The following is a 71,853-nucleotide window of genomic DNA, read 5'->3' as shown; positions in this document are numbered from 1 at the left end:
TCTAAAAGATTTTTCAAAATTTGATTTACTTCGCGTTGACAGCAGCTTCGTGTACCAATTTGTGAAATGAAAATGATAGTAGATTCGCCGGAGGAATAAATACGTCTCAAAAACTAAAATAATGAATGAAAATATACTTTTTTCAAATCGAATATGTATTCTGTTTCTTAGAACAATACTTTTTTTTGCAAGTTGTGAGTGAATTTTGAATGAAAATTGTGCCCGATGATGATTTTATATTTAGATTCCCAATAAAACTGTCTCAATAAGAAAACGTGCCCCGCCAGTGTGCCAAACAAAATAACAACGATTCCGTTTAGAAACTATTAGGGTTTTATTTGTTTTTCCAATATTTTTCAAGTCTATAAATATCTTCGCATATTTTCAAATATCTTAAAAATAGAGACATTTGTTTACATTTGGCATCCCTGATTCGAACGCTAAATTCTGTTTTTTGACGTTTTGAGGGATGCGAGTGCGAGTAAATTCAAAAAACTTTGAAGTAGCTCGCACGCCGAATCACACATGACACTAACTGGCATGATGTGTTCACACGGTGTGAGTAGCTGCACTGCAGTAACTGACTAGATCGACTCGTATGCTTACTCGCACCGTCTGAACCCGGCTTTAGTCTTCGCAATTGAGCTTAAATAAACACTACGCGCGTTGAATAAGAGAATAAATCGTCAGTTTTATTAGGTTTGGAGGAAATTTCACGGTTACCTTCTCAGGTTTCCCAAAAGTAACTCTCAATTGGCAGAATTGAATTTTCACTCGAATATTAACGGAATTTATCGACGATTGGTTTAGAAGAGTTCTATCGGTTACATTCTCATGTTTCCCTAAAATAACTCTCAGTCACCACCATCGAGGTTGAATACTCACTTCGCGATGAATATCGCCAGTTTGATAGGGTTTAGAGGAGTTATACCGGTTGCCTTCTCAGGTTTCCCACAGTTAACTCTCCCCCATCGCGATTCGAATGCGCGGGATGAAAAATACAGTATATAGCTAGTCAAGTAAGTATTTTCGTTGTCGCGTGTCGTGACATATAAAATTTTCATTTTTTTTCGAATGATCGAAAATTCGCGTTTACATAATCACATCACTTACCGCAGTGAATCCTGACTTTTCTTAACCATTTCCACTAACAACTATCCCTTCCATGATAAACGCTAGGGAACCACGCTATAGAGGCGAATATCATACTAACATTCCTTCCCTTCCCCTGGTGACTGTAAGGACGTGGCCGGCGTCTTTATTGACCATTTAAAGCTCGAACCACCGAAAATAACACAACGAGAATGATTTGCTAGTCCCAAGCGTCATTCTGTGTGTTATTTGTGCAATTTGGTTGGTTCAGGTCAATCACGGAGAGCAACTACGAATTGTACAGTCTACCCCAGCTCAAGCTCAAGCTCAAGGAAGTTTTTTCACTATTGCTGCTTTGAATATCTGACCCTTGAACTTTAATACAATCCATACATTTTGTTTCTCCTAGACCAGTTTTGGATAGGTTGCCTTTTCGAGATGGTGAACATTTGATTTGTTAGGGTCGTTTTTTTCCATACATTATCACCCTTTTATACAGCCATTCCATGCCAAACCGATATAGTGGTTCTCAGATTTTCGTCAAAAGTGGTAATTTTGTTCTTTATCGCAAAATATTGGACCCGTATTTTTAATTTTTTTTTATCAGGGGCCCATTTCCATTTTAGGGTGGTCCGATTTTTTTTTCACTTTTTCCAAAAATGACTTTTAAAAAAAAATCATAACTTTTGAACCGCTGAACCGATTTAGATGATCGATATATCAAATTGAAGCCAATGAGCTAGTCTTGCAAAAAATTGGATTTTATTCTCGCAATTATTGATCGTAGTGCTTTTTTGTTGTTTCGTGGCTTTGGGCTAGAGAGCGCTATACTTTTTCATATTTTTTCTTGAAAGCAGAGGGTTTTTAACATAACATTTTTCGATATTTTCGTTTTTGAGATACAATTTTTGAAAGTTAACAGGTGATCCGGAAAATCATTTTCCTTCTTATTTCACTATAAAAATTCATAACTTCTAAACTACTGGACCGATTTAGATGTGCAGCATATCAAATTGAAGCTTATGAGTTATTTTTTTTTTTTTGGAAAAATACTACTTTTGCGAAAAGTTTGAATTTTCGTTTGCAACGCTTAATAATTATTGAAAATAACTACTAAAATTAAGAGTCAGCGAATTCTGCTTCAAGAGCGCTTACTCCATTTTTCGACCGTAATTATCGTCCCAGCCGACAGGCTGTGCATAGTTTAGTGACTAAATTTGAGTCTACATTTTCCCTGTTGAATGTTTCGTGCTAATGAGAAGCCGCTCCGCTCGAAGCAACGGAATATCGCAGCCGCAAGTGAATCCATTCGAAATGACCCAAATCAGTCAATTGCACGGTGTTCTCAAGAATTGGCAATCTCCCAAACCACATTGTCGCATTTGCGAAAAGATCTTGTATGGACAAGATCAAATTGACTCAAGAAATGAAGTATGAAGTATTAGGCGCCGAAACTTCTCCGATTGGGCTCTGGCAAATCTTGAGTAAAATTATGATTTTCGTCACGAAATCATCTTCAGCGATGAGACTTGTTTCTGGCTAAATAGCTTTGTCAACAAGCAAAATATGCGTATTGGTCAGATGCAAACTAATATGTGCTTCATAAAACACCGCAAAAAATTACTGTTTGGTGTGCTTTCCATAACGGAGGAGTGATTGGGCCGTATTTCTTTGATGAAAAATCCCACGGTCGCTTTGAAGAGACAACACGGATATTGCATGAACCTCCTGCCACCGAGACTTCATCCATTATGATCATTTTGAACTAATACTTATGAACATGTGGCTAAAGGAGACGAAACAAACAAGAGAGTGTGTTCGGTGGATTTTTATGAATATCGTATGTTGATTCGACGATGTCAGGACAACTTCATTCTACGATATCGTGAGCTGCACCAACAATCGACATATACGACCCCTTCCATGAGGTTATGCACCAATGAACCAAATTTCAAATTTAGTTTTAGAAAAAAAATGAAAACATAATTTGAATAAGCACTAGTTATATCATAAATTCTTTGAAACGAATTTGATTTTTATACTACATAATTATATTTAAAATATTTTAGGTTTTCAGTATTTTTATGTTTCTCGAGATATCTCTGCACTTGCTTAACCAAAATTCAATGTATACATACCATTGAATAGGTAATTAAATACTCATTTGAAGAGCCGTGGGTAGATTTAGGTTTCATTTTGTAATTAATGAGAAACAAGCATTTGAAAAACAGTTGTCACGTCACAAAAATAGAGCATTTTTTAAAATTATCAGCTGAACCTAAATTCAAACCTTTTTATACTTGGGTTTTTCTGAGCAAACAATGAGAGTCAACAACCCACCAAATTTGGATAAGATCGGCCCACAAATAGAGGAGTTTCAACTGTCTCAAGAAATCACGTCACGCAACGTATACGATCAATTCCAGCGTAACATAGTAATATTTTGACTCAATACAAACATTTTTTTTGCGTTTTTATATACGTACACACAAAATTAAACGATGTTATAGTGAAATTGAGAAAAATTACCACAAGAATCATAAGTTGGAGAATATTTTATACATAGATTGGCTTGTTGTCTGTCAAATACTTTTGTGACGAAACAACACCTGACTTTTTACTGTTTCTGACTGTGGAACATCAATGTTTCAAACGGAATTGATCATCCCGAATTTATCCAACAACGGCATACAGTGTATTACAGGTAACAGGTAGATTCAATTTATATAGTTTATTTTGATGAACATACCATAACCAATTACAATTGCCTTGTTTCGCAATGTTTCACAATCTAAAAGAACATTTAACTTATTTGACATACAGGTCAAAAATATTTCTTCTCTGTTTTTGAAGCAATGAAAACGCTAGAATGAAAATGCCAGAAAAAAAGTCACGATGTTATCAAACTGTCAGCGTTATGACACCTTCCATTTGACGCTACTGAAAATTCGGTAGGAAGTGCCGTTCCTGAAATACAAAAATACAATAAGATCACATTCCTCTATAGGATGGACCTTTGGAAGGGGAAGGGGAGATCTCAGAGGAAAGTGAGAAGTGTAGGGATCGGAATTGTTTAAAAGAAACACGATTCAATGATTTAACTCCTCGTTTATTCACAGTAATAATTTTCAGCTTCACGCTTGAACGTACTTATCTTGTCTGTCCCGTTCCCTCGCCGTGCTGCCATACCGTCCAATGTTTTCAGCAGGATAGAGCTGTGCTGTCTCATCACTTTTGACAAGGGACACGACAACACAAGACGTATGCAGAGTAAAAAAAAACATAAAAAATAGTATATATCTTGCTACAATACGGTGAAATTCATATTTAATAAAACTTATTGATTGTGCGATGTGACAACGCTTAGTGGAGACTGTTTTTTCGCACAGAGAGCGTTGTCAGTCACAAAATGAATGCTGATTTTTTAAATGTTCTTGCGTGTTTTTTTGAATATACAGGAATCACCATTCATCTTTTGTTGATAAATCATAGAACAAAGTTTATTTGTATGTTCTGAAACGGAACTGAAAATAAAACAATAATGTTAAAAAATCGGAAACCGCAAAAAGACAGGTGTTGTCACGTCACAAAAGTATTAAGCTGGCAACAAGCGAATTGAACTGTAAAATATTCTCCAACTGACGATTCTTGTAGGAAATTTTCTCTATTTTAGTTTAATATCGTTTACTCTTTGGAAATCGTTTAATTTATACATGAAAACGAAAAAACATGTTTTTAGTGAGTCAAAACGTTGTCACGTCACGCTGGAATGAGTCATACGCAAAGATAGAGAGCGAATGACTGCCATTTATACCGTTCTGAATCATATTTCGGACACTTTGTTCTAATATCTGGAAATGCTTCATACACTGATGATATAACTATGAAATTAATATCACAATTGCTTCTTTAGAGAAATTCATTGGTTTCCCTATAACTTCATTTGAGAATTACATTTGAATTATTACATAGTAGGAAAAAAATCAACACCACTACTCATTATCGTTTGTGTTTGACGTTTGTTTAGCGTGAGCACGTAGAATTTACCCGTTCATAAATATTCAAATTTCTCCCGTGTTTCATCAGTTCTCATCATCGTTAACAGTTTACTGTGATTGCTTGGAAAGTGTTTCGCAGTTGACTATAAAATATAATCAAGTGTAATGTAATTTTCGCCCAAAAAATTACAAAATAAAGTGTCCGAAATTTGAATTCAATCTGTCCGAAATTTGATTTAGTGTCCGAAGTTTGATTTTTATTCGCTTCATTTGAAAAGCATTTTATTCAATGATTTTCTTATGTTTTCAATCAAATAGGTACCAAAGTAGAAAGCTTAAAAGCATATTGAACTAATTCATTAAAAATATCTACCAAATAATACCTGTGCATAAAATTTAGATCTGTTATCTGCATCATATGCCTTAAGCGTCCGAAATATGATTCGGAACGGTACTACACAATCAACAAAAGCGTCATGAGGAAGAACACAGTCACTTGCGTGACGCTATCATGAGCAGGACCAATACAGCCTTTGCTATTGCTAGATCAAAACCCATGCATTGTCATGACATGTGGTTATCATGTTATCATTAGAAGGGAGAGAAGCACGGGTGTTCAAACAAAAAATGAAGTCATCAATGAGCTTCATTACAACATTACACGTAAACGAGTTGCAAATTGTCAGACTATCTTCAAAATAGCTACTCATCAAGATGAACCCGATCGCACCGCTCAAGTTACTGAGTTTGGTTTCTCAGGTAATTGCATGAATAGCATATGCCCTGCCGAAGCAGAAAATGATCACTACACCGTCGTACAAAGTTCCCCCACAACCGTAGCTCAGTACAAACTAGCGTGCTCCGATGCTTGCTACGATATATACGCCTTCACTGAAACCTGGCTGAACGGCAATACGTTTTCCAAGCAAATCAACGGTCCGGATTATATGATATATCGAACCGATCGTTCTCGGGCTACTAGCACTAAAATTATCGGAGGTGGAGTTTTGTTAGCAGTTCGTTCAACATTTACCTCTCGTTTAATTCATCCTCCCAATTCTACGGGTGTCGAGCAAGTGTGGGTGGCTGTGACCCTACCAACAAAAAAGGTGTTTATCTGTGTGGTATATCTTCCAAGGACCGACTTCGCGATTTTGAGTTGGTAAATCAACACATCAATTCGATTTTTTGGGTCTTATCGACGATGAACGTTAATGACGATATATTTTTTGTCGGTGATTTCAACCTGGCTTCAATCAACTGGACTAAGAATGATACAGGATTCTACCACTTTCGCATCAATGGCTCTAGTACAACATCTCTAGTAACATCTTTGCTGGACTGCTATAATACCGCTGATCTTCAGCAATTGAACTGAAGACCAATGACAACAAAAGGTTACTCGATCTTTGTTTCGTCAGCCGCAAACTTGCTTCTAATTGCGCGGTTCTTGAGGCACACATCATCCACCGCTGCAAGTAACATTACGTTTCCGTCAGGCTTGTCCGTTTCGTAGTACAATAGACACCGTTTCCTACGATTATCGTAAAGCTGACTTCGAGGGAATGATCGCTTTTTTTGATCACATCAACTGGGACGATGAACTTCGGGATTGTGACACGAACGCAGTCTAATCCGTTTTTTCGAATATTGTTGTTTATGCAATCGATCAGTTCGTACCAAAGAAAATTCTGTCCCCACCTACTTACCCACCTTGGTTCAACCTTCGACTGATGCGAATAATGTCATATAAACGTGCTGCTTTAAAGAAATTTGCACCGCGTACGGTCGTGTCAAAACGGAATTATAACAACGCCAACAATCAGTATAAGCGACCATCACACAAGCTTAAAGTGAATCCGAAGTTTCTGGAGACACGTGAATGATCAACGGAATAAGTCAGGGTTATCTTCTTCTATGTTCAATGCGGATCAAGAGGCAACGGATACAGTGGGAATTGCTGATATGTTCCGGTTGCAGTTTAGCAGTGTTTTCGTCAACGAACATTTGTCTAGAGACCATATACCGCTAGTGAGGTTCCTATACATCGTGCCATTAGGTCGCATCCGCCAATTTCGGGTGATGACGTACGGAAAGCTAGCCTCCGTCTCAAGAATTCTGTCTCCGTTGGTCCAGACGGAATATCTTCGCTCGTATTTAAGAATTGCATTGAAGTTTTGTTATCTCCATTAGCATCGATCTTCAACCTTTCGTTGAATTCTGGAATTTTCCCCGAGAACTGGAAGTTCTCGTTCATTTTTCCTATATTCAAAAAGGGTGATAAGCAATCGATTACGAACTATCGCGGTATCGCTGCTTTATGTGTAGTCTCTAAACTAATTTGAACTTATAAACTATTTGGGCTGGATTATTTGAAGTACAATTGCTCCAGCTTCATTGCCTCTGAGCAACACGGGTTTAGATCGAAGAGATATACTGCTACAAATCTCGTACAATACACCTCTTCAATCATACGCGAGATGGTAAAGGGACATCAAGTCGACGCTATTTACACCGATCTCTCGGCTGCATTTGATGAAATTAATCATGACATTGCAATTGCCAAATTGGAGTTACTTGGCTTCCACGGTTCTCTTCTTAAGGTGAAGGTGGAAGCTAGCCACAAATGGCTGCCACAATGGCGCTCATTTCTTTCATCTCCCTCCCTCATCCCTCGCCCGAAAATCAATAATTTTGCGAAACAGTGTGAAGAAAATGATCGTTTTCGCACACTTCCCATCAAGTAATATCAACCAAATTCTAATCGATTACTCACAAGATGTTAAATTTTCATCTGCTGTCGCACTGTATAGTTAAAAACGTCGGAAAACTCGAGCAAGTGCTCTGAAAGTTAAATTTTCATTTTTCAATCTTCGGCAATGGTTTTGTTTGTATTGGTAAAAGCATCGTTATTTTTTCGACACTGATGCCAGACAACATCATCGAAACAGTTATAAAAACCACTCAATAAATTGTTATTCCTGAGTCATAGCGTTTCATATCATGAAAATCAATAGAATAAAATTGTGTTGATATCAATACAATTATTATTTTTACGTTTAATGGGTCTATAATGTGAGTTTTAGCAACTTTAACATTGGGTAAGAAAATTGTATTGCAGAGCTCGGAACACTGCCACGGCTGCCTATGCTTTCAAAAACAGTAAACGGAAAAGTATTACATTCAATCAAAATGCCTCGGCCAACGAAGAGAAGGGTTAAGGCTCTCCAACGTGAATATGTGAAAACAATACGATCAACGGAGGAAAATATTTAGATATTATCAACATCGAGTTACTATGCGGAAGAACTTGTTAATACCAAAAGAGCTCCAGTTCGCATGTGTTATAAATTTGCTCATGTTACGCTCGCGTATAATCAGAATTTTAATTCTTATGCAAATGCACCTTCTATATATATTTATATTTGCAATTGTTCATCGGAACATATCGTTCATACATTTTACTTTAGTATTGAATATTTTTTTTTCAAATGTATTCAGACTCGTGTCAATGAAGCGCCACACAGTCTGATAAGTGAATTGATCTATTTACGTGTGCTTTGCTCTTCTCTAACAAACACTATTACCCCATTTTTACTCGTGGGTTTACCTATACTACTACAATGGCTAGCTTCCACCTTCACCTTAATTGGCTTCGCTCATACCTTACCGGTCGACATATGGCAGCAAAAACAGGTGATCATATTTCCAAATCGTTTCCAGTATCTTCTGACGTGCCTCAGGGTAGTCACCTAGGACCCTTCATCTTTTTACTCTATTTGAACGACGATCATTTTTCTATTCGTTGCATGAAGCTGTCTTACGCCGACGATTTCAAATTGTATTCTGTTATAAAGGACCGAGGTGACGCTTTATTTCTGCAGCAGCAGTTATACGTTTTCGCTGATTGGTGTCACAAGAACAGAATGCTGCTAAACGCCTCAAAATGTGCAGTTATCACGTTCTGCAGGAAAAAAAATCGCCAATCTGTTTCGCATATTGCCTGACAGATCATATTATCAATCGTGAGTTAAACATCAAAGACTTGGGTGTCATACTTAATTCGAAACTAACCTTTAAGGATTAGGTTGAATACGTGTCCGCCAAGGCGTCAAGTCAACTTGGTTTCATATTTCGGTTCCCCAAAGAATTCAGGAATGTTTCTTGTTTGAAAGCTTTCTACTCATCTTTGGTTCGCTCAACACTGGAGTACTGCTCGGTAGTATGGGTTTGTTTTTACTGTAACGGTGTGAATCGCATCGAATCCATCCAACAAAAATTCGTACGGTATGCTCTTCGTTGGTTACCTTGGAGGAATCGGCTCAATCTTCCAGATTATAAATGCCAATGGATTTTAATGGACCTACAATTACAAAGCGTTCGCCGCGACGTTTTGAAATCGCTGAATTATCGCTGATCTGTTGCGGTCTGATATTGATTGTGGTGCATTATTGCAACAACTGAACATCAACATCAGACGCGTGAATCTACGTTCTGATTATTTTTTAAACGTCCCAGTCTTTCGTACGAACTACGGTGCAAATGTGTTACAATTGTTTCGATTTCAATGTGCCCGTGTTAGGCTTAAGAATTTGTTTTACGGTATTCTTCTACCCAGCAAACATTAAATCGCATAACAAGCGTATATATTAGGCTGTCAAAAAAGTCTTGCGGTATTTCCGCGAGGTGTCGTTGTAAGCGCGTAGTTCTAGTTGTATTCATTGTATCGAGTCATACTATAGCCAAGGCGCGTAGAAGTATATCCTAAGGTGGGCCAACTTGCTAAAACCACTCTTCAGCCATCTTGGAAGTCTACTGTGTTTTGTTTGTAAACAATACGCTTGTGCCCAAGCTCGCTCGTGGTCAGTCTGTCTCTTTCACACTTCAAGGAAAAAAATCCCCTTCTGCTTTCTTCCGTACTGTTTTCATATACCGCTCCCCTAACCAACTTAGTGACGAAACGGCCTCACCTAGTACCATAGACCCGTCTTGACTATAGGTTGTTGGAAAGGTATTTTTGCGCGCTATAATATAGTCCTTGACAGTGTTTTGTTTGGTTAAGTCGTTCGTGAGTTATAGTGTCGCAAATATGGAGCAAAATAAAGAGAAAATCCGACATATTTTACAGTACTACTATGACGAAGGCAAAAATGCATCTCAAGCTGCCAATAAAATTTGTGCAGTTTATGGACTCGATACAGTTTCCATTTCCACCACACAACGATGGTTTCAACGTTTTCGTTCTGGTGTAGAGGTCGTCGAAGATGCGCCACGCTCCGGAAGGCAAGTCGTCGAAAATTGCGACAAAATCGCTGAATTAGCCGAGAAAGACCGGCATAGTAGCAGCCGTAGCATCGGCCAAGAGCTGGGGATAAGTCATCAAACCGTTATTAACCATTTGAAGAAGCTTGGATTCACAAAGAAGCTCGATGTATGGGTGTCATACTTAATTCGAAACTAACCTTTAAGGATTAGGTTGAATACGTGTCCGCCAAGGCGTCAAGTCAACTCGGTTTCATATTTCGGTTCCCCAAAGAATTCAGGAATGTTTCTTGTTTGAAAGCTTTCTACTCATCTTTGGTTCGCTCAACACTGGAGTACTGCTCGGTAGTATGGGTTTGTTTTTACTGTAACGGTGTGAATCGCATCGAATCCATCCAACAAAAATTCGTACGGTATGCTCTTCGTTGGATACCTTGGAGGAATCGGCTCAATCTTCCAGATTATAAATGCCAATGGATTTTAATGGACCTACAGTTACAAAGCGTTCGCCGCGACGTTTTGAAATCGCTGAATTATCGCTGATCTGTTGCGGTCTGATATTGATTGTGGTGCATTATTGCAACAACTGAACATCAACATCAGACGCGTGAATCTACGTTCTGATTATTTTTTAAACGTCCCAGTCTTTCGTACGAACTACGGTGCAAATGTGTTGCAATTGTTTCGATTTCAATGTGCCCGTGTTAGGCTTAAGAATTTGTTTTACGGTATTCTTCTACCCAGCAAACATTAAATCGCATAACAAGCGTATATATTAGGCTGTCAAAAAAGTCTTGCGGTATTTCCGCGAGGTGTCGTTGTAAGCGCGTAGTTCTAGTTGTATTCATTGTATCGAGTCATACTATAGCCAAGGCGCGTAGAAGTATATCCTAAGGTGGGCCAACTTGCTAAAACCACTCTTCAGCCATCTTGGAAGTCTACTGTGTTTTGTTTGTAAACAATACGCTTGTGCCCAAGCTCGCTCGTGGTCAGTCTGTCTCTTTCACACTTCAAGGAAAAAAATCCCCTTCTGCTTTCTTCCGTACTGTTTTCATATACCGCTCCCCTAACCAACTTAGTGACGAAACGGCCTCACCTAGTACCATAGACCCGTCTTGACTATAGGTTGTTGGAAAGGTATTTTTGCGCGCTATAATATAGTCCTTGACAGTGTTTTGTTTGGTTAAGTCGTTCGTGAGTTATAGTGTCGCAAATATGGAGCAAAATAAAGAGAAAATCCGACATATTTTACAGTACTACTATGACAAAGGCAAAAATGCATCTCAAGCTGCCAATAAAATTTGTGCAGTTTATGGACTCGATACAGTTTCCATTTCCACCACACAACGATGGTTTCAACGTTTTCGTTCTGGTGTAGAGGTCGTCGAAGATGCGCCACGCTCCGGAAGGCATGTCGTCGAAAATTGCGACAAAATCGCTGAATTAGCCGAGAAAGACCAGCATAGTAGCAGCCGTAGCATCGGCCAAGAGCTGGGGATAAGTCATCAAACCGTTATTAACCATTTGAAGAAGCTTGGATTCACAAAGAAGCTCGATGTATGGGTGCCACACACGTTGACGAAAAAAAACATCTTTGACCGTATCGACGCATGTGAATCGCTGCTGAATTGCAACAAAATCGACCCGTTTCTGAAGCGGATGGTGACAGGCGATGAAAAGTGGGTCACTTACGACAACGTGAAGCGCAAACGGTCGTGGTCGAAGCCCGCTGAAGCGACTCAGTCGGTGGCCAAGCCCTCATTAACGGCCAGGAAGGTTCTGCTGTGTGTTTGGTGGGATTGTCAAGGAATAATCTATTATGAGCTGCTTCCTTATGGCCAAACGCTCAATTCGGACCTGTACTGCCAACAACTGGACCGCTTGAAGGTAGCACTCATGAAGAAGAGGCCATCTTTGATAAACAGACGCCGCATTGTCTTCCATCAGGACAACGCCAGGCCACACACTTCTTTGGTGACGCGCCAGAAGCTCCGGGAGCTCGGATGGGAGGTTCTTTTGCATCCGCCGTATAGTCCGGACCTTGCACCATGTGACTACCATCTGTTTTTGTCCATGGCAAACGAACTAGGTAGTCAGAAGTTAGCCAAAAAAGAGGCCTGTGAAAATTGGCTATCCGAGTTTTTTGCCAATAGGAAGCGAGCTTCTATAACAGGGGTATTATAAAGTTGGCACCTCGTTGGGAACAAGTCATCGAACAAAACGGCGCATATTTGACTTAAAACAGATAATTGTAACTAATTTTATTTTTTTTTATCCAAAATAAATATTTTATTAAGGCTCATATGGCGTCAGCCTAACGGGGTCGGGAGTTCAATATTTTGACAATGTTTGCTTACAACTATGTTAGTAATATGTAACCGATTACTCGCGGTTGACTCGAGGTTAGTATTACAAGTGTTCTCATAATTGGTATGTCGCAGTCTTCGATGCTCTGTACGTGTGCCCGACACGGGATACTTCCTATTGGGATGCAGCTGACCATTAATCAGCAACGCCCCCCTAGTCTGTACCCCATATCTAGCGTGGTGCGTCTTTCTCGACTCGAGGAATCCAGGATAGAATGGTCACTAGCCGGCGCAATCATCAGCTTGTGATGAGTTGTCATGAGCGGTACAACCTTTATCTCTTGTTGAATGATCAGTGGACTGCACAACCTTCGGCCCGTGCATCTGTAAAGAGTGTGTGTATGTATTGCCGCGACTAAGTAAAACTTTATCGATCGGATAGGAGGGATATGAAACGGGGACACAACGAAGGAAACATCATTAAACGTTGACATCGGCGTTTCTGAGGAACAGGTATAGATGAAGCAGAAGATCAGGATCCCGGCTACCTAAGATATCCCGGACGGGGATATCCGATTGTCTGCCTTGTGCTCTCAGTGCTCTAGAAGCTGAGAGCGAGCAGCATGGAACCGGATACACGACCAGACAACATGCTCGATGTCGTGGTAGCCATTGCCACAATCACAAAGATTGTTTGCTGCGAGCCCAATGCGATAGAGATGCGCGTTTAGGTTGTAGTGATTGGACATAAGCCGAGATATCACGCGAATGAAATCACAACCTACATTCAATCCCTTGAACCATGCACTCGTCGAGACCTTAGGGATAATCGTGTGTAACCAACGACCGAACTCATCACCAATCCACATGCGTTGCCAACTTACGAGCGTATACTGACGAGGAATGTGGAAAAATTCATTATAAGCAATTTGCCTATCAAAAAGTGTGCCTTCTAAAGCGCCAACCTTAGCTAGCGAGTCCGCTTTCTCATTCCCCGGAATCGAGCAATGAGAGGGAACCCATGCTAAGGTAATCTTGAATAATTTTTCGACCAAAACACTCAATAGTTGTCTTATTCTTGTTAGGAAATAAGATGAGCGTTTATCAACTTTCATTGAGCGGATTGCCTCTATTGAGCTGAGACTGAAAAAATAAAATAAATGATCGATGGGCAATGTTTCAATGATCCCTAATGCGTAATATATCGCACCCAGTTCAGCGACATACACGGAACAAGGATCTTTGAGTTTGAAAGAGGCACTGGAATTTTCATTGAAGATGCCGAAGCCAGTGGACCCGTTTATGAATGAACCGTCAGTAAAGAACATTTTATCAGATCTAACTTTCCCATATTCTGCCGAAAATATCGGCGGAATAGAATCGGAGCGTAGGTGATCTGGGATTCCATGGATTTTTTGTCGCATGGACAGATAAAAAATGACAGAGGAATTGCAGAAGTATGGGAAGCAAACTTGGTTGGAGATGCCTGGTGAAGGGTGCACGTCGTGGGTAAGGTACTCATGGTATAAAGACATAAAACTTGACTGAGGAGTCAGTTGGAGTAGATTTTCGAAGTTATCAATCACCAATGGATTCATGATCTTGCAACGGAGGAGAAATCTGTAGGATAATTCTGTGAACCGAAGAGTAAGCGGGGGTACTCCTGCCAAATGTATGAGTCGTATGCAAACACCCTATGGCTATACGCAAGCAACGATATTGTATTCTCTCCAGCTTGAGAATATGAATCCTGGCAGCTGATCGGAAGCAAAAACTGCCATATTCTAACACTGATAATATCGTTGTTTTGTACAACTGAATGAGGTCTCCTGGATGGGCACCCCACCATGTTCCGGTAATTGTTTGGAGAAAATTGATTCTTTGCTGGCATTTCTGTTTCAAATACGCAATGTGTCTTCCCCAGGTACACTTAGAATCAAAATATACACCCAGGTATTTGAAAAACATAGAGTGCTTGATCGTTTTGCCGGATAGGTGAAGCTGGAATTGGGCGGGTTCGTGCTTCCTAGAAAAAACGACCATTTCAGTTTTCTCCGTAGAGAATTCGATACCCAGTTTGAGGGCCCACGTGAACAGATTGTTCAGGGTATCTTGCAACGACTTTTGCAGAACGACAGGATTAGTACCCGTGATGGAAATAACTCCATCGTCTGCAAGTTGTCTCAGCGTGCAGTTTCTAGTTAGACAATCATCAATATCATTGACATAAAAACTGTACAAGAGGGGCCTGCCTAAGTGGTAGGCCCGTAAAACTGTAACGAGAAGATTTCGAGCTGCCACGAAAGAAAATCATGTGTTTTTCTGACAGTAAATTGTACAGGAAATTGTTAAGAATTGGTGAAAGTCCACGATTATGAAGCTTCTCTGAGAGAATTTCCATGGAAACTGAATCAAATGCCCCTTTGATATCGAGAAAAACGGAAGCCATTTGTTCTTTGCGAGCAAATGCGATTTGGATTTCAGAAGATAGCAGCGCGAGACAATCATTTGTCCCTTTACCTCGGCGGAAGCCAAACTGCGTATTTGACAGCAAATTGTTCGTTTCGACCCACTTGTCCAAACGAAGTAGAATCATTTTCTCTAACAATTTAGGAATACAGGATAACATTGCAATCGGCCTATACGAGTTGTGATCGCAAGCCGGCTTGTTGGGTTTCCGTATGGCTATCACTCTCACTTGTCTCCAGTCATGCGGGACAATATTCAGTTCCAGAAACTTGTTGAACAAGTTCAGCAAACGCTGTTTTGCCAAGTCGGGAAGATTCTTCAACAAGTTGAATTTAATCTTGTCCGACCCCGGAGCTGAATTGTTACATGAGAGAAGGGCAATTGAGAATTCCACCATCGAAAAATTCTCATAATCGCTTTGAAGTGGAATGTCGCGTACGACGTTTTGTGCAGGAACGGTGTCGGGGCAAACCTTCCTTGCAAAGTTAAAAATCCAACGGTCAGAGTATTCCTCACTTTCGTTTGTATGGTTCCAGCCACGCATTTTCCTAGCCGTATTCCAAAGAGTGCTCATAGCGGTCTCCCTTGACAAACCATTGACGAACTTCCGCCAATATCCACGCTGTTTTGCTTTAATCAAACCTTTTAGTTTGGCTTCTAGAGCTTGGTACTTCAGAAACCATACCACTAATCCAGTTTTCCTGAATTTTTTGAAAGCGGATGATTTTTCAAGGTAGACCTTTGAACATTCCTTGTCCCACCAAAGTGATGGAGGACGACGTCGGAAAGTGATAGCCGGTACACGTTTCTTTTGAGCTTGAAGTGCGCTTTCGTAAATCAAACTCGATAGAAAGTTATACTCTTCGAGTGGAGGAAGTTTATGCATTGAAACAATTGCTTCAGATATTATTTCCGCAAATGTTCTCCAGTCAATATTCTTCGTGAGGTCATACGAAATATTGACTGACTCATGAGAGTTTGATTCATTAGCGATCGATAAAATTATTGGTAGGTGATCACTACCGTGGGGATCTTGGATTACCTTCCACGTGCAATCCAGGGATAACGAAGAAGAGCATAGAGATATGTCTAGCATGCTTGCCCGTGCAGGAGGGTTGGCTATTCTGGTTGCTTCCCCAGTATTCAAAACTGTCAATTTGAAGTTGTCGCACAGATCATAAATCAAAGTGGCACGGTTGTTATCGTAGAGTGATCCCCATGCTGTTCCATGGGAGTTAAAATCACCTAAGATTACCCGCGGCTCCGGCATTGCCTCGATAGTATCAAAGAACTGATGGCGGCCTACCGTAGTTCTGGGAGGGATATATATATCGAAGCAATGCAGAGGTCTTTGCCATTGATTTGTGTCTGGTAAGCAACAACTTCAATGCCTGTCATCGGTAGGAGAGTGACTCTATAGAAGGAGTGACATTTTTTAATCCCCAATAGTACGCCACCAAACGAGTCATTTCGATCGAGGCGAATAATGTTGAAATCGTGGAAATTCAGCTCATCGGCTGAAGAAAGCCATGTTTCACAGAGAGAAAATACATCACAGTTAGAGCTGTGAACTAAAAATTTAAACTGATCTAGTTTAGGAATGATGCTTCTGCAATTCCACTGTATTACAGTGGTCAAATCCTTGACCTCTTGCACTGAATCAGGCATCGAGGGAAATGAACGCTGCCAAAAAACCACATTTTTCTTTCAAAAATGTTCTCACAATTGGAAGCAAACATAATACTATGCTTTTAATAGGGTCGTTTATATTTAAAGCATTTAAAATGTTGTCCACCAGGTCAGAAAGCGCAAGCAAGCCAGATTGTGGCTGTTGCCTCGACCGCGAAAAAGGAGCAGACGTGTTGGGTGCTGCTCCGGGAAGTGCTGAGGACCCCTGGTGCGTAGAAGAACCGCTTAAACCAGGAGGTACTTGCTTCAGTCTATTCTCAGCACGTTCGATTCGAGTTTTCATTCCAACTTGGGAAGTTTCGGTTTTCTTTCTGGGGAGTGATGGAAAAGAAGTAATTTTTCTTTTCCTGATGGCACCCTGCGATGTACCGGAACTTCCTGCATTGGGAGCGTCAGCAACAGGCTCGTCGTTCTGCAGAATGGAATAGGGATTGTCCTGAGTCGTTGGAACGCCGGGCATTGAGTAAGATCATGAGGAGTCCCGCCGCAATGAAGACACTTGCGCTCTTTCGGGCAAGGATTCTCATCATGGCTCTCTCCACAATCTGCGCAACGTTTTTTGTTGCAACAATAGGCGGCCGTGTGACCGAGTTGCATACATTTGTTGCATTTCATTACCCGGGGTACAAACAACCGAACAGGTAAACCAAGTGCACCTATTGCAACGTAGTTTGGAAGGGCGGAACCCTCAAATGTCACACGAAAAGAGTTTGTTCGATTGAGAACTCTTTTGTCATTTTTAAGTGACACAGATTTCAGTCGATCGCATGCAAGAATTTTCACACTTTTAAGTGAAGAGTTCTTGAAGCGACCGACACCATCGAGTATCTCTTTTCGAGTCAAACCCTTTTCGTTTATTACACCGTTTATTTCAACGTTGCAACAGGGTACGTATACGCGATACTCGATCGCAAAGAGATCACAGCGCGTTATTTCATTCGCTTGGGTTCTACTGGAGACGACAACTCGTAATTTGTCTGGCCCCATCCGAGTAATCTCGGAAACTTCGGAAAATTTCTGTATCAACTCTTTTGAGATGCGAATGACGTTAAGAGGTTTGGATTTTCGTCTAAAGTATACGATAAATGGGCCTTTGGCGCCATCAGGGTATTCTTTTAGACGAAAATCCTGCTTCTCGTCTTTTTCCTCATCTTCAGAGCTTTCTATCTCGTAAACAGAATTTTCCTCCTCATCTTCTGTTTCATCCTCCTGCTCTTCAGGAGGATGTTCATTATCTGATATATTCTTTGGCGTAGATGGGGGATCCTCCCCGCCCTCTGCCATATTAATAAAAACGAAGAAGTAGACAACTGTTCGATATGAACAGAATATAATAATTTGGAAAATATAAATTAGTAAAAGAAATTATATTTCTATATTAGTTATTGTTGAAAATTTTATTTATTTCAATTTTTGTTATTATGTGTAATTTGAAAATGAAAAAAGTTCCAATAATAGTTCAACGGTGATGTATCAATATGGACACCCCTAATGCCAACGCTTGCCGATTTGGTAAACACAAAGTTTAAACAATGGTGTAAATCACAGAAGCTATACAGAATGATGGAAGAAGAAAGAGGAAAATAAACTTCTACTTGCCGCCGCTGTGTAGCGTGTGTGATAATGTGTCTTGCTGCCGGATTGTCTCGATAGCGCACCACTTTTTATGAGCTTTACTTCGCTCGCAGCGCACTAGATGAAAAAATACACACTAGAAACGGATGTAAAAAAAACACCTGTATCGGATCAAATATAGGTTCGACCGATCTGCTTGCGAGTTACCGCAGGATTTTTTGACAGCCTAATATAACCAAGGCGCCTAGAAGTATATCCTAAGGTGGGCCAACCTGCTAAAACCACTCTTCAGCCATATTGGAAGTCTACTGTGTTTTGTTTGTAAACAAAACACAATACGCTATTGCCGAAGGTCGCTCGTGATCAGTCTGTCTCTTTCACGCTACAAGCAAATAATTCCCCTTCTGCTTTCCTCCGTTCTGTTTTCATATTCCGCTCCCCTAACCAACTTAGTGACGAAACGGCCGCACCTAGTACCATAGACCCGTCTTGAATATAACATCAGATCCCCTTGAATTTGGCATATAATGCGCCTAACTGGCATATGCTTGCAAAAGTGGAGACCATATACATACATGGCAAATGCATACCGAATTTGTTTGCATGAATATGCAACTTTGACCGGCTATAATAGCGATTATGTTGAAATTGAATTGCGATCTAATATGAATATATTCATGAATGGTCAAAGCACCAAATACGATTTTGCCATACTCATATACGATTTATTACAGACATAGAAAAAAAACAAATGGCGCTCACGAATCACCATTTTTATATATGAGTATTTATGTTCATAGAAATAATAATTGTTTGATTGACTTGTGTTGGGAGTCGAATATGAATGTTTAAAATGCCACAGATTGCTGTTTGGTGAAAACTCCGATGTGGGTTCGAACTCCGGTCGTCTGGATTATCATCCACCAGCTATCTCGCGCGGCTATCTAAAGATTAATTCAACAGTGATTAAAACTTTCGAGTGCATCAGCATTTCATTGACATTTCAATATGATGTAATATCTTCTTTATTAGGATCTAATATGATTTACTGTTTCATGATATTCTTCAGCATGCAACACGATTTACTACAGTACTGAATCGATTTAAATTATACGCTTATAAGACACACAAACTGCATCAGCGTAATATACGCATATGATGCGGATTAAATATATTTTACGACAATGTACATCATAAAATAGATGTTTATTATACAGAATTGCGACTTAATTTGATAATGGTATATAAAATCGGGTTTTTACATTTTATGCGATATCAAATATACACGAAACATACTTTGATTGATATTATATGCGATTATGATTTATTCGGATTTCTTGTAAGACTTGGCACGTACAAAATTATACGATTTAATGTTTGCTGGGTAATTAATTGATTTTTTTGTATCCAGACCTTTTTTAATGTGTTCGCGTTTAGTTTAAGATTAGGTTTAAGTAAATGTATCAGTAGGATTTTGTGTAGTCTGTTGATACCTAAAAGATGAGGTTTTGCGCCCACTTTGTGGGCTTTTCCCTCCAATAAATAAAAATAAATAATAATAATAATTAGTATGGTATCTCTTGTTCATTGCAACTATCTTTAGCTGTCTTTGACCTTATCTATGAGGTTTTTGGTATAACCGGAAGGAATATTTATCAATTTTTTCATCAAGTGGTTTTTAAAATAGTTATTTTTAGAAATTTGATAGTTTCTAAATTTCCTACACTCATAGCTTCCATAGTTTTTTAATGGGATTAATGTCGGAAGATTATGGAGGAATATCAATAACTATTGAGTAACTGTAATGTAACCATGTGTGAACTTTATATGTCTTATGCTCTAGGTCATTGCCTTGGCAAAACTTGAATCCTCGACTCCATCCCATTTTGTTGACACTTGGCTTCATATTTTCCTTCAGGATGTTCAAGTAAACATTCTGATCCAATACATCATCGATGAAAACCAAATTTGCTCATACATGCACCCTTACACCATCCTTCCATCATCAACATGTTTAAACGTTGCCTTCAGTTTTTTTACGTTTAATTCATCGTAGGCTTCCTCCATTCCGAACGATAACAATCGGGGCCAAAAATATCAAATTAGGACCTATCTACGGAAATAACATCTTACCAGTAAGATGTTGGTGTGTTTAATGATGTTAACCAAATTAATACCAAATTGGAGTTACCTAACTTTCGTTTAGCTAAGAAACCGTTTGTCCCTCTGTACTCGGGCATTCAAGTTGCCCGTCCTAGGCACATTACCAACTTTTGGTTTGCTCAATTTGGTTTTTATCGATGATGTAATGAATCAAAATGTTCACTTGAACATCCTGAGAGAAAATATGAAGCAAAGTATCAACAAAATGTAATGGAATCGAGGATTCAAGTTTTATCAAGACAAGAGCTCAAGACTTAATACATATAAAGTTCGTACATGATTTCATTACAATTGCTCAAAAGTTATGGATTTTTCTCCACAATCTCCGACATCAATCCCAGTAAAAACTGAGGAAGTTATCTGTGTAGGAATTTTAGAAACCATTAAATTTCCAAAAAATAACGATTTTAGAAACCACTTGATAAAAAAATTGATAAATATTCCTTCCGTAAACACCCAAAAACTTGTAGATAAGGCTAAAGACAGGTAAAGATAGTTGCAAGGAACAAGGGATAACATGCAAATGATGAAATTCGGAAATCAGCCAAAGCCTTCGAAATCGAGTTTAGATTTCAATCAGCATACGATTATAAGTTTGAGTCGATTTTCAAACATTAACACATACATTCGCTATTTGTAGAGAAATAAAAGCCATTATTCTGAAAATAGATAGCAAACCTTTTAACTCTCATATGACACTATGACTTTATCTGAATAGAATGTTCCGAATGCTTGTTTTCGATTTTCAAAAGAAGGAAAAAGAGAACTGCATAGTGGAGTACGGTTACGGGTTTGAATCACTGTATATAGATGTACAAAAATAAATACCTTTTTTATTCCATATTTTTTTAAACTTCCCGATAAATTATCATAACCTATAAACATATAAACCTGACGCGGACCATAACACAGCAAACCCGATAATAGTTATTTAAATCCCGTTCTCAAGTTAAATTATTTTCATTTATATAATTCAGACATCTCATTGAGTAACATTTCGTTTCGTTCTTTGTTTTTAGGAGGCTTTAAACTTTGTAGATCATTCGTCTCTAACCCATTGAGTACCAGTTTGGGATTGGTATAAATTTTTCATTCGGTTGCTTCGTATGCTGACAAACCGTGGCAGCCCTGTGTTTGCCTCCGCAGGGCTACCCATACATTTCAAGTTTCATAATTTATTGGTGATTTTTTCATAAACCTTGATGATGAGTTGACAGCTAAATGTTTTGATCCTTTTCAAAACAGTCCGAAATCGCGTGTTGTAAATCTAGAAGTCTTTTTACAAAAGCTTTTTTTATTGCAATGTAAGTAAAAACAAATAATTAAAATTTAATTTGTTTAATTAAGAATTTGATTTGCATTCTAGCATGATCACGACCGGCCTGCAACAACTACGAATCCATGTATCGCGTTATGTAATGTGTAATTCATTCCACACCAGTAGAGTAGATTGCGAAATACGGAAGCTGGCTCGGCTGCGAGTAGTGGACAATAGTGAAATTGGAAAGGCTGCTATGGCTGAAGGTAAGCCCCCAAAATGTATCCATGTGTACAACAAACAAATGGTGGCAAAAGTTGGGGACAAAGTACTAGTTGCAATCAAGGGACAAAAGAAAAAGGCCATACTCGTAGGATGCAAACAGAAGCAAAAACCTAAAATTCCCAAATTCGACAGCAATAACATTGTGCTCATAGATGACAATGGTACGCCACTTGGAACGAGAATTCACGTGCCAATCCCAACCATTCTTAGGACTATACTGAAAGAAAAAACTCAAGCCAAAGGTGCCGATTACACTAAGTTGTTAGGAATTGCTAGTAGATTTGTCTGAATAAATAATAAAAATCAAAGAAAATCGGTACTGAATGTTTTATTCATATTTTCTTTTGCTTCCCGTAATCGATTCCTTCAACCATTAGCGGATTGTTTGCCTTATCACCGAATTTTCGCTTCTTTGGTACAAAACTTTTCTTTCTTTTAGTTGTAATTCCAGTTACATGTTTCAAAGCATCGGGAACAATATATTCAGGAACGTCACCCAAATGTTCCTGTACTTTGACTGTGTGTAAAGTTCGATCATGTCGCAGGGCTTGAAGATCACGAGGATTGTCCTCAAAGAAGCTCTAAAATAGAATAAGTTGCAGTAAAAAGTCCTCTCTACTGTAGCAAATGTTATACCTTCAGTTTTTCGGAATTGAACATTTCTGTCTTGATTTCTTTTATACGTGCTTCACGTATAGAAAACTTTGTAATCGCTCTCCAAGCATCTTTCGCTCTGTATCGAAAAGGCTCCACTTCCTCCATTTTAAACTGGTAATTCCTTCAAAGTGAAAAAAATGACATACTATCCTTTAAGAAAATGAAAATAACTTACTTTAGAATCTTCTCTCCACTGTCAACACCAGCTTCTAGATGCTGTTCAACACTTTCCATGAAAGCATTTTCTTCGGCAGCTACAAAAGATAGCACATTCCCACTATTGTTTCCCCTCGCCGTTCTGCCCGCTCGGTGAATATAAGAGTTGATATCGCGTGGGAAATCGAAATTGATAACGTTCGAAACAAGCTGGAAATCAATTCCTCTCGCTATACCGGATTCGGTTTCCGATTCCCTCGCAATTTTCTTTATCAACTTTTTACTAGCTTTCTTCTGTTTCACGGCAGGATCCAAAACATGCAATTCATCAGAGGCGATTATAATGTCATAGAGTCCCTATAAGTGAAAACAAGACTTATTAGATGTGATATGATAGGACGAGAACTATTTAATGTCACCAGATTGAATTGATTGACAGTATGACATCTTATCTTCGCCGGCAATTCCGAGTTCAAAATACACGATCTTATGCTAAACTGCTCCAGAAATAGCTTCAACCTGTCGAAAAACACAATAAAATGATGAAGTGTGCGTGTAAAGATTATTTTAAGGCATTCAGTAAAACCATGCATCAGAGAGAAGATTAGAAATGTATCCTGCCACAACCAGAGAACGTTAGAAAACATTCAATGTTGTATCAAATAGTATAATTTTTCATCAACTGGAACATAAATGCGACGGGTTTTAAAAGTAAATATTTACCTGTAACAACGATCAATTGAGTTAACGAAAATTAGACTTTTGCCTTTTATAAGCTGAAGCTTAATCAAAGAGTAAAGAATTGCTGCTTTGTCCGTTTCCTCTGCCGTGATATGATAGTGTGATAACTGTGATGTTGGTGCCATATCCGGTTCTTCTAGTCGTAGGATCACTGGATTGTGCAGAACAATTGTTTTTAATTCGATTACGTCTTTCTGCAAGGTGGCAGATGCCAAAACAGATTGATGAACATTTGGAAGGAACCCTAGCACTTCCTTCAAGTCGTTTTCAAAGCCAAAAGAAAACATCAAATCAGCTTCGTCGATCACCAGTGTTTTTAAACATTCTTTAACATTTACATTTCCTCCTTGTAACTGAGCAAGTAGTTTGGCGGGTGTCGAAACCAAAATATCCGGACGATCAGCCAACATATGTTTAAGTGTTGCATTATCCACCTTAGAACACATATCCAAACATCGAACCAATCGACCACATTTGATAGTCAAATCCTCAATAACTTTAGCTGTTTGATGACAGAGATCCTTGCTGGGAGCTAGAATTACAGCTGTTGTCTGCTGTTCGTTCGCATCCCGCTTACGATTGAGGATGCTTTGAATAATCGGAATTGAAAATGCTGCCGTTTTACCCGAACCGGTGCGTGCTCGTACCAGCACATCCTTGCCTTCCAATAATAAAGGAATTGCTGTTTCCTGGATCAATGTAGGATAAAGCCATCCAAGTTTTGCAATGCCCTGTTGAAAAGTTTCGTTATAGAAAAAGAACAAATTTGTGTTAATTTCAAGTACCTTTAAAATTCGTTCATCCAGTTCCATTTGATGGAAGTTTAAAGATTTCTTTTCATCTAAGTCAGACATCTTTCCTCGAGAATTTATAGAAGCTTAAATTACCAACATCGAAAGCATTGACCACGTTTATGAAATGTTTAGATTTGCCATATCATAACAAACTGTCAACACATCGTATGTGAAATCCGCGATTACATCTGTCGAAGTAATAAAACACCAGGCATGTTATTCCCCGCTTTGTTTATGTAGTGGTAGGCAAAGAAAAAAACCAAGGTACCTAGAAGTATATCTTAAGGTGGGCCAACTTGCTAAAACCACTCCTCAGCCACCTTGGAAATCGCCTGTGTTTTGTTTGTGAACAAAACACAATATGCTAGTGCCGAAGCTCGCTCGTGATCAGTCTGTCTCTTTCAACGCTACAACCCCCATCCTCTTCTACTTTCTTTCGTACTGTTTTCATATACCGCTCCCCTAACCAACTTAGTGATAAAACGGCCTACCATCACCACCACTCATATCAAACATTTATATCCCTAAAGGGCTGTCCACATACCACGTGGACAGAAAAAGCACGGTTTTAGACTCCCCCTCCCCCTCCGTGGACAAGCGTGGACATTTTCATACCCCTACCCCCCTTTGTCCACGTGGACATTTTTCCTTTTATAATCAAAATAATTAAGGAGAGAACTGATTTGCACCTAAATTCCATTTTTTTCCTGTCTGGAAGGTCGGAAAATAATTAATTTTCTTGGATTTTTTTCGAATGTTACGAATAAAGTGAAGAGCTCGGGTATTTTAGTTATTGTTTAAGGTATATGTGTAGATGTATTTTTCATTTTTTAAGTGCACGAATAATGATTATTACACTGTTGACAGCTGGATGCGTAGATGCTGTCTGAAAATTGGTACCTTGCTGGTGGTATCGGTTCCGAAGCAACGGGGTGTCGTAGAACAAATTTCAATGAATATTTTGAAACATTAGGACAATACCTAAAGCGTTACATAGGGGTTTTTAAAAATTCGAAAAATTGCCGAAATGGCGGCCATTTTTGTTAAAAATGAGTTATTTTTTATAAAAAATCGCTGTTTAGAAGCTCATAAAAAATCGAAAAAATGAGATCAAAAAATCAAAAAAACGGCTATGTAACGCTTTATATAATCCATTTTTAAAAGCTGACAAAAAATTTCCACTAAATCGGTCGAATAGATGCTAAGATATTGATACCACCAGTTGAAAAAACACGGTATCGAGAAAAACGCGTTTCAAAATTCGTACAGGTGAGGTCATACATTTAGCTGTAACTTTCCAACGAAATCAAATATCTAAAAGGGGCATAAGCTTCCCAAAAATGCAAAAACAAACAAAAATTCGATTTTTTTGATTTTCCAGGCCGGGGTCCCCCCTTAGGTTGTTTTTATTTCAAATTTCACTAGTTGTACCCTGTACCAGTTGTGGCCCATTGTTTTTGTATGGTAGAGAAATGGGTAGAATAACAAAGCACATGCTTCATATGAGGTTAATTTGGAAATACTTGTGAGTATATGATATTTTTTGTTTTTCCATTATAAGCGAATATACCCAGCAAACATTAAATCGTATAATTTTGCACGTGCCAAGTCTTACAAGAAATCCGAATAAATCATAATCGCATATAATATCAATCAAAGTATGTATCGTGTATATTTGAAATCGCATAAAATGTAAAAACTCGATTTTATATACCATTATCAAATTAAGTCTCAATTCGGTATAATAAACATCAGTTTTATGATGTACATTGTCGTAAAATATATTTAATCCGCATCATATGCGTATATTACGCTGATGCAGTTTGTGTGTCGTATAAGAGTATAATTTAAATCGATTCAGTACTGTAGTAAATCGTGTTGCATGCTGAAGAAAATCATGAAACAGTAAATCATATTAGATCCTAATAAAGAACATATTACATCATATTGAAATGTCAATGATGCACTCGAAAGTTTTAACCGCTGTTGAAATAAATTTCAGATAGCCGCGCGAGATAGCTGGTGGATGATAATCCAGACGACCGGAGTTCGAACTCACATCGGAGCAGTTTTCACCAAACATCAATCTGTGGCATTTTAAATATTCATATTCCACTCCCAACACAAGTCAATCAAACAATTATTATTTCTACGAACATAAATACCCATATATTAAGATGGCGATTCGTGAGGTTGTAATAAACATTTCACGAAAATATTTTGCGCCATTTGTTTTTTTCTATGTCTGTAATAAATCGTGTATAAGTATGGCAAAAGTCGTATTTGGTGCTTTGACAATTCATGAATATATTCATATTAGATCGCAATTCAATTCCAACATAATCGCTATTATAGCCGGTCAAAGTTGCATATTCATCCAAACAAATTCGGTAAGCATTTGCCATGTATGTATATGGCCTCCACTTTTGCATGCATATGCCAGTTAGGCGCATTATATGCCAACCAAATTTTAGGGCATATGATGTTATATATACGCTTGTTATGCGATTTAATGTTTGCTGGGTATAAAGGCTATCTGGTTTTGCTAACACGGAAACACGCAATTTACAGTTGACCAGATGAGGAACAATTCGCATCTGAATTGTCAATCGCCAATCGAATAAAAATAAATGGATAAATGGAAACGATTTTCTAAACACTTGCAAAAAAAAATACGTTGATATCACATAGACGCCAGTAATAATCCAATCAACTTGATTAATTTGCTTCCATTTGATTCACATGTAATTCCAGTAGAACATTTTACTACAGAGATGCATTGTTTTGCATTGTTTTATGGCAGAGTTACAGTGTTACTCAAAATTTTAGATGAAAAAAATATTTGCCCACTCCGGAATATGATCGATCACTGCTAATCTCTGGATTTCCGATTCACCTTTACTCGGTAGCGCAATTCAAAATCTTTTCCGCCATAGTTCGGAGAATTTTCAGAGGGTATTAATAGCGTATTAAGATATTTTATTATTTTTCAAATCCTTATAGACCATTCTGCATTGAGTGTCTGGATGGCTTCCAAAGTGCTCGCGTGGAAGCATTACATCAGATAACTCACGATTCATTGATTCCCAACTATGAAATCGAGCTCAAATCTCAACTATGAAAGTTGAACATTTCTTGAGACCAGTTTTTGCATGATATTGATCCCAATTCAAAAGTACGCTACATAGAACAATCAATTCTCACTCCCGACATTCTTCCAAAAATGGAAGTAAAAGTGACGAACCAGCCAAATGAGTTGAAAGTCACTATAATACAGATAAAAAAGACGGGTGGGTAATGTCGGGGACATAACCGGAGTGACGTAGGACTATACAAAGGGGACAGCTTTTGTTAAATATATATTTTAAATATATTGTTTTATTTTCTTCTCCTACGTGAATACCTACCTATCTACCTGAAAAATGGATTAGTTTACTGTTTACTCTTTATGAATATGTTGATGGTTCTGAAAAGAACCTTTGGTGTTGTGTTTTTGTTATCACTCGATATTCCCATCTTGTTCGGTTAAACCTTCCTGTTTAGCTATTGCGTTTGCCACTCGCCACAGCTTTCACAGTTGGAAAATTTCTTCCCATCCAGCTTTGTGACATATTGTACAGTAAATTACATTCAATGCGACGTGCCGAAGCGCCACTCAGTGTCGCATTGGAGGCGATTTTAACCTGTAATTGAACATTTGCGATGACAGTGGTACAGTGTCGACTTTCAATGTGGGGTCATAATTTGGATCTCTATGTTTACAAAAATGTCCAACTAAATAAGTCGCATTACATGTCCGTCCAATTAGCTAAATGTCGAACTAATTGTAAATTACTGTACTTTCAATCTGGAAACAATTTAAGAATTGGTGAAAATTGAATAATCAGGAAATTCCCCAACTATCAATTAGCTCAGAACAACTGCCAAATTCACATACTCATCATATCCTGGCAAACAAATTATGAAAAAATCAATTTGTGTTTTATTATTATTTTGGATATTGTTTTAGAAAGCATTGAACTGTATTTCCTAAACTCTTTTTTGGAAGGTTTAATGGCCCTGAAAAGCGCCTTGTTTTATGGAATGGTTCCAATTTAGAAAACTTAGTACTCGTGGTTTTGAAAAAAACCATTTCGAACGCCCTCTTTACCGCCTTGTTCTGGATTTGCCACCAAAGCAGTTTGTACGAAGAACAAACGTTTTTCTTCTGCTACCTGCTGCCGAATTGCGATTGCGTTTGCGTCCGCCTGTTGTTGTCTTGATGCCCACCGAACCAAAGCGCAAGCAGTTTTGCCAGCCAACTCGATCACTTCGGCAGCCGGCGAAGAACTCTATAACGGCGGCTAGGTGGACTGGTGCACTGGTAATAACGCGCTCGGCCTAGCTACCCTTGCGGAGCAATTGGCGAATACACCTACGGGAAACTGCAGTCCAAAATGGTTCGAGCGGAATTTTGCCTTTCCCTTCACTTTTCCTCCTTTACCATGTCCAGACATGGCTGCTTGGGTTGGTTTGTTGATGTGTTGTGATGCGAACCGATGTGGTGTACGGTTTGAATGAGAATGATCGTTTCGGCAGCGGAGCGGGGATTTTTAAGCTGACTGGTTGGCTCGAGAATTACGCATGTGTGAGACTGCGACCAATGTTTCGTTCATTTTTTTTCTTTTTCCTTTCCAATCGTGCTTCATTGTATTTCGCTGCTGCTCTGGTTGCCCGTTTTGGTCGGTACGATTTGAGGAGCACAAAATGGACCAATCAAAAATGGGCACATAATGCATTTGGACAATGCTTGATATTTCACAATTATTCAATTATTTATCTCAAGAAAAATGAAATGTTATTCGTTATGATAGATGCGTAGATATATTTCCTATCAATTGATGCAAAAACCTTTGCGATCTATTGAGAAATGCTCGAGTTATAAGCGTTCCAAATCTTGCATTTTTTCCTACTTGTTCAGTGCCTAGATTTTCATTTCACCCCCTATATCTTCCGGTTAGACGTAGTCCTACGTCAAAAAAATTTAATTGAATTCATTTGAAAGATGAGAAAATTTTCCATAATATTCTGTTGTAGAACATTTTAAATAGTGAAAGATAACAATAGGAATAACATTGTGGTGTCGAGGAAGGAATTGTAGAAGGATTGGAGAGCTTTAATTTTGTTGATAGAAACAATCGAGTTTATCATCAAAAAATAATAAAACTCTTAAAAAACGAAAAATTTTAAGTATTTTTCGACTTCTAAAAGGCACTTCAATCAATCAATTCAAATGTTTTACAACTGCAATCTATGCGAAATTTTCTGAAAAAAATAGAATACTGGGTCAATTGATTCAAGTTTGACGACTAGTGGTGCATGGATCGTTTCAAGCAAATGAAATATTAATTCCTAGAAATTGACGGGATTCCAATACAGGTAGGACTCGATTATATACAGACTCGATTATATACGAACTCGATTATATGTGTTTCGATTATATACAATTATGGACCTGATCATATACAGTTTGGAAAAAAATATTTTTTTTTATACTTCAAATATGACTTATTTCAAGAAGAAATGTAACCTTTCAACGTTAAAATGCAATATAAGTGGCTATTACATGTGGGGTAAACAGTGGGGTAAAAATCGTGATTTTTGAAGATTTTGCTTGAATTTTCACCAAGAATAGTTTATATCGATATTGCAGTCTAATTAAGAAAGATAGAAGTTGGGTGTCAAAGAAAAAATTGTAGGGTGGTTGAAGAGCTTCAATTTAATCGATAGAAACAATCTAGTTCAATATAAATTTTTACGATGAAATTAATAATAAAATATTACAAATTATAAAAATTACTTTTAAGTTTTTCACTTACCTTAAAAGGAGATGAATCAAAAACCAAATTGAATAAAAATATTCAAAAAACAAAAAATACATGCGTAAAAAAACGAATAAAAAAAATTTTTTTTTGACTCGATTATATACAGGATTCGATTATATACGAAAAGAAATCAAAAACTATATATAATCGAGTCCGCGCTGTACTTTGAAAAGTTCTAACTTTTCGAGAAAAAATGATTTTACACGAAATTCTGCATGACAAACTATACAGACATTATTATCCTAAGACTAATTGTTCTCGAGAGCTCTATACATGCTCTATAGAAAATTGTATTTGATAAAAAAAAAAACCATATGTGTAATATCATGGAAACTTAACCATTTTGGAATCGTTTATTTTTTGTAGGTTTGAGCTAGGAACGTCTATGTATAGCCCGCAACTATAATAGTTATAGGATCATACAAAATATCTCGGTCGCTCACAGTTTACGCGAGTTATCTTAGAATATGGATTTCAGTGAAGGATGATATTACAATGATATTACAGAAGTTCAATGATATATGAAGCACTCTCAGACAGCTCAATTCGTTTCCTCATAAATACGGAATACTTAAGTTAGGCGGAAAGTTGTGATTATATTAGAAAAAATATTCATTTTTCGTGTCCACGTGGACATAGCCTATACCCCCTGCCCCCTCTCCGTGGACAAGCGTGGACATTTTCATACCCCCTACCCCCCCTAAAATTGTTCACGTGGTATGTGGACAGCCCCAAAAGTCAATTGATTAATTCCTATTTGTACAAACATAAATGTATATAAAGGTTCTATATACATACAAAAATGGTGATTCCCGGGGCTGAACATTTTACTTTAATATTTCCCGCCCTTTTTATGCCAGTGAAGAATCGTATATTCGTATAACAACAGACTTATTAGGTTATTAGGTATAGCCTAATCTAGGTAGTGCGGACTGAATCAGAACGGCTGTCAAAAAAGATCCAGTTGAAATGACAAAAAAGATCCAAAGATCAGGAGTGTTATTTTTCTTATGATAATCTACACTACGAAAAAGGTATTGTTATCAAAGGCAAAACAGTGTTCAAAGGTCTACCTTGAAAAATCATCCGCTTTCAAAAAATTCCGGAAAACTGGACTAGTGGAATGGTTTCGAAAGCACCAAGCTCTAGAAGCCAAACTAAAAGGTCTGATTAAAGCAAAAAAGCGTGGATATTGGCGAATTCTCAAATGCCCTCCTCTCATGTAACAATTCAGCTCCGGGGTCGGACAAGATTAAATTCAACTTGTTGAAGAATCTTCCCGACTTGGCAAAACAGCGTTTGCTGAACTTGTTCAACAAGTTTCTGGAGCTGAATATTGTCCCGCATGACTGGAGACAAGTGAGAGTGATAGCCATACGGAAACCCAACAAGCCGGCTTGCGATCACAACTCGTATAGGCCGATTGCAATGTTATCCTGTATTCGTAAATTGTTAGAGAAAATGATTCTACTTCGTTTGGACAAGTGGGTTGAAGCGAACAATTTGCTGTCAAATACGCAGTTTGGCTTCCGCCGAGGTAAAGGGACAAATGATTGTCTCGCGCTGCTATCTTCTGAAATCCAAATCGCATTTGCTCGCAAAGAACAAATGGCTTCCGTTTTTCTCTATATCAAAAGGGCATTTGATTCAGTTTCCATGGAAATTCTCTCAGAGAAACTTCATAATCGTGGACTTTCACCAATTCTGAATAATTTCCTGTACAATTTACTGTCAGAAAAGCACATGTTTTTCAATCATGGCAGCTTGAAATCTTCTCGATACAGTTTTATGGGCCTACCACAAGGCTCCTGCCTAAGCCCCCTCTTGTACAGTTTTTATGATATATGATATGGATGATTGTCTAACTAGAGACTGCAGGCTGAGACAACTTGCAGACGATGGAGTTATTTCCATCACGGGTACTAATCCCGTCGTTCTGCAAAAGTCGTTGCAAGATACCCTGAACAATCTGTTCACGTGGGCCCTCAAGCTGGGTATCGAATTCTCTACGGAGAAAACTGAAATGGTCGTTTTTTCTAGGAAGCACGAACCCGCCCAATTCCAGCTTCACCTATCCGGCAAAACGATCAAGCACTCGATGATTTTCAAATACCTTTGTTCGGATAGGTTTTCAGGCAGACGAAAAGACGTTCTGATAGCAGCTTTTATGCAGCTTCAAAGCTGAAAATATATTTGATTGGTTTAATGTTTCCTCAATAAACTTTTACACTCACATTGTCGTGTTCCTTTTTCAATATTCTACCTGAAACCTTACTGACTGCGTATCTGACTAGTCTTATCCAGTTGAAATGATAGTGACTGCTAACCGAAATAATTAAGACTTTAGCATAAATTGACTCTACTTGATTGTTTACCTTTACACCAGCTTTACTTTACCAGCTTCGGCAAAACCTTCTATTAAATACTACGAAAAATCTACTAATTGAACTTCAAATCAAGTTGCAACACGTTTGTTTTTAAAACTGATCTGCACTTTGTCACGTTTCGAATGAAGTCCTCCGCTATGCTCCGCTTGACGTTTGGCATGAAAAAACAGGGTTGTGCGGAACTCACCCAGCTGTCAAACGAGACTGCCCTGTGGTTTCGTTACATTCCCCCGCCCGTGTAGTTCCGGAGGACCCAGATACTTTGAGATCCAGGGGAGCCAGCTGGTCGAGTCACTAGCCCGTTCTTCGTCTGCACCACCGCTCGCCGTACTTGTCCGTCAGCTGCTTTGATCACATCTACGACCTGACCTCTGAGCCACCCATATCGTTTTCCTTCATCGACGACTAAAACCAAATCTCCAGGTTCGAGTGGCTTCGTTGGTTCGAACCACTTGGTGCGCCTGCTGATTGTTGGAAGGTATTCACGAATCCAACGTGTCCAGAAGTGATGCACCAAATTTTGCGCAAGACGCCAGCTATCCCGTAATGCACTACCACCTAAGTTGATCGCCATCTCGTTTTGCGAAATACCTTTTGTACCGAAGAGCAGGAAGTGGTTTGGTGTTAATGCTTCTTGCTCTGCAAACTCCAGCGGTATGTACGTGAGCGGCCTGGAATTGACAATAGCTTCAGCTTCTAGGAGTACTGTCTCCAGAACTTCGTCGCTCGGATGATGTGGATGATCGGCTATTGCTAACATGGCAGTCTTCACGGAGCGTACCATCCGCTCCCACGATCCACCCATGTGTGGTGCTGAAGGTGGGTTGAAGTGCCATCTGGTTTTAGAGTTGGTGAACGTTGAGGCACAATCCTCGTTGATGTCCTGTATCTGCTTCGCCAGCAAATTACTTGCTCCCAGAAAATTTGTCCCGTTGTCACTGTAAAATGACTCTGGAGCACCGCGACGAGCAACGAAGCGTCTAATTGCCATCACACAAGACTGAGCGGACAAACTATGCACGATCTCCAAATGTATGGCACGTACCGTGAGGCAAGTAAATAGTGCCACCCATCTCTTAACAAGACTGCGTCCTCGTTTTACCATCAATGGCCCGAAATAATCCACTCCGGTGTGTGTGAATGGTCTTACAAATCCAGTCACCCTAGCTTCTGGCAATGGTGCCATCATAGGAGGCTGTGGAGTAGCTTTTCTAACGCGGCAGAGCTGACACTTTCCGGATACTTCTCGGATCAAACCTCGTAGACCTGGAATACAGAAGCGTTGACGCAACTCATTACACACCGTCTCTCCATTTCCGTGTAGGAACCTCCTATGATATTGATCCACAAGAAGAACCGTCGCGGAATGCTTCTTCGGCAACAAAACTGGTAACTTTGCTTCTAATGGAACCCCCGGCGCCGCTGTAATTCTGCTGTTCATCCGAATGATTTCCTCCTCATCCAGGAACGGCGAAAAACGATATATCGGACTCGATTTCGGAATTGATACTGCACTTTCCGGAAACGCTCGATTACGTTTCAGAATCGCTACTTCGTCGGGATAAACATCAGCTTGTATCTGTCTCCACAGTAAGTTTTCAGCATTCTTGAGTTCCTGCTGGGTCAATATAACTGGTTTCGGACTTTTCTCACCCTTGAAACGATGAACACCTTGTATAACGTATGCTGTGGCTCTTAACAGTCGGTTCCAGTTCGAAAATCTAGAAATGTCTATCAGCGGTGGCTGTATTGTACCGTGGAACATGAACACTGCACGAAGCTCAACATCTGTCTCCAACTTACTTGGCGAAGGTTTCGATGGCCAGTATTCCGGTGACTTGTACAGGAAATCTGGCGCGTTGTACCAAGAACTCTTACTATCGAAACTGGGCGCATCTTTCCACTTGGTAGCGGTATCAGCCACGTTGAGTTTGGAGGGCACATAGTTCCACTCATCCATGCTGGTCGACGTTAGAATTTCCCCTACTCGGAAGGCCACAAACTGGTGATACCGACGACTGTCAGATCTCAACCACGAAAGTACGGTTGACGAGTCGGACCACAGGAATCGCCTCGACACAGGAAGATCCAGGGATGTCAGAACACTACTCAATAATCTCGTTCCAATCATCGATGATTCAGTTTATTGTTATTGTTACAGTCGTGCTTTGTTTTGTTATATTTTGGTTTTCGATTTTTTAAGTGTTTTCGAGTTTTAGAATCGTAGTTTTGTGCTCTGATAATTATACAACGTCCTACATACCCGTGCACCTCGGAATCTTTTCGAATTTCTTGTTTGGAGAAGCAGAATCGGTAGTTTTTAAGAAAGATAACGGGCTTGCAGCCTATAATCTAATCTAATAAACAAAATCGCAGCTTGTAACTGAAGACGAGGCACTGACAGAGGCTTCAACGGTGCGACTTTTGTTTTCGCCGCTACTAGTGCGCAACGAGGTTGGCCACTATCAGCAATTCGGAGGTAAAGAACTGCAGCACATGCTAGTTCGCTCGCATCAACAAACATGTGGGCCTCTATATTACCAAGATGAGAACTGTGAACTCCTTTAAAATAACACCGAGGCACCGCCACCTCGTCCAGATTCTGCATAGAACGACACCAACAATCCCACTTTTCTCGAAGGTCTTCCGATATCAGTTCATCCCACTCCGTTCCGGATCTCCAGATTAGCTGCATCAAAATTTTCCCTCGGACGACAAAATGGGAAATAAGCCCCAATGGGTCAAATAGCGACATTATGACCTTCAGAACTTGTCGTTTGGTTGGTGTAACTGAACCTGCAATCAGCGCTCTAACCTCGTCCTTCATTGTACTTAGGTCGAAGGTAAAGATGTCCTCGGTCGGCCTCCAAACCATACCCAACACTCTCTCCGTTTCTGAGGATTTCTCCAGATTCAGGGACACCGTTTGTGGCGCTCTTTGCTCTCCGATTTCAGCCAGAACTTCAACGGAGTTGGAAGAAAAGTTTCGGATCTCAAACCCCGCTTGTGAGTGCACGTACTTTACTTCGTTGACCAGCTGTACTGCTTCCGCTTCTGAATCTACGCTGTCCAGGAAATCATCTACATAATGGTTCTCTATAATAGCTTTCGCCGCCCTTGGAAATCTTTCGGTGAACTCTGCTGCGTTTTTATTCTTAACGTACTGCGCCAGACTAGGCGAGCAGGTTGCACCGAATGTGGCTACGTCCATTACGTAGATCTGAGGAGACAACTCTGGAGACTTTCGAAACAGAAACCTTTGAGACTGCTTATCCGCACACCTAATAAATATCTGGTGGAACATCTCTTTTATGTCCCCTACCACCGCAATATTTCTTTGCCTAAAGCGGAGAAGTACGGACAACAATGCCACCAACAGATCTGGTCCTTTCATCAACATGTCGTTGAAAGAGACTCCTCCCGTTCGCGCTTTAGCATCCCAAATAAGCCGAATTTTATTTGGTTTCTTCGGATTTTGCACCACTTCTAGTGGCAAGTACCATACCTTACTTGAATCTGTCGTTTGGAGTTCTTCAGGGGTGATCCGGTGTGCATATCACTTTGCTTCATACTGTGCAATCGTCTCCTTCACTTTAGCTTCAAGGACATGATCTCTACTCAATCGCGTTTCTAAGGCCTTCATTCGTCGTACCGCCATTGGATAGCTGTCCGGGAATGAAAAGTGATCATACTTCCATAACAAACCTGTTTCGAAAGACATCTTCACTCGACGAGTTGTAGTCTCCATTATTGCCCACGCACGTTTGTCCTCTTCAGCTTCCGGCTTAATGGTCACGCTCGATTCCTCGACGACGAAATACTGCTTCATCAAATCGTGTAGCTCTCGAATTTCCGAATCAGCAACCAGATGTAAATTTAACTGTTCCACCATGATTCCGTTGTCAGAGTTCTTTCCATAGACACACCAACCTAGGCGTGTCTTTGCTGCCACAGGCTCATTTTCTCCGCCCTCTCGTACTCGCAAAGAAGTTATAAGTCGCACATGTTCTAACCCGATAATGATGCCCGGTGTAGCTCCCTCATAACTGCAAACCGGCAATCCTTTTAGATGAGGATAGGTATTTTGCAATTGATCGTACTGCATTGTCTGACTCGGTAATCGAAGCTCTTGCACTGTTCGCACGTTCTTGAGCTTAAACTTCCCTCTATCCCCGGCAATGACCACAGTAACACGTTGCGATCCCCTCTCTTCTCTCGATATATTACCTGTCCAGTTCAAACAAAAATCATCTGTTGGTCCAGTGATACCTAACGCCGATGCAATACCAGATTCGAGTAGAGTAGACGTTGACCCGTCATCTAGGAAAGCAAAGGTGCTGATTTGCTGACTATTGCCATGAATTGTCACAGGTAAATATCGGAACAACGAGTACGCAACTGAAGAGTGAAGATTCTGGTGGACGACGCTCTTGACACTATTCGAAGACTGCGATGTGCTAGCTGTTTCCATTCTATTCTGCGAAGGGTTCCTAATCGAATGTAGTAACTTGTGATGACGTACTCTACATCCGTCGATGCCACACTCCTTGTTGGAACGGCAAGGCCACTTTCGATGCGGTATGAGACAGCTTCTGCACAAATTCTTCTGTCTAATGGCTTTCCACCTTTCATCGATGTTAAGCGCTTCGAACTTTACGCAGTTCACGATTAGGTGATTTTCGTTACTGCAATACGTACAGGTCTTCTTCACCGGTTCTATTGACTGCTTCTTCTCCTGGATTTCCACTTTCCCAGTCTGCACATCCTCGGAATGTTTTTCTCGTCCAGTTTTGTTGGACGTGTTCTGTGTCCTCAAAACATCCATGGGAAGCGTGACATCTGAAGCCATCACGACTAGTTCGGACATGAATGTGCTGAATGTCGTCATATTGACACTAGTGCTACTTCTTTTGAAACGAGACCACTCCATTTTGAGCTGAGGAGGAAGTTTTTGCACCAGATCATGAAGCAAGGTCGGATTCCACAAATGGTCATTTAAATTTGCAACGCACATGTGATCGACTACGTTCTGTACTGCAAGTCCAAATGTGATCAACGAGTGAAGATTGTCGACTTTCGGAGACGGGACTGTACGCAGCTTTTGAAGAAGCGAGTGAATTAGTATTTCCGGTCTACCATACAACCTTTGCAACGTATCAATCACAAATGGTACCGACTGTGGCATCAACAACCTGCTTCTGACTGCTTCCAGTGCATCCCCCTTCAAACATCGTTGCAACCTCGCTAAGTTCTCAGCATCAGAGTAACCGCATGCCTCCGTTGAATTACAGAATGAACTATAGAACAGCGGCCATTCTTGAGGGTTTCCAGAAAATCTTGGAAGTTCTCTAGGCATTACTTGCCTCGCAGCCAGTTGCTCTCCTGATGGACCAAGACCTCGTACCGGCACTGAATGACCCACTTGACTGACTGGTTGCACTGTTGTGTAGCTAGAAATTCCTGTCGGCAGCTTCACGTTTCCATTATCCTGTTGCGCGCCAGATGACACCGAAGGGTAGATGTTCGCTGGACCACCTGTAATGTTGTTGATTGGTTGAGTCTGGATTGATGAAGAAATGAGGTTCCGGTTTATCCAAGATGGAACTAGACTCTCTGTCGGCACACCCATAACTGCATTTGACGAAGTAGGATTTGTCATCACTTGCTGCATCCCGCTTAATCCTTGCTTACATATCGGATACTGCGATTCCTGCATCGGTTTAGCAGTAGAAATACGCAACGCAGAAATACCCCCAGTCACTGATGTGATTTGATTGGAAACTAACGGCGTTGGGACGGCAATAGAATAAGACACACTGCCCAATCCTGTATACCCACCACATTGACTGGTGGTTTGTACCGAGGGTAACGTTAGAATCATCTTTGCACGTGGAATCTCTGGTTCTAACACATCCGACGCCAGAATCGCAGTCTTATTCATCGTCGATTCAGCAATGGGAAGAGATCTGGGGAAACTAAACTGGTGAGCTTTTCCAATTACCGAAGGCAACACGTTACTGGACGGCACAGCTGCTACTTGCTGGGCTGCGCCGGCTTGGTGTTTACTCAGCCACGATTGGACTTTCGCTCGACTAGCTCTATTACTCAATTCAGTCTTCCTACTACTTTCTTCTTCCGCATTATCTGCTTCGGCAATAAGCAGCTCGTATTTCTGTTTTAAGAACTTTTCCTGCTCCTCGGCAAGCTTTCGTTGTACAGCGGCCTCCTCTATTATCCTCTTCATCCGCAAGGCTTTCTGCTCCTCCATCATTTGCAGGCTCAATTCCACCCGTGAAGAGCGTTTACTGGATCCGGAGCGACCGGTTGACACTCGAGACTGGGTCATGGTATCCTCTATGCGGCATTGATCGCATTTCCAACTACGATTAGCATCTGCAATGGAATCCGTTACTCCCGCGCACCCAAAATGCATCCACGTCTCGCAGGTATCACAACCGACGAGATTGTCCGCCGAATCCGGTCGATCGCACTTGGTACAGTGTTTCTCTGTGTTGTCCTTCATCTTTGGTTCGACTAGAACCGCCAGACAATCTTTGAAGATTGTTCGGATAGGTTTTCAGGCAGACGAAAAGACGTTCTGATAGCAGCTTTTATGCAGCTTCAAAGCTGAAAATATATTTGATTGGTTTAATGTTTCCTCAATAAACTTTTACGCTCACATTGTCGTGTTCCTTTTTCAATATTCTACCTGAAACCTTACTGACTGCGTATCTGACTAGTCTTATCCAGTTGAAATGATAGTGACTGCTAACCGAAATAATTAAGACTTTAGCATAAATTGACTCTACTTGATTGTTTACCTTTACACCAGCTTTACTTTACCAGCTTCGGCAAAACCTTCTATTAAATACTACGAAAAATCTACTAATTGAACTTCAAATCAAGTCGCAACACGTTTGTTTTTAAAACTGATCTGCACTTTGTCACGTTTCGAATGAAGTCCTCCGCTATGCTCCGCTTGACGTTTGGCATGAAAAAACAGGGTTGTGCGGAACTCACCCAGCTGTCAAACGAGACTGCCCTGTGGTTTCGTTACAACCTTGGAGTATATTTTGACTCTAAATGTACCTGGGGAATACACATTGCGTATTTGAAACAGAAATGCCAGCAAAGAATCAATATAGAAGGGTGATGTCCAAAACATGGCCCCATTGTTAACGTAGGATTACGAATTGAATTTCAAATTCAAAAATAAAACTCAATTGTGCAAACATTTGATAGCATTGACAAGTGCCGATGAATAAATGCTTTCACTGAGTGGGGGTCGCGAACGTTTCGCGAAGCAATAAAACGCAAATTTGAGTAGATTTTCATATTACTTTTCAGAGTTAACATGTACTGTTAATTGCTCGCTGTCTAGAGCGCCACTGAAACACTGAACTTATTGAATATCCAAGAAGTTTTTCAGTATCTTTACGCAGAATTAGATTTCCATGGCTCTCAAATACAACGTTCCAAAAAAACACCCTTTCTTACATTCTTCATATAAAGTGCTATGTAATTTGATGGCACTTTTAACCCGGACACATTGGTCGAATTTACGTAAAATTCACCAGTGAGTCATTTTTTTTCCTAGTTGGGTAATTTATTTATTTTATTTATTTAATTGTTATCAACAGACTGTATTTTGCCCTAATGATTTAATGGAAATTTCTAATTTGTCCAATAAAATGTTGCCGCACCACATTTCTCGAATAATGGAAGTCGAAACCAGATGCTACTCTGTTGAACAGACGTTGAAGGCCTAACATTGCTGAATTGTATCCATGGTTGGTACGACGGAAAGGCTCTCGGAGAAATGCGTGGTCCTGTAGAGCTCGAGGTTGAATCGAAAGGTTGATGTTCTCTAATATCACTGGGCATTCTGTCCTAGCTAATAAAACATCATACATAAATAATGCGCGGTTCACATCCCTTCGCACGTGTAGCGTATCAAGACCCATTAGTTGGCACCGACTTTCATAGCTAGGTAACTGATGTGGATTACTCCAGGGCAATCGACTTAGGGCGAATCGAACGAATCGCTTTTGTACGGCTTCAATCCTGTTGACTTCGTTGAGATAGCGCGGATTCCAAATTGCTGCACAGTATTCCAGGCTTGAGCGAACTGAAGCACTAAACATAGATCTAAGGCAGTATACATCGGTGAAATCCCTCGCTGTGCGCATGATGAATCCAAGACTACGCGAAGCTCTCCCAACTATGTAGTTCACATGTATTTCTCCAAACAATAACCGGAACATGGTGGGGTGCCCATCCAGGAGACCTCATTCAGTTATACAAAACAACGATATTATCAGTGTTAGAATATGGCAGTTTTTGCTTCCGATCAGCTGCCAGGATTCATATTCTCAAGCTGGAGAGAATACAATATCGTTGCTTGCGTATAGCAATGGGGTGTTTGCATTCGACACATACGATGAGTCTCGAAGTTTTGGCAGGAGTACCCCCGCTTACTCTTCGGTTCACAGAATTATCCTACAGATTTCTCATCCGTTGCAAGATCATGAATCCATTGGTGATTGATAACTTCAAAAATCTACTCCAACTGATTCCTCAGTCAAGTTTTATGTCTTTATACCATGAGTACCTTACCCACGACGTGCACCCTTCACCAGGCATCTCCAACCAAGTTTGCTTCCCATACTTTTGCAATTCCTCTGTCATTTTTGATCTGTCCATGCGACAAAAAAATCCATGGAATCCCAGATCATCTACGCTCAGATTCTATTCCGCCGATATTTTCGGCAGAATATGGGGGCATAGTTAGATCTGATAAAATGTTCTTTACTGACGGTTCATTCATAAACGGGTCCACTGGCTTTGGCATCTTCAATGAAAATTCCAGTGCCTCTTTCAAACTCAAAGATCCTTGTTTCGTGTATGTTGCTGAACTGGGTGCGATATACTACGCACTGGGGATCATTGAAACATTGCCCATCGACCACTATTTTATTTTTTCAGACAGTCTCAGCTCATTAGAGGCAATCCGCTCAATGAAGGTTGATAAACGCTCATCTTATTTCCTAACAAGAATAAGACAACTATTGAGTCGTTTTGGTTCCCTCTCATTGCTCGATTCCGGGGAATGAGAAAGTGGACTCGCTAGCTAAGGTGGGCGCTTTAGAAGGCACTCTTTTTGAAAGGCAAATTGCTTATAATGAATTTTTCCACATTCCTCGTCAGTATACGCTCGTAAGTTGGCAGCGCATGTGGAGTGGAGATGAGTTCGATCGTTGGTTACACACGATTATCCCTAAGGTCTTGACGAGGGCATGGTTCAAGGGATTGAATGTAGGTCGTGATTTCATTCGCGTGATATCTCGGCTTATGTCCAATCACTACAACCTAAACGCGCATCTCTATCGCATTGGGCTCGCAGCAAACAATCTTTGTGATTGTGGCGATGGCTACCACGACATCGAGCATGTTGTCTGGTCGTGTATCCGGTTCCATGCTGCACGCTCTCAGCTCTCTAGAGCACTAAGAGCACAAGGCAGACAATCGGATATCCCCGTCCGGGATATCTTAGGTAGCCGTGATCCTGATCTTCTGCTTCATCTATACCTGTTCCTCAGAAACGCCGATGTCAACGTTTAATGATGTTTCCTTCGTTGTGTCCCCGTTTCATATCCCTCCTATCCGATCGATAAAGTTTTACTTAGTCGCGGCAATACATACACACACTCTTTACAGATACACGGGCCAAAGGTTGTGCAGTCAACTGATCATTCAACAAGAGCCAAAGGTTGTACCGCTTATGACAACTCTACACGAGCTGATGATTGCGCCGGCTAGTGACCATTCTATCCTGGATTCCTCGAGTCGAGAAAGACGCACCACGCTAGATATGAGGTACAGACTAGGGGGGCGTTGCTGATTAATGGTCAGCTGCATCCCAATAGGAAGTATCCCGTGTCGGGCACACGTACAGAGCATTGGAGACAGCAACATCCCAATTACGAAAACACTTGTAATACTGACCTCGAGCCAACCGCGAGTAATCGGTTACATATTACTGTTGGAGTGCGACCCTGTTCTGTTACGCTCACAGCCGTCACCCGACAGCTGTCAACAAACCGGATGTGAGTTGAGGAGGAATGTCATCGGGTTTCTCATTGTCGATAGAGCCGACTGTGAACGTAGTATACAATTGTACTTTTAACTCTTATTACGGGAAATACATGTTTATTCGTTTGTTACGTTACTTCCTCGGTTTACCCTCACATCATAACAAAGTGGCGACGAGGCTGTAAGAAAAGTCGTGCCGGTAATTTTCCGTTTTCCGAGAAAACAAGTCGAAAAACGCCGCGTCGTGTTCCACCCACGTGTTTCCCATGCCGTTACCACAACCACCGGTGCCACCAGGCAGCAACATGGATCAACCGTTCAAGGAAACGATCTTACAACTGCTTTCCAACCAACAGGCACTAATGACCCAGTTGGCGGATCAGATGGCAAACATTCAAGGGAATGTCCAGAACACCAACCAGAATGAGCTAGTGCTAGATTCCTTAGCGAGTAATATTACCGAGTTTGCTTACGATCTAGAGAAAGACTGCTCGTTCGAGTCATGGTTCAGCAGATATGCGGATCTGTTCGAGAAAGACGCTTCCAAACTAGACGACGGCGCGAAGGTACGGCTATTGCTTCGCAAGCTCAACCCGGCAGCACACGAAAGGTACAGTTCATTCATTCTTCCCAAGCTCTCAAAGGAATTCACCTTCGAGGAGACGATTGCCAAGTTGAAAACCATTTTCGGCAGTCCGGTTTCCACTTTTCATCGCCGGTACAAGTGTCTCCAAACGGCGAAGGAGGAAAATGAAGATTTCATAACCTAGTCCTGTAGAGTCAATCGAGCATGTGTGGATTTCAAGCTGCAGGAGCTAAAAGAGGATCAGTTTAAGGCACTAATTTATGTGTGCGGGTTGAAATCAGCAAAGGACGCGGACATCCGGATGCGCCTGCTGTCAAAAATCAACGAGACACAGGACATCACGCTGGAGAAGATAGTGGAGGAGTGCATGATCAATTTGAAGAAAGACACTTCGCTGATCGGACGTCAGGTTGCCTCCACTGCTACGACTGTTGCTACGCAAGCTGTTCGATCCAGTTCTCCCCATCGTAACCAGCACAAGAAGAAGTTTGGTGGTAACAAATCCGACACACCGAAGACACCGTGTTGGTCCTGCGGTGGAATGCATTTTTCCAGCGAATGCAGCTTTAAGACACACAAGTGCCGTGATTGTGGTCGTACCGGCCATAAAGAGGGGTACTGTTCCTGTTTTACATTCAAGTCCGGTTCGAAATCGTCCAAGGGGAAGCAGAAAAACAACAAATACCACGCAGCCAGGATTGTAACTGTCAATAACGTCTCACGAAGTCGGCGCTACGTGGAGACAGCGATAAACGGAGTTCCAATAAAAATGCAGCTGGATTCGGGCTCAGACATAACCATCATATCCAGGCAGAACTGGATCAATGTCGGGGCACCACGGACGTCCCCGCCGGACTGTCAAGTACAAACAGCTTCCGGGGACAGACTAAGCATCGAGGCTATGTTCCGAGCTACCTATACCATTGGCGAAACCCACAAGGAAGGTAATTGCTATGTTTGCTGTGCTGACCTTCCTCTCAATATTCTAGGCTCAGATCTAATGGATGAGTTTGGGCTCTGGGATGTACCGTTTTCGTCATTCTGCAAGCTGGTTGGTAGTCAACAACCAGACCAGCTGGTACTCGAACTAAAGGCCGAATTCCCCGATGTGTTCACCAATCGCATGGGACTCTGCACTAAAACACAAGTGCATTTCAACCTTAAGTCAGACGCTCAGCCGGTATTCAAGCCCAAGCGGCCAGTTTCGTACAACATGGAGGCCGTAGTTGATGACGAGTTGAAGCGGCTTGAAGATTTAGGCATCATCACACCAGTGACCTATGCAGATTGGGCAGCTCCCATCGTAGTGGTCCGCAAGCCAGATCGGTCAGTGCGAATTTGTGCGGATTTTTCTACTGGTTTAAATAGCGCACTTGAAACGAACAGCTATCCACTTCCACTCCCGGAAGACATATTCAAACGAATGGCGAATTGTACGATGTTTAGTCACATCGATTTGTCAGATGCTTATCTGCAAGTAGAGATCGATGAGGAAAGCAGGAAGTTCGCTACCATTAACACCCACAAGGGGCTGTACCGTTTCAACAGACTTTCTCCCGGTATAAAATGTGCACCCGGTGCTTTCCAGCAGATTATGGATGCCATGCTCAGTGGAATTCCTTGTACATCTCCGTACCTCGACGATATTCTTGTCGGTGGTCGCACCGCCGAGGAGCACAAGCAGAACCTGTACCGTGTCTTGCAACGTCTACAAGAGTATGGATTCACGGTAAAGTTCGACAAGTGCAAATTCTTCATGCATCAAGTAAAGTACTTGGGCCAGCTGTTGGACACCGAAGGCATTCGTCCGGACCCGGATAAGGTGAAGGCAATCGTCAATATGCCTCCTCCTCACGACGTTCCCACACTTCGATCCTACTTGGGTGCGATAAATTATTATGGGAAGTACATCCGAGAAATGCGTACCCTACGTCAACCGCTGGATGAGTTGCTCAAAGAGGGTACCAGCTACCAGTGGTCCAATGTCTGTCAACGTTCTTTTGACCGATTCAAGGAAATTCTCCAGTCTCCGCTTATGCTAACGCACTATAATCCTCGACTACAAATAGTTGTATCAGCAGATGCATCGAATGTGGGCATTGGTGCTCGCATTGCACATCGTTTTCCTGATGGATCAGAGAAGGCAATCTATCACGCATCCCGAAGTCTGACGCCAGCGGAGTCCCGCTATAGCCAGATCGAGAAGGAAGCCCTGGGTCTGGTATACGCCGTTACAAAATTTCACCGAATGATCTATGGGAGACAGTTTGTTCTACAGACCGATCACAAACCACTCCTAGCGATTTTTGGATCAAAGCGTGGGATTCCTCCGTACACAGCCAACCGTCTTCAAAGGTGGGCCCTCACTATGCTTCTGTACGACTTCCGCATCGAATATGTTTCCACGGATCACTTCGGGCATGCAGACATCCTTTCTCGTCTAATCAACTCACACATCAAACCAGACGAGGACTACATAATCGCGTCGCTGGAAGTCGAAAGTGTCATCTGCAACATTGTCTGCCACTCTATCGAATATCTTCCCATCTCTTACAAAACGATAGCGGACGATACCTGTGAGGATCAGACTCTGCAGAAGGTCATGGAGTTTGTGCAAAAGGGTTGGCCATCTGAAGTTAAGTCTCTCTCCGGAACACCGGAGGTCCAGCAGTTCTTCGCTCGTAGAGATTCACTGTACGTCGCTCACAAAGTCCTGATGTACAGTGACCGGATTGTAGTCCCGAAGAAATTGCAGCAGAAGGTACTTCAGCAACTGCACAGAGGGCACCCAGGCATCGATCGGATGCGTTCACTGGCCCGGAATTTTGTTTATTGGCCAAACATTGATGATCAAATCACCGCGCTAGTTCGTGCTTGTCAGGAGTGTGCCTCGGTCGCAAAAGCAGACACCAAGACGAAACTCGAGTCGTGGCCGACGTCTGAAAAACCGTGGCAGAGAGTTCACGCAGATTTTGCTGGTCCCATCAACGACACATACTTTCTACTAGTGGTGGATTCATTCTCCAAGTGGCCGGAGATTATTCCGACCAAACACATCACCACCACTGCAACAGTGTCGAGTCTTCGGGAGATTCGGTATGCCGGAAGTACTGGTAACCGATAATGGTCCGCAGCTCACTAGCGACACCTTCGAGAAATTCTGCGAGGCAAATGGGATTATGCATCTCAAAACAGCACCGTTCCATCCCCAAAGCAACGGGCAAGCGGAACGCTTCGTTGACACCTTTAAAAGGACGGTCAAGAAAATTCAGGCCGGAGGGGAAGACCTGGACGAAGCACTCGATATCTTCCTGTGTTGCTATCGATCCACACCCTGCCGGAGTGCACCTGGTGGCAAATCACCTGCCGAAATCTTACTTGGTCGACCCATGCGTACTTCTTTAGAACTTCTTCGTCCACCGAGCAAATTTACCAAGTTGGAAAATAGTAAACAAGATCGTCAATTCAACTCAAAACATGGTGCAAGGGAGAAGAACTTTGGTGTACGGGACAAGGTGTATGCGCAGGTGCACCAAGGAAACAACTGGAGCTGGGTCGCCGGAGAAATCGTAGAACGCATAGGACGAGTCATATACAATGTTTGGCTCCCGGAACGACAACGATTAATCCGCTCACACAGCAACCAATTGCGGAAACGTCACGGCGACTGTATTGGAGAACCCGAGCAAGCAGAGCAAGCCATTCCACTGGACATCCTGCTCGATACTTGGGGTCTGAAACCGTCAGAAGATTGCGCTGCTCATGGAGTAGCATCCGGAACGCCACCACCACCTGAACCGGAAGGTTTGGGCGATCTTCAGCAGGAGTTTTTGCGAGAGCTTATAGAACCACCGAGCCAACAACGTCGATCTCGAGTTCCACTTCGAGTACCGGATGCAAATGAACCCCTCCTACGACGCTCATCAAGACAGCGACATACCCCGGTGCGCTACGAGCCGTACCAGCTCTTCTAAAAGGGGAGGTGTTGGAGTGCGACCCTGTTCTGTTACGCTCACAGCCGTCACCCGACAGCTGTCAACAAACCGGATGTGAGTTGAGGAGGAATGTCATCGGGTTTCTCATTGTCGATAGAGCCGACTGTGAACGTAGTATACAATTGTACTTTTAACTCTTATTACGGGAAATACATGTTTATTCGTTTGTTACGTTACTTCCTCGGTTTACCCTCACATCATAACAATTACTAACATAGATAATAAGAAAAATTGTATTGAACTCCCGGCCCCGTGAGGCTAACGCCATATGAGCCTTTATAAAAATATATATTTTGGAAAAAAAAAAAGGCAAAAACAATCCGCGTTGACGGCATTGAGCTTCGTATTACGGAATGGGGAAGTTGGCATGACAATAAGGGTTTGCAGAAGAAATTAACACACTTTCAAAATAAAAATTATGAATGAAAAAAAAAATCAAATCAAATTAGTACTCTATGTAAATGAAAATCACTTTTGTTTGCAAGTAGTGAAAAAATATCATGCAAAAATAGTGTCTAAAGATAATTTTATATTATAATGGTAAGTTTTGGTGAGAATATTTGAAAATTCATAGAAAATAGTTTAAATTAGGGTCAGAAAAATGAATTTTTTTTTGTAAATATTATCAAAACTTTGTAAAACTGATGTCAGAGGTAATGTACATCCCCAGCAAACATTAAATCGCATAACAAGCGTATATATAACATCATATGCCCTAAAATTTGGTTGGCATATAATGCGCCTAACTGGCATATGCATGCAAAAGTGGAGGCCATATACATACATGGCAAATGCTTACCGAATTTGTTTGGATGAATATGCAACATTGACCGGCTATAATAGCGACTTTTGCCATAGTCATATACGATTTATTACAGACATAGAAAAAAAACAAATGGCGCAAAATATTTTCGTGAAATGTTTATTATTGCCTCACGAATCGCCATTTTTATATATGAGTATTTATGTTTGTAGAAATAATACTTGTTCGATTGACTTGTGTTGGGAGTGGAATATGAATGTTTAAAATGGCACAGATTAATGTTTGGTGAAAACTGCTCCGATGTGGGTTCGAACTCCGGTCGTTTGGATTATCATCCACCAGCTATCTCGCGCGGCTATCTGAAATTTAATTCAACAGCGGTTGAAACTTTCGAGTGCATCAGAATTTCATTGACATTTCAATATGATGTAATATGTTCTTTATTAGGATCTAATATTATTTACTGTTTCATGATTTTCTTCAGCATGCAACACGATTTGCTACAGTACTGAATCGATTTAAATTATACGCTTATACGACACACAAACTGCATCAGCGTAATATATGCATATGATGCGGATTGAATATATTTTACGACAATGTACATCATAAAATTGATGTTTGTTATACCGAATTGCGACTTAATTTGATAATGGTATACAAAATCGAGTTTTTGCATTTTATGCGATTTCAAATATACACGACACATACTTTGATTGATATTATATGCGATTATGATTTATTCGGATTTCTTGTAAGACTTGGCACGTGCAAAATTATACGATTTAATGTTTGCTGGGAAATGCTTACCGAATTTGTTTGGATGAATATGCAACTTTGACCGGCTATAATAGCGATTATGTTGAAATTGAATTGCGATCTAATATGAATATATTCATGAATTGTCAAAGCACCAAATACGACTTTTGCCATACTTTTATACGATTTATTACAGACATGGAAAAAAAACAAATGGCGCAAAATATTTTCGTGAAATGTTTATTATAGCCTCACGAAATAATAATTGTTTGATTGACTTGTGTTGGGAGTGGTATATGAATGTTTAAAATGGCACAGATTGATGTTTGGTGAAAACTGCTCCGATGTGAGTTCAAACTCCGGTCGTCTGGATTATCATCCGCCAGCTATCTCGCGCGGCTATCTGAAATTTAATTCAACAGCGGTTAAAACTTTCGCGTGCATCAGCATTTCATTGACATTTCAATATGATGTAATATGTTCTTTATTAGGATCTAATATAATTTACTGTTTCATGATTTTCTTCAGCATGCAACACGATTTACTACAGTACTGAATCGATTTAAATTATACGCTTATACGATATACAAACTTCATCAGCGTAATATACGCATATGATGCGGATTAAATATATTTTACGACAATGTACATAATAAAATTGATGTTTATTATACCGAATTGCGACTTAATTTGATAATGGTATATAAAATCGAGTTTATTCATTTTATGCGATTTCAAATCGTGTATATTTAAAATCGCATAAAATGAATAATACATACTCTGATTGATATTATATGCGATTATAATTTATTCGGATTTCTTGCAAGACTTGGCACGTGCAAAATTATACGATTTAATGTTTGCTGGGTCCCTACCAATGAATCGTATATTTTACTTCATAGCATGTGTAACCATGAGTATTTTCATTTCTAACAACTGTGTGTGTGCCATTTCTCTAATTGAAGCGAAGCGATTTGGAGGTAAACATTCGGTTTTTATTATGATTCATTTTACTTAAATATTTTCCTTTTTCAGCCTAAAATCGTAGAATCCATAGCAAAAGTGTCATGCAGCCGTAAGCGTTTAGATAAACTAAACATCAGAGACCAAAAACGGCGGATGTCGCCGTGCACTATTGATTGGTGATCCGATTATTGTTTGATTTTTCCCCTTATTCTATTATCCGCAGATCGCGATCAACAGCAGCAATGGATCGCCTCTCGATGGATTCGTTGTTCCAGGAAATGATGGATATTAGTTGGACCAATCGTACCGTCAGCAGCGAGGAAACCAAAAACAACCGTTTCACACTGAACAATCAACAGCTAAAAAGACTACCAGCACCGATTCGGACAATATCGACTTGGATGAGAAGCAGCAGCAACAGCGCAGATTGTCGGTGTTATTCCAATAATATACTGTCTGCAGCAAAAACTCTACTAGCTGATGAACGATATGCTACGATGAAATTCCTAAACTTTCTAACAGCGTCACAACAACATTAATTCTACAGCAGTACTTGGCGACGGAACACAGCCAAAAACCATTACCATCACTACCACCGACAGCAGTCCACTAATCCTTCCATCGAAGGATCGGAGCGATATGTGTCTTATTTGCTACACAATTTCTTCCACAAATCACGGAGCTCAACAACAGAAAATCCGCGTCTGAGGATGATGGAGAGAGTCAGTTTGCGTGGTAAATTTGCTTCAAGGCGCTTCGTTGCTGGATCGGTACATGCTGCCTCCGCTCGAACTTGGAGCGTCACATCAAGCGGTAATATCTTTAATTCTGATCGTATTGTCAGCGCGGAGGCAATCATTAGAAGTGCGGTTGGAGCATTCGATCGGCAATCAAACAATCCGCCAACGGAAGGAAGTAGACAAAGGTAAAGATCCATTGGTGAAGGCGGCCAATAGTGGCAATAATGAAGACGATTTGGTGTCGGTTTCGAAACCGGTCGACAGTGCTACGAACCTTGGCTATTTTAGATAAATTTCGTATTTAGATATGTGAAAGATGTTCGGAATATTATTAATAACAAGGGTTTTCTTCCGGCAGATTTGATGTTCCGCTGTCACAAGATTAAAACGACGAGCAGGTGCTGCTGACTTCCGGCTCGGCATTTGGCTGAGTGGAGAATTTCTTATTAAATTTAAAGAACAAGTACTACCAATTTTGATCCACAATGATCCATCCGCATGTGATGCAGCTTCCATTGGGATTTCCAGTAAAAATAGGTAAATGCTCAATTATTTTTAAAATATTTGGCACTGTGTTACGCAATTCGTTCTATTTTGTAGAAATAACGCTGTTTCATGTGTTGAACGCAGTTATCATATTTGGCAACGTATTCGAATAAGAGACACCCGTGACCAGCGTGAGCCCCATCAAAGAAAGCGAAGAGCGTACGAGATGTATTATCGAGGGTTACTGTTTCGATGTCCCGTTTGAGTACGTACGACGTGGAGCCGATTTCCGGCGTCAGATATTCTTCGAAGATGAGAACGAGTTGATGCAATTTTCGATTTAGCCAAATTTCTCAAGTGTCCGAAAAAACACACTTTTAAATACTGTGATACCCAACTCGCTCGCTGAAAGCCTGCACGAAAGGTTTTTCAATATTTTATGAAAATAAGAATAGAATAAGAATATTAATAAGTATAAAAATATTTGAAATAAAAATTATATTACTCAATTATATTAAACCAGTGGGAGCCACCAAATCAGCCATTACTGAAGCCAAAATTGAGCCAACACTGGACTTACAAACCGTAGTTTTGTTTGACATTTATGTCTACTAATTTTTTTTTTCGTAGGATGTACCAATGATTAGTAGGGTAGAAAATGACTAGCGATTTGGTAATATTTACCAAAAAATTCGTCATATATACTAAATTTTCCTCTCAGTGTACGCTCAATTTGCATTGGTTAGGATAGGGTTGCCAGAGCCCCGGTTGTAATATTTATTATTCACCTTGGATATTGCGAGATTGTCAAACCTGTCAAAACGACATTCTAATTCAGGAACAAGATACAAAGAAGCAAAGGAAGAATTGGCTAGAAGAGCACCTAGCATCTCTGTCAAGATACATTGTATACTGCAGGAGAACAACAGAAAGGCGCGTGTAAATTCGTTAGCTTCAAAATCGATTGGTTAAAGAACGTTTTATATCGGTATACCCTACGAAAATGTCTAAACGACGCATCGAAGTGATGGATCCATTCATCAAAAAACGCAGGTAATTAGATATGTAATAAACAAAAAAAGTCAATATGGCGTCAATACTGTTTTTTTCATGAAACTACATTGATTATTTTTTAACCATTTCTAGGGAAGAAAAAGGTTTGCTAGATGCCGGAGCATCCACGAGCAAGAATGCAAGCAACGCCTCGACGGCAACGGCTGCTGCTTCATCAGGAAAAACGAATCCGTTGAATGGCTTTCCATACACTCCAAACTACTACAACTTGTACAAGAAGCGAATTACTCTACCGGTGTTTGAGTATCGAACTGATTTCATGCGGTTACTGTCGGAACACCAGTGCATCGTGTTGGTGGGTGAAACCGGATCAGGCAAAACTACTCAAATTCCCCAATGGTGCGTAGACTTCGCTAGGGTCAGCGGAGTAAAGGGAGTCGCCTGTACACAGCCCCGTCGAGTGGCCGCGATGTCTGTGGCACAACGTGTTTCGGAGGAAATGGATGTTCTTCTCGGAGAACAAGTGGGATATAGCATTCGTTTCGAAGATTGTTCATCGCCAAGAACTGTTTTAAAGTATGTTTGTTTTGAAGGAAATTGATTGAATATTATTAATTTCCATTTTTGTCCTAAATTCCAGATACATGACTGACGGTATGTTATTGCGTGAAGGAATGAGTGATCCAATGTTGGAGGCATACCAAGTTATATTGCTAGATGAGGCACATGAACGTACTTTAGCAACGGATCTATTGATGGGAGTTTTGAAAGAAGTCATCCGTCAACGCAAAGATTTAAAATTAGTTATTATGTCTGCCACACTGGATGCAGGAAAATTTCAACAATACTTTGATAATGCGCCATTGATGAACGTTCCTGGTCGGACACATCCGGTCGAAATTTTCTATACACCGGAACCGGAAAAGGATTATTTGGAAGCTGCAATTCGTACAGTTATTCAAATCCACATGTGTGAAGATATAGAAGGCGATATTTTGATGTTCCTTACTGGTCAGGAGGAAATAGAAGAAGCTTGCAAACGAGTGAAACGTGAAATTGACAATCTCGGACCGGAAGTAGGAGAACTGAAGTGCATCCCACTATATTCATCGCTCCCTCCAACAATGCAACAAAAAATTTTTGAGGCTGCTCCTCCCAAAAGAGCAAATGGAGCTGTTGGACGAAAGGTGGTCATTTCTACAAATATTGCCGAAACATCTCTCACTATCGATGGAGTAGTGTTTGTGATTGATCCAGGTTTCTCAAAGCAAAAGGTGTACAATCCCCGTATTCGCGTGGAAAGTTTGCTGGTTTCTCCGATAAGTAAAGCATCGGCTCAACAACGCGCCGGTCGTGCTGGGCGTACAAGACCTGGTAAATGCTTCCGACTATACACAGAAAAAGCATATAAAACAGAGATGCAAGACAACACTTATCCTGAAATTTTGAGATCAAATTTAGGTAACTTTAGGTTTACTATTCTTTGTATCCAACACACCGCCTTAATCGCGCTTTCCATAGGAACGGTTGTTCTTCAGTTGAAGAAACTTGGCATAGATGATCTGGTACACTTCGATTTCATGGACCCACCAGCCCCAGAGACGTTGATGAGAGCACTTGAACTATTGAATTATTTAGCAGCATTAGATGATGACGGAAACCTAACTGATTTGGGTGCCGTTATGGCGGAGTTTCCTCTGGATCCACAACTAGCAAAAATGCTCATTGCAAGCTGCCAACATAATTGTTCCAACGAGATCCTCTCCATTACTGCAATGCTGTCGGGTGAGATATACTATGGAGCACTTGTAGGATTTTTTGTATTTGACATTACTTAGAAGTTTTATACATGCAATACTTGCAATAAGGAAATGTCAACTGAAAATTGATTTTGTTTCTTTCAATTTATGTTTTATGAACTAAAATATATTTTTGGTTGATTTTTCTTATACGATTTGAATGCGTCCCTATAGTCTAATGATAGTCCAGATGATTTATTTACATTAGTTATGCCAATTGTAAACGGTGCTGTTCAAGTCGTATATCAAGCGAACTAAATAATGAAAGTCTTAGGTTAAACCAATGAAACTGTTTGCCCAATGCAACTATATTTGATGGGACGCGCGCGGTTTTTCTTGCGGTGTGCTTCCCAACCCTACTTGTGTTTAGTCCCGCAGTGTTTCGTACGTCCCAATGAGGTGAAAAAGGCTGCCGACGATGCTAAGAAGCGCTTCGCTCATCTTGACGGCGATCATTTAACGCTACTGAACGTGTATCATGCTTTCAAGCAGAGTAAGTGTTACATTATTGTTAGTATTATAGTCATTGTAACAATGAATCTTCGTCTCTCACTCTCTGCAAAAGATAACGAAGATCCAAGCTGGTGCTACGATAACTTTATCAACTATCGTTCCTTAAAATCAGCTGACAATGTTCGCCAGCAGCTAGCGCGAATAATGGACCGATTCAATCTGAAGCGCACTAGTACAGACTTTAACACAAATAATTATTACTTCAACATCCGGAAAGCGTTGGTACAAGGATTCTTCATGCAGGTGAGTTTAACAGATTACAGTTAACGGGTTATAAAGCTTGAAACAATTAGAATCCGGCATCACAATATATCTCAGGTTTGGTTTAAGGTACAAAATATGTTTGCAGGTAATTTATTGTTCTTTCCAGAAAAAAAATGTTGACGGGTGCGTTTTATAGTAGTCCTATTAACCCCTTCTCGTATTATTTAATACGTCACACATCAAATGATTTCACTAGCCTGCTGAGCGTTCTAGCGCCCTATGTTATTCAAGTACCCACGAGTGAGACTCGATATAGTACGGGAAAGGGTTCAGAGTCTACTAGCTGAAAGAGGTGAACCGCCATTTGAGATGGTATGTGTACAACGGATGGTTCATGCATTAAATTGGTGGGAGGAGTGTCCAGCCAACCTATCGCTTGATACCCCATACGAGCTTTGGGCCAGGCAAAAATATCAAACCCTAACAGGTGAGATATTGCCTCGTCCAATGCTGTTAAATCGATGCTCTCCTAGAGCCTGGGATGCCGTTCCTCCTAGTATTAGCTGAAGGATAAAACGGTACGGTAGGGGTGGAGATAACCCCCAGAATGAGTAAACGGTTGTTCACGAGGCCCTACGTATTAACTTTGCTAATAAACGCATTGTCTATTCCAACGGTTCCGTCCCCGATGACGTCTCAGTCGAAAAAGGTACCGGTGGCTTTCCCTTGTTGGGTGTGAACCACTGCGTCCATTATTTTGAACTATGGTGGTATGGCCCATTTTTCTACTATACTTCAAACTTATCTACTGCTTATTGATGAAGAAGTGGACTGAAAGCTATAGCGAGATAGGTGGCAATCAGGAATAATCTGTTTGATGAAATTTATAGTCCTGATCGGCGACACAGATCAAACTTCCTTGGGCTCCAGAATAGCCTTATCAAGATGTTGAAATCTGTGTCTTGTTAAAGCTCCGCAATTGCAGAGCAAGTGTTCGGAGGTTTCGCTTTCGGCATTACAAAAGCGACAAATATCATCTTTCGGCACATTCACTGGTCTTAAACAGTGTCCTGTTTTAAGACCAGTGAATGTGCTGAAATTTTTCTCATTAAGACTCAGCAATTGTTGACTAATTTTAATACTCGGCGTGATGAATTTTTTCGACTGGTTGAGTTGCACAGCCATCTAGTTGGCCGTCATTTCCCGGTCTTCCCTTTTCTTCAGATTACTCTTCAACACACATTCAGAAATTCCACAGAATGATTCTGGACCAGTGAAGGGTGAGCTTGAGCCGTGTCTTTCGAGTTCATCTGCTTGTTCATTTCCCTCTATACCACAATGGCCAGGAATCCAGTGCAGTTGTACCGAACATATCTGCAAAGTTGCCGTAAAAAGCAAATGGATTCCCAGATAATTTTTTGAATAGCGCTTGAAAGCATTGAGGGCTTTAAGTCCACTTGACTGTCTGAGTAGATTATTGCAGCTACTTCTGCCTGGAAAACTGTCGGCCAGTTCCCCATAGCTATAGAAATTTTTGTTCTGGGACCATACACTCCAGCACCTGTTTTGTTACCCATTTTCGACCAATCGGTATAAAACAGAATTGAACCATTACGAACATTGAGACCACCTTCATCCCATACTGCACGAAAAAGTTCGATCACTCTGTATGGAATGTCATAATTAGTCCTAGGTTCTCTCCAATCACTGTTCATCTCTGAGGCTGGTCCAACGGGTAAAAGATTCAGGATGCTCAAGTGACCATTGTTATCCCCGTCTAATATTTTATTATATCTGTTTAGCTTTAGAGCGCTTTTCTTAGCCTCCAGCTGAACATGTTGGCTCAAAGGTAACATGTAATGTTTAGCCTCCAATGCCTTCAAGGGTGTGCTTCGCATTACTCCTGTTACAGCAACGCATGCCAGTCGTGGATGTTCGTCTAGTATTTTAGTAGCTATTGTCTTCTTAGTCTTTGGTCACCATACTCATGAAGCAGTGTATTGTAGACCCACTAAATACCGATTTCATGTATTCATGTAGTACTTTCTCCATAGTTTTCAACAGTATTGATGATAAACTTATTGGTCTGAATGATTTTGGGAGTGATTTATCACGTTTCCCAGCTTTTGGAATGAAGAACACTTTAACGAGTCTCCATGTGGAAGGAATGTGCTCTAGTATTAGGCTTGCCTTGAAAATCTCGATTAGAGATGGAATTAGCTTAGACTCTCCTTTTTGAATCAGGGCTACAAAAATTCCATCTGCACCTGCGGATTTGTATGGACAGTCAAGTGGACTTAAAGCGTTTTCTACTCTGGTCCTCGTGAAAACTAATACAGTAACTAGGTTGCGACTTCCTTTGATCTTTCAGGATACCTTCGAGAGCATTTTATGTCACGATTATAGCTAGGACTGGTATCAGAATGAACAGCTGTAGATCCCGGGAAGTGAGTTTTCATCAGTAAGTCTAATACTTCTGAGGGAGATTTTGTGAATGAATCGTCGTCCTTTTTGAGGGAACCTTGCCCGTTCGAGTGGTCTTTTGCAAAAGTCTTGCTTAGTCTTGCAACGATTGAGGTACTTTCAATGCAATTATTTACCCAAGATTTACGTTTAGATCGTCTAAGTTCTCTGTTATATTCGGTTAGGGCTCTCCTGTATTGAGACCAGTTGGAATTAATTTTAGCTCTGTTGAACAGTTCTGCGCTATTTTACGAAGCCGCTCGAGCCTTTTGTTCCACCAAGCAACGTTTCTCGTCGAAGAAACTATCTTTAGTGGCCAATTACTGTTATAGATAGAAACTATCTGTTGCTGTTGAATCGACCTTATTCTTGTATTAAGAATTTTTAACTCGAGTTCAAGTGAATATCGTTCCCAGTTGGTCGGTGGCTTAGATGTCGTATTGCAAAACGACAAACGGAAAAAAGAGACAGCTAAAAGTCTGTATAATCCAATTCAACAACAACAACAATTTCCGCTTGACAATTCTCTTTTTTTATTGGGCGGAATTGGGGGCAAACTTAAGGATTCAGGTCTTTTTCAATGTAATCGACCCCTCATTGTCACGATACCACTGAAGCACCTATCGATTATGGTGGCAGCTTGCCAAATCTGGCCAAAACATCACCGGACCTTTGTGAGCATCAAAAAACGGAAGGTGGTGGGGGCTTCGGGTTCGATTCACGTTCGGGTCAGAAATTCTATCGGCAAAGATCGTTTTTCTGGTTTTGCTTTGTTTTGAGAAAAGTCACAAAAACCGGGGAACAGCTCCTCTAAGCGAATTGATGCCGCTATAAGCTTCTTTGCCCAGTCCTGCTGGTACTCGAGATGTAAAACAGCAGTATTACGATGGTCATGCTGCGAGATAGTTGGTTTGATAGCAGGGCTCGACAATTCCAAAACTGAAAGATGAAAACGATTTTTTTTATTATTTCTTCCTTTCTCTTCAGCCAGAATCTTTTTCGATTGTGAGTATGTATTTCGTGCTGTTTTGCTGTCGTTTCTGAAGTGAAGTGATATTCTCTTCATTGAGTGTTCGTATAAACTTTCAGGCAGACGAAAAGACGATTTAATAGCAAAGCTGAAAAAATATTTATTTTGGTTTGTTGTTTTTCCTTCAACTTGTGTACTTACATTATCGTGTTACTTTTCGATGTTCTACCCGAAACCCTACTGACTATCTTGCAATTATGTAGTTGAGAAAGATAATTACTATTCCTGCTGAACTGAACAGAAATAATATAACAATTTAGCATAAATCGAATTCACTCATATGTTTACCTTCAATCTAGCTGTAGTAACGAAGACCGTTGGAGAGAAAGTAAAACACGTTGTTAACTGTTGCTGTCCAAATTACTTTTGCCTTTATTATGTGTACTCTCCCATCTCAGTCATCTACTCACACACACGTAAACCATACCGTTACACCGTTACATCTACGTACACTGATTACTATACTACATTACTCTTCTCGTTTTTTTTTCTTTTTCTTTTATATATTGTTATAATTTGAGCACAGATAGAAATTAACCATGATGAATGTAATCCTGCAAATACGTTGGTTGTCGTGTTGTCCTCCTAGTTCTTGGCTCAGAACTTGTATATGTCCTTGTCCGTTTTCCGTTGCTGTGACCTGCTGTTGTCGATGAAGATGATGATGGGGTTGGTGCTGATGATGCTGATGTTTGGTTCGTATTCGGATTGATGATTAAGTTTTCATTGTCGATGTTAATGCGCTGTAAATGAGAAACATGCCTGCGATATTCGACTCCAGACTCTTCTGAAGCCACCACAACATCTCCGCCTTTCCTTTTGACCACTCTAAATACTTCAGGATCAAAGTTCGATGACAGTTTGTTAGCCTTCGTCATCCTTTTCAACAGTACAGCATCTCCTTCAGCAATTTGATTCGGTCTTGCATTACGTCGCTCATCGGCATATGATTTCCCCTTATCTTTCTCCTCCTTATCCCTATCAACAACTTCCTCATGAACTTCCTTCGGTTGATGGATCGATGGAACCTTATCACGGATATTGTAACCCAGAAGCATTTCCGATGGTGTTTTCCCGGTTGTAGAGTGTGGGGTGAATCGATACATCAATAAATACTTATTTAGTTCCACTTCCCAATCTACATTGGTTGCCTGGCTAATCGTAAGTCTCTTCAAAATAGATCGATTTTGGCGCTACACTTCACCGTTTTGTTGTGGTCAATATGGAGTTGTATGGATTAACTTGATGCCTTTCGAAACACAATAACCTTCAAACTCCTCGCTGATAAATTGTCGACCGTTGTCTGCTGTGATGGAAAATGGATTGCCGAAGCGAGCAAATATCGGATCCAATCGCTTGATGGTCTCAGCAGAATCTGTTTTCTTCATAGCCTCAACTTTAATATAACGGCTGAAATAATCAACCACTACCAACAAATAATGACCTGATAGTAGTGGGCCCAGATAATCAATGGCCAAGTGTTGCCAGGGCGCAGATGGGAGCTCTCTACGCTTCATCGGTTCAGGAGCAGGAGGGGCCGACACTAGTATACATCCTCGGCAGTTTTTGACGTATGCTTCAACTTGTGCATCTAGCTTAGGCCACCATACCTTTGCTCGCAGTCGTTGCTTCATTAATGAGATGCCCGGATGACCCTCATGCGCCAGGTCAAGTGTTCGCTTTCTCAAGCTCTGCGGCACAACCATTCGTGTTCCACGCAATAATATTTTTCCAGCGAAGCATAGCTCATTCTCGAATACTTTGAAAGGAGCTGCGTCATCACTCCATACGCCCTCTTGCAGAGCAGTCCTGACAGCTCCGATTGAGATATCTATTTCCGACTCTCGCTCAATATCGCTCATTTTCAAAGCAACTGGAGCAGCATTCGAAGCCACCCAATGTACGTAATGTTCCGTATACTCATCCAGAGCCTTACCGTCCACTTTAGATGTTACCGCCAACCGTGATAGGGGGTCAGCTATGTTAGATTTGCCTGGCCGATAAATGACTGTTACTTTATACGCCTGCAATCGGACCACCCACCTCTCAATTCTCGCGCAGGGTTACGATCGTGGTCCGAATATCGTTTCCAATGATTTATGGTCTGTGATCAATTCAAACGAACGACCATATAAATAGTAGTGAAACCGCTCGACGGCCCAGACTAATGCGAGGGCTTCTTTCTCTATTTGAGCATATCGCTTTTCAACGTCTGTCAAACTACGGCTGGCATATGAGATAATTCTTGGGCCTCGGTTGTTAATCTGGATTAGAACGGCCCCAAGACCAACAGGGCTTGCGTCAGCAATCAGTTGAGTGCGATCATCAACGTCAAAGTAACCCAAAGTTACAGGATTTACCATGGAAAGTTTCAGATTATCAAAGGCTATCTGATGCTCCCGTTTTCAAATGAATTTATGTTGCTTAGTCAATTGCCGAAGAGGATCAGTCAAGGTCGCTAAATTCGGTATAAACTTGCCCACATAATTGACTAAGCCCAAGAAACTTCGAGTTTCTTCCTTGGAACAAGGTTCTCTAAAGTTACGGATTGATTCCAGCTTATCTGTAGCGGGTCTAATTCCATTCGAAGACAAAATATGCCCCAAAAAATTAGATACTCCGTACAAACATTTAGCATCATTGAGTTTCACATTAATTTCTTCTAATTTACGACGTACCTTTTCCAAACGTATATCGTGTTCCTGTCTATCAGATCCGTGTACGATTACATCGTCGATGAAGTTTATGCAACCCTCGCACCCACTCAACACTTGTTCCATAATCTTCTGGAATAGCTCGGGGGCGCAACTGATGCCAAACATTAGGCGAGTATACCTGTACAAACCTCTGCGTGTGATAAATGTTGTTATTTCTCTGGATCTCTGAGATATTTCCACCTAAAAATAAAACTCAATGTATCCATATTTTAAGGTACTCTCTTTATTGAAAATTCAAACCAAATTGACAGTTCACCATATCTCTAACTTCAAATTATTGGGTTAAAATTTCAGAAAAATGTCTTTCATAAATTAAGTTTTCTAATTTCTAAGGTAAATTTAAAGTCTTTAAATCGATCGGTTTAGCAACACTGTCAATTTGGATTCAGTTAATCGCTATTAGTGCACCTGATGAAAAGCGTTTTCTACGTCGAGTCTTGAAAAAACTTTTGCCTTTGCGAGATCCGGAAGAAAATCCTCAATCGTCGGCAATGGGTGATTCTCCCTTTGCACCGCTTCATTAGCCCGTCGCATGTCCACGCATATGCGCACGTCGTCTCCTTTGGGCACGACGACAACCGGAGACACCCATTTGGAAGGTTCATTCACCTTTTCGATAACTCCTTTGTTCAGCAATTCATCAAGTTTTTTATCCACTAGCTTTTCCAATGCAACAGGAATGCGTCGATATGGCTGGATGACTGGAACAACATCTGTCATGATGGGAATGTCGATGACAACGTCCTTTATGGTTCCCAAAGGACTAGCTTTGTCTTCCGCGTTAATCTCATTAACCGCAGCGTCTATCTTCAAGATTCCCATAACCGTTGCCGTATCGCGACCAATCAGAATCTTTCCATTTCCTTTTACAACATAAAACTTAGCCGATGTGATTCGTTCACCCACTTTGATGGTTGCAGTGTCTAAAAGTCTTCAAATATGCACCGAGTACCACTAATTCCTGTCCGCCATAAACTTTGAAAATCTTTGACACCTCTCGTGTTTGATTACTCACAACCACCTTTTTGGACTTCATCTGCTGCCAAATGATTTCGCTCAGTAGATTATATTTCGACCCTGAATCGATTACAGCCGAAATGGTAACGCCTCCTATTTCACATTGTACTTCGCCATCGTTGTCGGTGGTCGTCACGTTGAATACATATTCAGTGTCGGTATCAACAATCTGGTGTACAGTACTGGAACCTTGATTCCGGACCTCATGACTTGTGCGAACCACATTCGAGATATCATCACGCTTGGCAACGGCTGGCATTTGATGCTTTCGTTTGCGGCACTTTTTCGCGAAGTGATCACGACCATTACACTTATTGCATGATTTTCCCTTCGCGGGACACTTTTCATCCCGTGCCATGTGTCCAAAGTATCCGCATCGATGGCATTCTACTTGCGCTGATTCCATTGGGCGATTTTTTTGAACGTAGGATGAATTCACTTGAACTCTGTTGACTTCATTAGTCTGGGGCTTTATAGCTTCTCTAGTGAAAGATTTTTCTTGAACGGCCACCGTCTCGAAAATTTTGGCTATTCTCAAAACTTCCTGCAAGTCAGTATCACCCCGTTTAAGTAGCTCCCTACGCAGAGCGGCCGATTGACAATTCTCAATTATTTGATCCTTAACGTTTTCCTCGATTCTATCGCCAAAGCCACACCGTTCGGCCTGAACACGCAATCTAACTGTGAATGCATCGATACTTTCGTCAGTCTTCTGTTTCATCTGACGTAGTAAATGCCGTTCGTATGTCGAGTTTTCCTTTGGAAGGAAAAATGCATTCAGCTTTACAACCGCCTCTTCGTAGCACGTCATATTCGGTGTATAATTGTTTACGTTCATCAATGGACCACGCATGTCATCGCCCGGCAAGTCTGGCAACGTATCGAACAGCTGCTGAACGCTCGGCCCTGCGTAATGATGCAACAAATCCTTCTGCCACTCGTCGTCGCTGATTCGGCTCGCTCGTGCCATCGTTTCAAACGACTTCAACCATTTACGCCACTCGATACCAACGTCATCGGTATGGGTAGCATAATCGAAAGCTTGCAATTGCAAACCGAGAGAACGGATCATATCTGTAAATAATAAATACATAGACAAGAATTACCGTTCTGTCCACTTCCATATTTTTTCCATGGAATTAACAGTACGGTGAGTGTTAGTGAGAATGGAGAATAGCAAAGCGTAACACAATACATCGCTGGTAGCCGAGTTGAACCGAAGCAAAAATTTTGACATCTTACTATAAATAAAATCGCTAAAAACTAAAGCGCGGTCGTCGTGAACAGTCGTAAACGGTCGTAAATGTTCGTATTCTTGACGTAAACACAAACATAGTGAGAGAGTGAGCAGTGAGCAGCTGCGATGCGTTTTTTGTGTGAGAGAGTGTGTGCGTCTGCGTGTGCTCGTTTGCGTGTACATTTGCGTGTATGTGTTTGTGTGTGCGCGTGTGTGTGTGTTTGCATGTACGTGTGCGTGTGCGTTTGCGGGAGTGTGTGTTTTGGTTAGTTGATTGGTTGATGTAATCAAAAACAGTGTGAGAGAGTGAGCAGTCAGCAGCTGCGATGCGTTTTTTTGTGTGTGAGACTGTGCGCGTCTGCGTGTGTACATGTGTTCATTTGTGCGTGCATGTGCGTGTATGTGTTTGTGTGTGCGTTTTTTTAGAGCAACGAGTAGAGAGTAGAGAGAGTGGAAAGGAGAGAATAGAAAGGAGAGAGGAGAGAGTAGAGACAGTAGAGAGTAGAGAGAGTTAGAGATGGGAAAAACAGTTCACTTTGATGAACGGTTCAGTCACTAACCGTTCATCTAAGTGAATCAGTTCTTTTGAACCGTTCTTTCGCTCTTTCGTTCAGCGGTATTAAGAACAACATAGAATGTTAGCTGCAACCCAACATCAATAGACAGCTATTCATTGATATCGTTGGATTGGATAGTGTACGTATGGAATTTATATTTTTGAAATTTAGTCCTTCTTCAAAAGTCGCAAACTGTATGTGAAAATATGTTTATCGGCCGACAAAAGTATATGTAATAATTTAATGCGAACTAAACGTCAATTGCAATTTTTCAGATTTTCTGTTTGGACAACACACAGGTTTCATGTAAGATCATATTTCATTCAGAGAAAAAAATACAAACCATCATGACGCGCAATAGGCCAAACAATGGATTGAAAGCAACGAAAAAACTTTTTTCTTAACTTGCCCTCACTATGAGATTTTATGTTACCTAATTCATGAATCGCTTTCCCGGATTTTTTTCTGATAATCAGGAAGTATATTAATATTACGCGGATTTGAAAGAATACATGAAATTGAAAATATATAGCTTTGCCTTTAAAACTACGAAAATCTAATTTAATTTCTAACCCAAAATTGCCATTAAACCATTAACAAAATAAACCTTGCGTTAAATGCATTTTGCTCATAAATGACAATATTGTTTTATTTTTCTTACAAGCGTTCTCGTTACATTAATCTATTCCGTCCAGCACAAATCAGTTCAGCTGCACTCGTCCGTTCGCAAACAGTTCGCCCGCAACAAACACTACGTACTCAAACAGTTCGTTCCCAAACAGTTCACTCTTAATCAGTTCGCTCTCAAACAGTTCGTTCCCAGACAGTTCACTCTTAATCAGTTCGTTCACAAACAGTTCACTCTCAATCAGTTTGCTCTCAAACAGTTCACTCGCAAACAGTTCGTTCTTAACCAGTTCGTTCACAAACAGTTCACTCGCAAACCGTTCTTTCGGAATCAGTTCGTGGATAGAACTACCGTTCTTTGAAAAAGAACGACCGTTCGTTCACTCTTTTCGGCGAACTAGTTCTTTTGTACCGTTCGTGAACGGTTTGCCCATCTCTAGAGAGAGTAGGGAGGAGAGAGTAGAGAGTAGAGAGTCGAGAGTAGAGAGTAGAGAGTGGAGAGTAGAGAGTAGAGAGTAGAGAGTAGAGAGTAGAGAGTAGAGAGTGGAGAGTAGAGAGTAGAGAGCAGAGAGCAGAGAGTAGAGAGAGTGGAGAGAGTAGAGAGTAAGGAGAGTAGAATGAGTAGAAAGTAGAGAGAATAGAGAGTAGAGAGAGTAGAAAATAGGGAGAGTAGAGAGAGTAGAAAATAGGGAGAGTAGAGAGAGTAGAGAGATTAGAGAGTAGGGAGAGTAGAGAGAGCACAGAGTAGAGAGTAGAGAGTAGAAAGTGAAGAGAGTAGAGAGAGTGGAGAGTAGAGAGAGTGGAGAGTAGAGAGAGTAGAGAGTAGAGAGTAGAGAGAGTAGAGAGTAGAGAGTAGAGAGTAGAGAGTATAGAGAGTAGAGAGAGTAGAGAGTAGGGAGAGTATGAGGAGTGAAGAGAGAGTAGAGAGAGTGGAGAGAGTAGAGAGTAAGGAGAGTAGAATGAGTAGAAAGTGGAGAGAATAGAGAGTAGAGAGAGTAGAAAATAGGGAGAGTAGAGAGAGTAGAGAGATGAGAGAGTAGGGAGAGTAGAGAGAGCACAGAGTAGAGAGTAGAGATAGTAGAGAGTAGAAAGTAAAGAGAGTAGAGAGAGTATGAGGAGTGAAGAGAGAGTAGAGAGAGTGGAGAGTGTAGAGAGTAAGGAGAGTAGAATGAGTAGAAAGTAGAGAGAATAGATAGTAGAGAGAGTAGAAAATAGAGAGAGTAGAGAGAGTAGAGAGATGAGAGAGTAGGGAGAGTAGAAAGAGCACAGAGTAGAGAGTAGAGATAGTAGAGAGTAGAAAGTAAAGAGAGTAAAGAGAGTAAAGAGTTGAGAGAGTAGAGAGTAGAGAGAGTAGAGAGTAGAGAGTAGAGAGAGTAGAGAGTAGAGAGAGTACAGAGTAGAGAATAGAGATAGTAAAGAGTAGAGAGAGTAGAAAGTAGGGAGGGTAGGAAGAGTAGAGAGTAGAGAGTAGAGGGTTTTTTTTTTTTTTTTTTTTATATAGAGGTGAGGAACGCTCTTCCAGCCTTATCTGGGAAGGGATAACCCAGACGTCGAGTGGGGATCGCACCCACAAAAACCAAGCCCTCTACTCGTAGCCTCATTCCCCCCGGGACCACATCTAGGCGACTACTTCAGGGGGCGGCTGTGCTCATGCACTTCACGAGTTTTCAACGCTAACTAGCGTTGATCCATCCCTTTTTCTCTATACATCTCATTTACGTTTCCGTTGTACTCCGCCACGCACATCCGCAGCACAGGCTTCCTTTTACCCGTCGAGACGTGTACCGATTAGGAATTGCCCTCCAACATGACGCGCAACCCGTCACAGTCACCCTCGCGGGGTTTCTCACCTGTCGAGACGTGAACCGATTAGGAAGCGCCCTCCATCTTGACGTGCGCCCCGTCACAGCCACCCTCGCAGGATTTCTCTTCCCAACGGAGCGCCGATTAGGCAGTGCCCTCCAACATAACGCGCACTCCGTCACAGCAACTCTCGTGGGGGTACCCACCGATTTGATGATGCTCTCCTAGGCTCTCGCTCCGCCGAAACGACCCTCGCAATGTTCCTCTCTCAATCCACCAACAGGCATTGCCAGCATTTTCTTGACCCTGCTCTCCAGATACCGCTTACCCGTCGAGACGTGTACCGATTAGGAATTGCCCTCCAGCTTGACGCGCAACCCGTCACAGTCACCCTCGCGGGGTTTCTCACCTGTCGAGACGTGAACCGATTAGGAAGCGCCCTCCAACTTGACGCGCGCCCCGTCACAGCCACCCTCGCAGGATTTCTCTTCCCAACGGAGCGCCGATTAGGCAGTGCCCTCCAACATAACGCGCACTCCGTCACAACGACTCTCGTGGGGTACTACACTTTGCAACAGCCCTCGCATTAGTTCCTCTTCTATGGTCAGGGGTTATTACTACGCTGGTCGGCCCTCCACTTCCGCTGTAGCTCGGACATGATGTGTATGATTATTAGAGAGTAGAGGGTAGGAAGAGTAGAGAGTAGAGAGTAGAGAGTAGGGAGTAGAGAGTAGAGAGTAGAGAGTAGAGAGTAGAGAGAGAGTAGAGAGAGTACTGAGTAGAGAGTAGAGATAGTAGAGAATAGAGAGAGTAGAGAGTAGAGAGTAGGAAGAGTAGAGAGTAGAGAGAGTAGAAAGTAAAGAGTAGAGAGAGTAGAGAGAGTACAGAGTAGAGAGTAGAGATAGTAGAGAGTAGAGAGTAGAGAGTGTAGAGAGTAGAGAGTAGAGAGAGTAGAAAGTAGAGAGTAGAGAGAGTACAGAGTAGAGAGTAGGGATAGTAGAGATAGTAGAGAATAGAGAGAGTAGAGAGTAGAGAGTAGAGAGAGTAGAGAGTAGAGATAGTAGAAAGTAGAGAGTGGAGAGAGTAGAGAGTAGAGAGAGTGAAGAGTAGAGAGAGTAGAGAGTAGAGACGGTACAGAGTAGAGAGTAGAGATAGTAGAGAGTAGGGAGAGTAGAGAGAGTAGAGAGAGTAGAGAGTAAGGAGAATAGAGAGAGTAGAGAGAGTAGAAAGTAGATAGAGTAGACAGTAGATAGAGTAGATAGAGTAGATAGAGTAGAGAGAGTAGAGAGAGTAGAGAGTAGAGAGTAGATAATAGAGAGAGTAGAGAGTAAAGAGATAAGAGAAAGTAGAGAGTAGAAAGAGTAGAGAGTAGAGAGTAGTGAGAGTGGAGAGAAAGTGGAAAGTTTAAAATAAAGAGCAGAGAGTAGAGAGAAGAGAGAACAAAGTATAGAGTAGATAGTAGGAAATGAAGAGTAGAGAGTTGAAATTCAAAGTCAAAATTGGAAGAGCAACAATTGATCGCAGAGAAAGAGTAGATGTTCGAGACATAGAGATATTTGGACTAAAAAGAAACATTGAATAAAAGAAAAGAAAATAAGTTGCGAGAGTCTGTTTGAGTGCAACAGCAAAGCTATTCCAATGACTTTGCGGTAAACTTATTAAAACATAGAATTGGGCCGCTAGTGAGAGAAACAAAGAAGGAAAAATAACGCTTTCTCTTTTAGCGAATTCGTTTTTAAAACTGAGTCAGTGCCACACTGACTCTGTAATAAAAAAACGTTTTCAGTTTCACGAATGCGGTGGTTTGTTGGTGTGCGTTGTATAGTCTGATTTGTTTATATTTGCGACGACAAATGTACAGTGTCGACGTCTGGTGGAGATATTAGTGCTTGGGAGGTAAAGTATTCTCTATAAGATCAGAAGGGCCAAGTGCAGTGTAAAAATATAAAAGTTTGAATGAAAATTTTTACTCCATATTGTTTGATTACCTAACACATGTAGTCCTGACACTCACTTAACCATTTGTCGATGCATTTCCTGTTTGTTCCACAAATAATTACTATTATAATATAAAATCATCATTAGACACAGTTTTCGTTCAATGTTTCTGCGATATCGAAAAAAAACCCTCTTATTTCATCACATAAAATAAATATTCGATACGTTAAAGTAAATTTTCATTCCTAATTTTGATTTTGAGAGCATGTTTATTCCTCCTGAATATCCATAATAATTTTCGCCTCCCAATGAAAGCACACGGAGCTTAATATTATAATATTATAAAACATTCGAAATAGGAACCTTTGCGACTGCTTATCCGCGTACCGAATAGATATCTGATGAAACATCTCTGTTATGTCCCCTACCACCGCAATGTTCCTTTGTCTAAAACGGAGAAGTACGGACAAAAATGCCACCAACAGGCCAACCAAGGCGTGACCTTGTCGCACAGGCTCATTTTCTTCGCCCCTCGTAATCGCCACGAAATTATAAGCCGAACATGTTCTAACCCAATAATGTAGCTTCCCCATAACTGCATACCGACAATCCTTTAAGGTGAGGATACGTTTTCTGCAACTGTTGTTTGCATAGGTAATCGGAGCTCCTGCACTGTCCTGAGAGTTGAGATTCTGATGTAGGACTCTCTTGACACTATTTGTATACTGCGAGAAGGATTCTTAGTTGAATGGAACTTTTGATGATGAATTCTGCATCTTCCATCCATATCTAGCACTTTACACTGGACACAATTCACAATAACGTGATTTATATCGCCAAAATACGTACAGGTCTTCTTTGTTGGTTCTATTGACTGCTTCTTCTCGTGGACTTTTACTTTCTCAGTTTGCATTCCCTCGTAGTGTACATACAGCTTATGTTCAGCTTTGTTGGATGAACCACGAGCTCATGCAACTCGACGGTGAACTTAGTGTTCAGGAAGAAATCAAATCTGGATGGATAAGCTTTGCAGGGCGTGTTGCAAGAAGGTTGGAAACTATCCTGTTAAAATGGTATTCATCGGGAATCAGGCTGGTACGAGATAACATGCATGCAGTATGCATCCTTCGTACTTCGTCAAAATCTCATGAACAACAGTCGTAGGTTCACGGAAACGTTTCAGCACATTGTCAGTGGTCGAATCATATACGTCTACTACGACCGCTGTCATAAAATGAACAGTGATTCCCCGGATTTTAAATGTTTCAAGCCCTAATTACCAGAATATTATTTTTTTGCAATGTATTTCAAATGTGTTCAAACAACTTTTTGTGGTTCATTTTCAGGTCGCCTATCTGGAACAAACTAAACATTACGTAACGATAAAGGATAATCAAATAGTCCAGTTGCATCCTTCAACATGCCTTGGACACAGACCGAATTGGGTGATGTACAACGAATTTGTGCTAACAACAAAGAACTACATTCGCACTGTTACTGATGTTAAACGTTAGTATTTGAATTTATTTATTGACCAATGCAAATTGATTACATTTTCTACTGTTTTCATCTTAGCGGAATGGTTACTCACAATAGCACCCCAGTACTACGATATGAACAATTTCCCACATTGTGAGTCCAGGCGTCAGTTGGAGTTGATATCAGCTAAGCTTGAATCGAAACAATATCAACATGGATTCTAAAAATATTTTGGATGCGATGTAACTGTTTTACCTTCAATGTACCTATAGCACTATTCTTCGGATTACTTGCACCAGCAGTTGAGATGAAAAACGGCATCCGAATGCAGGAAAATAGCAACACAACATAAATTGGTTAGCCTAAGTTCCAAGCTAAGAATAAACACATTTTTCAAAAATTGAATAGTATTGTCTGTTTTTTATTTGGTTTAGTCAATAAAACATATGTTCATATGGTCCCCAAGAAAATATATATTTTGGTTTACAGAGAAACACCATAGGCTATGTGAAGGTGAAAAATAAGATGTTTCAGAAGGTACGAAACAAAAATCAGCACTTTTGAAGAAGTATATACGATATATTCTCCTTTATTCCGCAGATGATTGGCGTGATTATAGTTCGTCACTTAGGTGAGATGTAAAGTCGTGTCCTCGTATGTTCTCGATTCGGGTATCAAATAGGAGCTGAAAACTAAGGTGGCTTGGAATTGTCCAATAGAGCGAAAAACGTTCCTGTCTCACGTCATACGCCGCGCGGAAAAAAGAGAATTGACATGGTCATAAAATCTCTAACGTGATCATGAAATATGCAGGGTGGCCACCCATTCGGGAATTGCTTCACGAAGTCGGGATTTTTTGTTCATTGTTTCTTCTCATGGCGCTCTAAAATGTTACTGTTTGTATTTTAGCGCGTTATGACTTTCTAAGCAGCGTGAAACTGTGTTTTTCAAAAGACGGTTTGTCGGTGAGTAAGGAAACAAGAGGAGAATATGCTTAAGGAAAACCATCTAAACTTAAAACGGAGTTTTGCATCAGCTTTCTGTTCAAAGGTTTTCAAGATTGTCGCCAATGCTGTGGATGATAGACTGCTGGGACCGTAATTGACTTTTTGTATTAACGTTAATTAAAAAATGGACTTTTTTGGATGGTGAAAAAAACTAAGACAGATAATTGAGTTTCATAAATTTCCCATGGAAGCTATTAGCTTACTTGCAAAAAATTCTACGCTCTTGCGAGTGGCCTACCGGTAGATAACCGGAAATTTCGCCGTGGCGGACGAAAACATGCGTGTAGGCATGTTTTTGAGTTATTTCTTCGTTTTATTTATCAATTCCTTCTCAGTTTTCGCGACAAAATTGGAGTAGATCTTACGCTTCATGTTTACTTAGAAATTCTCGATGGGACGCAGCTGGAGGAAGTTAAGCGGGTTCGCCGACTTGGGTACCACATCGATATTCAGCCGCTTCATCTCCTCTAACGATCGCTTCGAGTAGTAGAACGACGCCAGATCCGGATAGAACACCGCAACTTCGCCCTTACGGTATTTCTTGATGAACGAACTTTCGGCAGGCACTTCGTACTATAAATTTCCCCGTTCACGGCCAGTCTGAAGCTAAAGAAGAGCGGCTTTGACATCCCCTTCTCGCTGATTATCAGCCACAGCCGTACCTTCTTGGGGAACTTGGTTTGTGAAATAAATTTCACTCACTTCCTCCGTGGGGGAAGTGAAATATACCCTGGAAGCGCCCTGCCAGTCGTTGCCATATCAGGGTGAGATAGATCCATCACCACCACCAGGTCACGATTCGCCGGGAAAATTGACTTGACCATCTTATTCAGCCGCTACCGCTGCGTCCATTGCCTGCAGCTCCGAGACCAGTGGACGGGACTTCCGCTTCCTGGCATGTATGTCCATGTTCGCTAGGTACTTTTCCACTGTTTGGACGGATGCACCGACCTCCCGGCCAATAGCATGCAGCGATTTAGACACTTTTCCCTCGATCTAGTACTAGTTTCGTAGTTTCTAGGGTAGTTTCGTCAGAGCGTGTGAAGGTGAACCCATGAAAAATCGGCAATTTTTGTCCATTTTTTTAATGCAAACGTTACTCGAGCATCGACAGTTAAATCGTTATTGCATGAATATCAGACAGAGGCTCCGATGGTTCCTTTCCTTTTCAATGACCTAACGGGACTTGTAAGAGCTGTTATGGAGAAAACTGTAAAGCTTGAACGACTGAAAGTGAAATCCAAATAACTTGTTGAACTTGAACTCACAGAAACCAATCTACTGGTACCTGGAAGTATTGAAATTGGATTTGTAAGGGATTGCGCCAAAATTTCCGATAAAGATGTCCTAATATTTCGTACCAGT

General features: G+C 40.8%; 6 protein-coding genes across 6 annotated transcripts; 4 read left to right on the top strand and 2 right to left on the bottom strand.

Moving 5' to 3' along the window:
* The first annotated feature begins 21,709 nt into the window (after positions 1 to 21,709).
* Positions 21,710 to 22,416, top strand: LOC129767505 (39S ribosomal protein L14, mitochondrial). Its single transcript, XM_055768483.1, has 2 exons — positions 21,710 to 21,858; positions 21,921 to 22,416. Exon 2 carries the CDS (start codon positions 21,922 to 21,924, stop codon positions 22,384 to 22,386), a length of 465 nt encoding a protein of 154 aa, XP_055624458.1. The 5' UTR covers positions 21,710 to 21,858; position 21,921; the 3' UTR covers positions 22,387 to 22,416.
* Positions 22,416 to 24,621, bottom strand: LOC129767504 (probable ATP-dependent RNA helicase DDX56). Its single transcript, XM_055768481.1, has 6 exons — positions 24,437 to 24,621; positions 23,634 to 24,382; positions 23,330 to 23,429; positions 22,930 to 23,267; positions 22,734 to 22,875; positions 22,416 to 22,678 (listed from the first exon to the last, which is right to left on the bottom strand). The coding sequence occupies exons 1-6, from the start codon at positions 24,503 to 24,505 to the stop codon at positions 22,430 to 22,432; spliced, it is 1,647 nt and encodes a 548-aa protein (XP_055624456.1). The 5' UTR covers positions 24,506 to 24,621; the 3' UTR covers positions 22,416 to 22,429.
* An 8,295-nt stretch (positions 24,622 to 32,916) lies between these two features.
* Positions 32,917 to 34,827, bottom strand: LOC129766307 (uncharacterized). Its single transcript, XM_055766829.1, has one exon. It carries the CDS (start codon positions 34,825 to 34,827, stop codon positions 32,917 to 32,919), a length of 1,911 nt encoding a protein of 636 aa, XP_055622804.1.
* Positions 34,828 to 43,054: 8,227 nt separating this feature from the next.
* LOC129766306 (uncharacterized protein K02A2.6-like) lies at positions 43,055 to 46,498 on the top strand. The gene is made up of 3 exons (XM_055766828.1): positions 43,055 to 43,506; positions 43,567 to 44,318; positions 44,364 to 46,498. Exons 1-3 carry the CDS (start codon positions 43,055 to 43,057, stop codon positions 46,496 to 46,498), a joined length of 3,339 nt encoding a protein of 1,112 aa, XP_055622803.1.
* Positions 46,499 to 46,553: 55 nt separating this feature from the next.
* LOC129766305 (uncharacterized protein K02A2.6-like) lies at positions 46,554 to 47,348 on the top strand. The gene has a single exon (XM_055766826.1). The coding sequence runs from the start codon at positions 46,554 to 46,556 to the stop codon at positions 47,346 to 47,348; it is 795 nt and encodes a 264-aa protein (XP_055622801.1).
* A 4,576-nt stretch (positions 47,349 to 51,924) lies between these two features.
* Positions 51,925 to 69,888, top strand: LOC129769489 (putative pre-mRNA-splicing factor ATP-dependent RNA helicase PRP1). The gene is made up of 8 exons (XM_055771794.1): positions 51,925 to 52,136; positions 52,230 to 52,673; positions 52,738 to 53,558; positions 53,619 to 53,882; positions 54,267 to 54,389; positions 54,462 to 54,652; positions 69,349 to 69,511; positions 69,578 to 69,888. Exons 1-8 carry the CDS (start codon positions 52,087 to 52,089, stop codon positions 69,703 to 69,705), a joined length of 2,184 nt encoding a protein of 727 aa, XP_055627769.1. The 5' UTR covers positions 51,925 to 52,086; the 3' UTR covers positions 69,706 to 69,888.
* Positions 69,889 to 71,853: the final 1,965 nt, after the last annotated feature.

This window comes from Toxorhynchites rutilus, chromosome 2, assembly GCF_029784135.1.
Source record: "Toxorhynchites rutilus septentrionalis strain SRP chromosome 2, ASM2978413v1, whole genome shotgun sequence".
In the NCBI taxonomy this organism is placed as follows: Eukaryota; Metazoa; Arthropoda; class Insecta; order Diptera; family Culicidae; genus Toxorhynchites; species Toxorhynchites rutilus.
Note: the sequence above shows the minus strand (reverse complement) of the source record. Positions and strands in the feature narration are given on the sequence as shown.

Excerpts from the sequence above, each read along its gene's own strand:
- LOC129767505 (XM_055768483.1), top strand. The coding sequence starts at position 21,922 with ATGATCACGACCGGCCTGCAACAACTACGAATCCATGTATCGCGTTAT.
- LOC129767504 (XM_055768481.1), bottom strand. The coding sequence starts at position 24,505 with ATGTCTGACTTAGATGAAAAGAAATCTTTAAACTTCCATCAAATGGAA. Across the intron at positions 24,383-24,436 it reads TGGATGAACGAATTTTAAAG|GGCATTGCAAAACTTGGATG; the intron begins GTACTTGAAATT and ends ACTTTTCAACAG. Across the intron at positions 22,876-22,929 it reads AGTGGAGAGAAGATTCTAAA|GAATTACCAGTTTAAAATGG; the intron begins GTAAGTTATTTT and ends TTCACTTTGAAG.
- LOC129766307 (XM_055766829.1), bottom strand. The coding sequence starts at position 34,827 with ATGATTGGAACGAGATTATTGAGTAGTGTTCTGACATCCCTGGATCTT.
- LOC129766306 (XM_055766828.1), top strand. The coding sequence starts at position 43,055 with ATGCCGTTACCACAACCACCGGTGCCACCAGGCAGCAACATGGATCAA. Across the intron at positions 43,507-43,566 it reads GTTTCCACTTTTCATCGCCG|AGTCAATCGAGCATGTGTGG; the intron begins GTACAAGTGTCT and ends CTAGTCCTGTAG. Across the intron at positions 44,319-44,363 it reads TGGCGAAACCCACAAGGAAG|GCTCAGATCTAATGGATGAG; the intron begins GTAATTGCTATG and ends TCAATATTCTAG.
- LOC129766305 (XM_055766826.1), top strand. The coding sequence starts at position 46,554 with ATGCATCTCAAAACAGCACCGTTCCATCCCCAAAGCAACGGGCAAGCG.
- LOC129769489 (XM_055771794.1), top strand. The coding sequence starts at position 52,087 with ATGTCTAAACGACGCATCGAAGTGATGGATCCATTCATCAAAAAACGC. Across the intron at positions 53,559-53,618 it reads AATTTTGAGATCAAATTTAG|GAACGGTTGTTCTTCAGTTG; the intron begins GTAACTTTAGGT and ends CGCTTTCCATAG. Across the intron at positions 54,653-69,348 it reads TACAAGGATTCTTCATGCAG|GTCGCCTATCTGGAACAAAC; the intron begins GTGAGTTTAACA and ends GTTCATTTTCAG.